The sequence below is a fragment of the Pseudophryne corroboree genome, chromosome 11 (genome assembly GCF_028390025.1).
Source record: "Pseudophryne corroboree isolate aPseCor3 chromosome 11, aPseCor3.hap2, whole genome shotgun sequence".
Classification (NCBI taxonomy): Eukaryota; Metazoa; Chordata; class Amphibia; order Anura; family Myobatrachidae; genus Pseudophryne; species Pseudophryne corroboree.
In genome coordinates, this window is record NC_086454.1 from 108,601,514 (window position 1) to 108,673,602 (window position 72,089).

Consider the following 72,089-nt stretch of genomic DNA (forward strand, 5'->3'; position numbering starts at 1 on the left):
CACCCAGAAACGCCTCCTTCCTGTCAATCTTCTTGCGGCCGTCAGTGCTAAGGAAAACTTCGCTACAACCTGTGCACAACCACAACGGACTTTGTACCCGTACGACGCGCATGCGCATTGCGGCCCATACGCATGCGCAAAAATGCCTATTTTTAGCCTGATCGCTGCGCTAGCGATCAACTCGGAATGACCCCCATAGTCAACTAGCCATAATCAAAGGTGCACGAACTCTAAACCTTAGCAGAGTAGCAGGACGCCGCCATCGGCAATACAGTGACCCATTCTGCATAAACTAATATTGGACTATATCCAACTATTATTACATTAACACCAGGGGGGTATCCTATTAGGCACGTTCACTTTTCGGCTGATAAAAGAGGTGATTTCTGAAAGATGGTCATTATCACGCTATCCAATTACAGCTATTTTTATCGATGTAGCGATCGTGCGATAACACATCCATCTATCGCGGGGCCGGCGCTTGCTTTTCGCAGATTACGCCTCGGGTGCCTGAGAAACCCGAAGCTTATGCTTATGCTGTAGCCCTGTGGATATAATCAGGGTAGTAATGATAATGTTTTATTTATTGCTGTATATAGTTAGAAGATGTGTTAAATATAATCAACATGCTGGGTGCTATGGGTGTGAAGAGGGCACGGGGAGCGCTGGGGCACGCGGTAACAGTTAGGAAGGTTCTGGAGACTGCACGCGGGATGGTGGAAGGAGGAGATATATAGCCCCTGGGACGAGCTACGGGGGGTCTGGTAACGGTATCAGAGGCGAGGTGAGGGAAAGTGTTGTGAGGGAGCCAGGTCAGGGGACTGGAGCTGAGCCCGCATTACAGAGATCCCTGAGGGAGAAGATAGAGACCGGAGGTCAGTGGCTTACCGTTGGAGGGGTGAGCGACACCCCGGTGTTCAAAGTATAGCGGCGCCGCCAAGCACAGTGACGACGGACACCCGGGGAGCAAAGTCATGACGCTGGGAGAAAAGGTGGCCGAGCTGGGAGTGAAGGGGCCGAGCTACACAGCCTTCCGTGGTGTCCAGGGCGGGGATCAGTCGGTTTGAGTCCGCCCATAGGATAGGCTACCCGGGTGAGTGACCGTTGACTGGTTTCCCTTATCAACGTGAGGCGGGACTAGAGGAGGAGCAGCCCGGCCGCACTAGCAGTGGGAAAGGCGGGAGGCGGACTTTCACATCTGACAGAGGAGATAACATTGTTAGGGGCTTCCTATACCACATAGTATAGTGCATAATACATTGCCTCGCATCTACCGCAGACTATAAACAGTCTCAGCATAACTGTATTGTAGAACTACCTTGGTCAGCTAATCCATAGAGAAACTGTTCAGTGTAAGAAACTAGAGTCATTTTGTGGACAGTAGCTTTTCTCCCTAACTTCACCAGTGTGAGCCTCTGAAACTGTCAGTAATGGTCTCAAACAGACTTGTTAATAAAATCCTGCCATAACTTTCTCCATCACCTATGTAGGATGTTAGGGGATGTGACCCCTGAGTATTCCCTATCCTCATCAGGTTGTTAGACTATAGTACTTACCTACTAAGCCACACCTCTCAAGGACTATATTGAGGGAGGAGTAGGGGGAGATCAGTTCCGGCTCCCATAAACCCTACCATAATTAAGGGGTATAGTAATACCAAATCCTAAACAGACTCGCTGGTTGGTCTTCCAGTCAACATAGAAGTGTGAATGGTATAGAGATTGGAGTATAAAGGATTACATTGTTGGTACAGTCACTAGAAGAACGTTACTAGCCAATGAGGGCTATAATGGTTAGTCACTTTCCAGCCATCACTAGGATGTATTTTAAACATGATAAATGCAATTGGCACGCATATAAGGTTGGCCCCTGCCCTAAGTGACTATTGAAGGACATATTGTGTTGTAAGCATAGTCCTTTCCTTCTCTACTAGCACCAGCTACCAAGGAGGGACGTGACTGGGGTCATATTCAGCAAAGGCATTTCTTTATTGAGAAAAAAAGGGTCATATATGTGACAAGAGGGTCTATACCCCTAATGGAGCAGCACTTGGAGGTATTGCCATTGTCGGACAGCGCCTGAAGAGGGTTGCTATCACCAGTGACCCCCCCATTATTGGTGGATATACAAAATACAGACCATAAACCCATAGTGGAATAGGATTTAGGGGAGGACCATTTCTACACTAAAAGCATCAATTTATTTGTACATATTGGAAGTAAGACCTCGTTATTGCTCAGACTGGTATACCTCCGACCCACATCATTCGGTCGCCAATGAGAGAACTTGGTCGAGGCAGATCAACATATTCGGAATGGTCTGGTGGTAATAAGATACCAACTCAAGGAGGATTTCACACTATTAGAGGTGGCCACATGTATTAACTTGAGCAATATTTATCATATATATATATATATATATATAGTGAACATAAAGTTTGTTAATGTGTTTCAAGTCAACTGCGCAGAGGGTAAGTGTTAATCATAAACCCCGGGTCCATAGTCAGTTAGACTGTGGTGATATGTTTTTTTTTGTATTGCATGCCATATCCTTGTGAAATAGGACCCTAAGAGTATTAGTAGTACTTTTAAGAAGGTAAAAGGTATATGTATTAAGCCTACTGGTAACCTGATTATGTACTAGTTGAATGTGTAAATAAACTTACTTACCTGATTTAGCTGGTCCCGAGTATCCTGGAGATCCTGATCTGGGAGAGACCTGGAAAATAAAGTAAACCGGACTGGTAAGGTGAGGAGACTAGCACATCTACATTATTTACCCATTGTACTGACACTGATTAGGTACATAGGTGGTCATTCCGAGTTGTTCGCTCGGTAATTTTCTTCTCATCGCAGCGATTTTCCGCTAATTGCGCATGCGCAATGTTCGCACTGCGACTGCGCCAAGTAAATTTGCTATGCAGTTAGGAATTTTACTCACGGCATTACGAGGTTTTTTCTTCGTTCTGGTGATCGTAATGTGATTGACAGGAAGTGGGGGTTTCTGGGCGGAAACTGGCCGTTTTATGGGTGTGTGTGAAAAAAACGCTGCCGTTTCTGGGAAAAACGCGGGAGTGTCTGAAGAAACGGGGGAGTGTCTGGGCGAACGCTGGGAGTGTTTGTGACGTCAAACCAGGAACGAAACTGACTGAACTGATCGCAGTTGCCAAGTAAGTGTGGAGCTACTCAGAAACTGCTAAGAAGTGTCTATTCGCAATTCTGCTAATCTTTCGTTCGCAATTTTACTATGCTAAGATTCACTCCCAGTAGGCGGCGGCTTAGCGTGTGCAAAGCTGCTAAAAGCAGCTTGCGAGCGAACAACTCGGAATGAGGGCCATAGAACTAACCCTAACATATCACACCCACTACCCAGATCTGGGAAGGTTCTCCCAAGCAAACCAGGGTGTATCTATCTGCTTGGGTGGAGGCACGCCATTCTATAGGAATCCCACATACCAGAGAGGTGGGGTTACAATAATCCCTGACAAGTGCCGCATTGTATACTATTACTAGAAGCCTGCATTTTAATCTTAAATTGTTTATTTACATTAACATGTATTATTCACTGGTTTATCATCCATTATTGCTTTTTTTTTTGCAAGTAAAACTGATATTGACAAGGGTCTCATATGAAGCACAGATATACAAATATATATATATATATATATATATACCCTCCAACTGTACCTTTTTAATAGGTACAGTACCTTTTTTTCATGGTCTGTACCGATTTTTGCCTCTCCAAACTTCCATTGAAAGTATAGGAAAAGGGGCGTGGCCACGCCCCCTTTACACGCGGCCACGCCCCTTTTTCGGATTTGTACCGATTTTTCTGTGTAAAATGTTGGAGGGTATGTATATATATATATATACGTTTGAATTATACTTTAGTGACAAGTACCACCGCACTGACTGACAGTGAGTGAATGATTCCCCTGCTGCCTGCAGGTGGCGCTCGCCGCTGGCGGAGGTGACGTTGTGATTAGGCCCGGACGCTGTCACGCAGCAGCAGCAGAGAGAGGATCTGCACCAGCAGTGAGTGACGGCGGGAATTCCTCGGTTACTTCGGGGCATGGCGACGGTGTCTGAGCAGCGTGCAGCGATTATAGCGGAGCTGGGGGTGATCCAGGACAGCACAGCCAGTCTGTAAGAGCCCAGCAACCGTGTCCCATAGTGACGGGTATCCGCCAGTAGCTCGCTAGGGGTCACCTACTGTATGCCCGGCATAGAGTAGGGTGTCACATTGCTGGGGGGGCTGGGCTCTTTGTTATATGCAGGGTGTCACATTGCTGGGGGAGCTGGGCGCTTTGTTTTATATATATATATATATATATATATACTGTATGCCCGGCACAGTGCAGGGTGTCACATTGCTGGGGGGCTGGGCTCTTTGTCATATATATATATATATATATATATATATATATATATACACTGTATGCCTGGCACAGTGCAGGGTGGGTGTCGTATACTGTATTGCCGGCATAGAGTAGGGTGTCACATTGCTGGGGGGGCTGAGCTTTGTCATATATGTATATATACTGTATGCCCGGCATAGTGCAGGGTGGGTGTCACATTGCTGGGAGGGCTGGGCTCTTTGTCATACATATATACTGTATGCCCGGCACAGTGCAGGGTGTCACATTGCTGGGGGGGCTGGGCTCTTTGTCATACATATATATACTGTATGCCCGGCACAGTGCAGGGTGTCACATTGCTGGGGGGGCTGGGCTCTTTGTCATACATATATATACTGTATGCCCGGCACAGTGCAGGGTGTCACATTGCTGGGGGGGCTGGGTTCTTTGTCATACATATATATACTGTATGCCCGGCACAGTGCAGGGTGTCACATTGCTGGGAGGGCTGGGCTCTTTGTCATACATATATATACTGTATGCCCGGCACAGTGCAGGGTGTCACATTGCAGGGGGGGGGGGGCTGGGCTCTTTGTCATACATATATACTGTATGCCCGGCACAGTGCAGGGTGTCACATTGCTGGGGGGGCTGGGCTCTTTGTCATATATATTTCTCTGACGTCCTAGTGGATGCTGGGGACTCCGTAAGGACCATGGGGAATAGACGGCTCCGCAGGAGACTGGGCACATCTAAAGAAAGATTTAGGACTATCTGGTGTGCACTGGCTCCTCCCCCTATGACCCTCCTCCAAGCCTCAGTTAGATTTCTGTGCCTGGCTGAGCTGGATGCACACTAGGGGCTCTCCTGAGCTCCTAGGAAGAAAGTGTTTGTTAGGTTTTTTATTTTCAGTGAGACCTGCTGGCAACAGGCTCACTGCATCGAGGGACTAAGGGGAGAAGAAGCGAACCTACCTAAGTGGTGGTAGCTTGGGCTTCTTAGGCTACTGGACACCATTAGCTCCAGAGGGATCGAACACAGGACCCGACCTCGTCGTCCGTTCCCGGAGCCGCGCCGCCGCCCCCCTTACAGAGCCAGAAGCAAGAAGGTGGTCCGGAAAATCGGCGGCTGAAGACTTCTGTCTTCTCCAAGGTAGCGCACAGCACTGCAGCTGTGCGCCATTGCTCCTCATGCACACCTCACACTCCGGTCACTGATGGGTGCAGGGCGCTGGGGGGGGGCGCCCTGAGCAGCAATACTGACACCTTGGCTGGCAAACTGGCACCATATATAGCCCCAGAGGCTATATAGGTGCTTTTTAACCCCTGCCAGAATCCATAAAAATGCGGGAGAAAGTCCGCCAAGAAGGGGCGGAGCTATCTCCTTCAGCACACTGGCGCCATTTTTCCCTCACAGCTCCGTTGGAGGGAAGCTCCCTGGCTCTCCCCTGCAGTCAATACACTACAGAAAGGGTTAAAAAGAGAGGGGGGGGGGGCACAATTTAGGCGCAGTATACAAAATATATAGGCAGCTATAAGGGAAAACACTCTTTATATGTGATATCCCTGTGATATATAGCGCCCTGGTGTGTGCTGGCATACTCTCCCTCTGTCTCCCCAAAGGGCTTTGTGGGGTCCTGTCCTCTGTCAGAGCATTCCCTGTGTGTATGCTGTGTGTCGGTACGGCTGTGTCGACATGTATGAGGAGGATAATGATGTGGAGGCGGAGCGAATGCCTGTAAATGTGATGTCACCCCCTGCGGGATCGACACCGGTGTGGTTGGACTTATGGAAGGATTACGTGAAAGTGTCAACTCCTTACACAAAAGGTCGACGACACAGAACAGCCGGCTACTCAGCTTGTGCCTGTTCCAGCGTCTCAAATGTCATGGGGGGCTCTAAAAACGCCCGCTACCTCAGATGGCAGAAAAAGATGTCGACACGGTTACCGACTCCAGTGTCGACGACGATGAGACTAGTGTACCCTCCAAATAGGTCCACCCGTTACATTATTGAGGCAATGAAAAATGTATTTCTCTAACGTCCTAGTGGATGCTGGGGACTCCGTCAGGACCATGGGGAATAGCGGCTCCGCAGGAGACAGGGCACAAAAGCAAGCTTTTAGGATCACATGGTGTGTACTGGCTCCTCCCCCTATGACCCTCCTCCAAGCCTCAGTTAGGTTTTTGTGCCCGTCCGAGCAGGGTGCAATCTAGGTGGCTCTCTTAAAGAGTTGCTTAGAAAAAGTTTTTAGGTTCTTTATTTTCAGTGAGTCCTGCTGGCAACAGGCTCACTGCATCGAGGGACTTAGGGGAGAGAAGTGAACTCACCTGCGTGCAGGATGGATTGGCTTCTTAGGCTACTGGACACCATTAGCTCCAGAGGGAGTCGGAACACAGGTCTCGCCCTGGGGTTCGTCCCGGAGCCGCGCCGCCGACCCCCCTTGCAGATGCTGAAGATTGAAGAGGTCCGGAACCAGGCGGCAGAAGACTTTCAGTCTTCATCAGGTAGCGCACAGCACTGCAGCTGTGCGCCATTGTTGTCAGCACACTTCACACAGCGGTCACGGAGGGTGCAGGGCGCGGGGGGGGGGGGGCGCCCTGGGCAGCAATGTATAATACCTGTATGGCGAAAAATACATCACATATAGCCCTTGAGGCTATATGGATGTATTTAACCCCTGCCAGATATCACAAACTCCGGAGAAGAAGCCCGACGAAAAGGGGGCGGGGCCTATTCTCCTCAGCACACAGCGCCATTTTCCCTCACAGAAATGCTGGTGGGAAGGCTCCCATGCTCTCCCCTGCACTGCACTACAGAAACAGGGTTAAAACAGAGAGGGGGGGCACTGATTTGGCGATATGAATATATATTAAATGCTATAAGGGAGGAACACTTATATAAAGGTTGTCCCTGTATAATTATAGCATTTTGGTGTGTGCTGGCAAACTCTCCCTCTGTCTCCCCAAAGGGCTAGTGGGTCCTGTCCTCTATCAGAGCATTCCCTATGTGTGTGCTGTATGTCGGTACGTGTGTGTCGACATGTATGAGGAAAATGTTGGTGAGGAGGCGGAGCAAATTGCCTGTAATGGTGATGTCACTCTCTAGGGAGTCGACACCGGAATGGATGGCTTATTTATGGAATTACGTGATAATGTCAACACGCTGCAAGCCGGTTGACGACATGAGACGGCCGGCGATCAAATTAGTACCTGTCCAGGCGTCTCAAACACCGTCAGGGGCTGTAAAACGCCCATTTACCTCAGTCGGTCGACACAGACCCAGACACGGACACTGATTTCAGTGTCGACGGTGAAGAAACAAACGTATTTTCCTTTAGGGCCACACGTTAAGGGCAATGAAGGAGGTGTTACATATTTCTGATACTACAAGTACCACAAAAAAAGGGTATTATGTGGGATGTGAAAAAACTACCTGTAGTTTTTCCTGAATCAGATAAATTAAATGAAGTGTGTGATGATGCGTGGGTTTCCCCCGATAGAAAATTATTGGCGGTATACCCTTTCCCGCCATAAGTTAGGGCGCGTTGGGAAACACCCCTTAGGGTGGATAAGGCGCTCACATGCTTATCAGAACAAGTGGCGGTACCTTCTACAGATAGGGCCGTACTTAAGGAGCCAGCTGATAGGAGGCTGGAAAATATCCTAAAAAGTATACACACACATGCTGGTGTTATACTGCGACCAGCGATCGCCTCAGCCTGGATGTGCAGAGCTGAGGTGGCTTGGTCGGATTCCCTGACTAAAAATATTGATACCCTTGACAGGGATAGTATTTTATTGACTATAGAGCATTTAAAGGATGCATTTCTATATATGCGAGATGCGCAGAGGGATATTTGCACTCTGGCATCAAGAGTAAATGCGATGTCCATATCTGCAAGAAGATGTTTATGGACACGACAGTGGTCAGGTGATGCAGATTCCAAACGGCACAAAGATGTATTGCCGTATAAAGGGGAGGAGTTATTTGGGGTCGGTCCATGGGACCTGGTGGCCACGGCAACTGCTGGAAAATGCACCGTTTTTTACCCTAAGTCACATCTCTGCAGAAAAAGACACCGTCTTTTCAGCCTCAGTCCTTTCGTCCCTATAAGAGTCATATCTGCCCAGGGATAGAGGAAAGGGAAGAAGACTGCAGCAGGCAGCCCATTCCCAGGAACAGAAGCCCTCCAACGCTTCTACCAAGTTCTCAGCATGACGCTGGGACCGTACAGGACCCCTGGATCCTACAAGTAGTATCCAAGGGGTACAGATTGGAATGTCGAGACGTTTCCCCCTCGCAGGTTCCTGTAGTCTGCTGTACCAATGTCTCCCTCCGACAGGGAGGCAGTATTGAAAACAATTCACAAGCTGTATTCCCAGCAGGTGATAATAAAATTACCCCTCCTACAACAAGGAAAGGGGTATTATTCCACACTATATGGTGGTACTGAAGCCAGAAGGCTAGGTGAGACCTATTCTAAATCTGAAATATTTGAACACTTACAAAGGTTCAAATCCAGATGGAGTCACTCAGAGCAGTGATAGCGAACCGGGAGTCCGGGGACATCAGGGATGCTTACCTCCATGTCCCAAAAATTTGCCTTTCTCACCGAGGGTACCTCAGGTTCGTGGTACAGAACTGTCACTATCAGTTTCAGACGATGCCGTTGGATTGTCCAAGGCACCCCGGGTCCTTACCAAGGTAATGACCGAAATGAGGATTCGTCTTCAAAGAAAATGGACGACCTCCTGATAAGAACAAGGTCCAGAGAACAGTTGGAGGTCGGAGTAGCACTATCTCAAGTAGTTCTACGACAACACGGGTGGATTCTAAATATTCCAAAACCGCAGTTGTTCCGACGACACGTCTGCTGGTCCTAGGGATGATTCTGGACACAGTCCAGAAAAAGGTGTTTCTCCCAGAGGAGAAAGCCAGGGAGTTATCCGAGCTAATCGGGATCCTCCTAAAACCAGGAAAAGTGTCAGTGCATCATTGCACAAGAGTCCTGGTAAAAATGGTGGCTTATTACGAAGCAATTCCATTCGGCAGATTTCACGCAAGAACTCTTCAGTGGGATCTGCTGGACAAATGGTCCGGATCGCATCTTCAGATGCATCAGCGGATAACCCTATATCCAAGGAACAAGGGTGTCTCTCTTGTGGTGATTACAGAGTGCTCATCTTCTAGAGGGCCGCAGATTCGGCATTCAGGATTGGATGCTGGTGACCACGGAGGCCAGCCTGAGAGGCTGGGGAGCAGTCACACAGGGAAAAAATTTCCAGGGAGTGTGATCAAGTCTGGAGAATTCTCTCCACATAAATATACTGGAGCTAAGAGCAAATTTATAATGCTCTAAACTTAGCAAGACCTTTGCTTCAAGGTCAGCCGGTATTGATCCAGCGGGATAACATCACGGCAGTCGCCCACGTAAACAGAAAGGGCGGCACAAGAAGCAGGAGGGCAGTGGCAAAACTGCAAGGATTTTTCGCTAGGCGGAAAATCATGTGATAGCACTGTCAGCAGTGTTCATTCCGGGAGTGGACGACTGGGAAGCAGACTTCCTCAGCAGGCACGACCTCCACCCGGGAGAGTGGGAACTTCATAGGGAAGTTTTCCGCATGATTGTGAACCGTTGGGAAAGACCAAAGGTGGACATGATGGCGTCCCGCCCGAACAAAAAACGGGACAGGTATTGCGCCAGGTCACGAGACCTTCAGGCGATAGCTGTGGATGTCCTGGTAACACCGTGGGTGTAACAGTCGGTGTATGGGTTCCCTCCTCTGCTTCTCATAACAAAGGTATTGAGAATTATAAGACGTAGAGGAGTAAGAACTATACTCGTGGCTCCGGATTGGCCAAGAGGGACTTGGTACCCGGAACTTCAAGAGATGCTCACAGAGGACTAATGGCCTCGGGAGCTAAGAAGGGACTTGCTTCAGCAAGTACCATGTCTATTCCAAGACTTACCGCGGCTGCGTTTGACGGCATGGCGGTTGAACGCCGGATCCTAAGGGAAAAGGCATTCCGGAAGAGGTCATACCTACCCTGGTCAAAGCCAGGAAGGAGGTGACCGCACAACGTTATCACCACATGTGGTGAAAATATGTTGCGTGGGTGAGGCCAGGAAGGCCCCACGAAGAAATTTCAACTAGGTCGATTTCTGCACTTCCTGAAAACAGGAGTGTCTATGAGCCTCAAATTGGGGTCCATTAAGGTTCAAGTTTCGGCCCTGTAGATTTTCTTCCAGAAAGAATTGGCTTCAGTTCCTGAAGTCCAGACATTTGTCAAGGGAGTATTGCATATACAGCCCCTTTTGTGCCTCCAGTGGCACCGTGGGATCTCAACGTAGTGTTGGGATTCCTCAAATCATATTGGTTTGAACCGCTCAAATCTGTGGATTTGAAATATCTCACATGGAAAGTGACCATGCTGTTGGCCCTGGCCTCGACCAGGCGATTGTCAGAATTGGCGGCTTTGTCTTACAAAAGCCCATATTTGATTTTCCATTCGGACAGGGCAGAACTGCGGACTCGTCCCCAGTTTCTTCCTAAGGTGGTGTCAGCGTTTCACCTGAAACAACCTATTGTGGTGCCTGCGGCTACTAGGGACTTGGAGGACTCCAAGTTGCTAGACGTTGTCAGGGCCCTGAAAAAAATAAAAAAATAAAAAAAATAAATAAATAAATATATATATATATATATAAAATTCCAGGACGGCTGGAGTCAGAAAGTCTGACTTGCTGTTTATATTGTATGCACCCAAAAAAGCTGGGTGCTCCTGCTTCTAAGCAGACTATTGCTCGTTGGATTTGTAGTACAATTCAACTTGCACATTCTGTGGCAGGCCTGCCACAGCCAAAATCTGTAAATGCCCATTCCACAAGGAAGGTGGGCTCATCTTGGGCGGCTGCCCGAGGGGTCTCGGCTTTACAACTTTGCCGAGCAGCTACGTGGTCAGGGGGAAACACGTTTGTAAAATTCTACAAATTTGATACCCTGGCTGAGGAGGACCTGGAGTTCTCTCATTCGGTGCTGCAGAGTCATCCGCACTCTCCCGCCCGTTTGGGAGCTTTGGTATAATCCCCATGGTCCTGACGGAGTCCCCAGCATCCACTAGGACGTTAGAGAAAATAAGAATTTACTTACCGATAATTCTATTTCTCATAGTCCGTAGTGGATGCTGGGCGCCCATCCCAAGTGCGGATTGTCTGCAATACTTGTACATAGTTATTGTTACAAAAATCGGGTTATTATTGTTGTGAGCCATCTTTTTTAGAGGCTACTTCATTGTTATCATACTGTTAACTGGGTTCAGATCACAAGTTGTACGGTGTGATTGGTGTGGCTGGTATGAGTCTTACCCGGGATTCAAGATCCTTCCTTATTGTGTACGCTCGTCCGGGCACAGTACCTAACTGAGGCTTGGAGGAGGGTCATAGGGGGAGGAGCCAGTACACACCATGTGATCCTAAAAGCTTGCTTTTGTGCCCTGTCTCCTGCGGAGCCGCTATTCCCCATGGTCCTGACGGAGTCCCCAGCATCCACTACGGACTATGAGAAATAGAATTATCGGTAAGTAAATTCTTATTTACACATTTATGATAATACCCCAGGTACCACATAAAAGGGTATTATGTTTGGTGACAGAAAACTACCAGTAGTTTCTCTAACGTCCTAGTGGATGCTGGGGACTCCGTCAGGACCATGGGGATTAGCGGCTCCGCAGGAGACGGCACAAAAATAAAGCTTTAGGATCAGGTGGTGTGCACTGGCTCCTCCCCCTATGACCCTTTTCCAAGCCTCAGTTAGGTTTTTGTGCCCGTCCGAGCAGGGTGCAATCTAGGTGGCTCTCCTAAAGAGCTGCTTAGAAAAAGTTTTTAGGTTTTTTATTTTCAGTGAGTCCTGCTGGCAACAGGCTCACTGCATCGAGGGACTTAGGGGAGAGAAGTCAACTCACCTGCGTGCAGGATGGATTGGCTTCTTAGGCTACTGGACACCATTAGCTCCAGAGGGATCCAACACAGGCCCAGCCATGGAGTCCGGAGCCGCGCCGCCGACCCCCCTTGCAGATGCCGAAGATGGAAGAGGTCCAGAAGCAGGCGGCAGAAGACTTTTCAGTATTCCTGAGGTAGCGCACAGCACTGCAGCTGTGCGCCATTGTTGTCAGCACACTTCACACAGCGGTCACGGAGGGTGCAGGGCGCTGGGGGGGCGCCCTGGGCAGCAATGTATAATACCTTTTTATGGCTAAAAAATACATCACATATAGCCCTTGAGGCTATATGGATGTATTTAACCCCTGCCAGATCTCACAAACTCCGGAGAAGAGCCCGCCGAAATAGGGGGCGGGGCTTATTCTCCTCAGCACACAGCGCCATTTTCCTGCTCAGCTCCGCTGTGAGGAAGGCTCCCAGGACTCTCCCCTGCACTGCACTACAGAAACAGGGTAAAACAGAGAGGGGGGGCACTTTTTTTGGCGATATTACTATATTTAAGCTGCTATAAGGATACAACACTTATATAGGGTTGTTCCCATATATATTATAGCGTTTGGGTGTGTGCTGGCAAACTCTCCCTCTGTCTCCCCAAAGGGCTAGTGGGGTCCTGTCTTCAATAGAGCATTCCCTGTGTGTCTGCTGTGTGTCGGTACGTGTGTGTCGACATGTATGAGGACGATGTTGGTGTGGAGGCAGAGCAATTGCCGGTAATGGTGATGTCACCCCCCAGGGAGTCGACACCGGAATGGATGGCTTTGTTTATGGAATTACGTGATAATGTCAGCACATTACAAAAATCAGTTGACGACATGAGACGGCCGGAAAACCAGTTAGTACCTGCCCAGGCGTCTCAGACACCGTCAGGGGCTGTAAAACGCCCTTTACCTCAGTCGGTCGACACAGACCCAGACACGGACACTGAATCTAGTGTCGACGGTGAAGAAACAAACGTATTTTCCAGTAGGGCCACACGTTATATGATCACGGCAATGAAGGAGGCTTTGCATATCTCTGATACTACAAGTACCACAAAAAGGGGTATTATGTGGGGGGTGAAAAAACTACCTGTAGTTTTTCCTGAATCAGAGGAATTGAATGATGTATGTGATGAAGCGTGGGTTAACCCAGATAGAAAAGTGCTAATTTCAAAAAAGTTATTGGCATTATACCCTTTCCCGCCAGAGGTTAGGGCGCGCTGGGAAACACCCCCTAAGGTGGATAAGGCGCTCACACGCTTATCAAAACAAGTGGCGTTACCGTCTCCTGATACGGCCGCCCTCAAGGATCCAGCTGATAGGAGGCTGGAAACTACCCTAAAAAGTATATACACACATACTGGTGTTATACTGCGACCAGCCATCGCCTCAGCCTGGATGTGCAGTGCTGGGGTGGTCTGGTCGGATTCCCTGACTGAAAATATTGATACCCTGGATAGGGACAGTATTTTACAGACTTTAGAGCAATTAAAGGATGCTTTTCTTTATATGCGAGATGCTCAGAGGGATATTTGCACTCTGGCATCGAGAGTAAGTGTGATGTCCATATCTGCCAGAAGAAGTTTATGGACACGACAGTGGTCAGGTGATGCGGATTCCAAACGGCATATGGAAGTATTGCCGTATAAAGGGGAGGAATTATTTGGCGTCGGTCTATCGGATTTGGTGGCCACGGCAACTGCCGGGAAATCCACCTTTTTACCTCAGACCCCCTCCCAACAGAAAAAGACACCGTCTTTTCAGCCGCAGTCCTTTCGGTCCTATAAGAAGCGGGCAAAAGGACAGTCATATCTGCCCCGAGGCAGAGGAAAGGGTAAGAGAGGGCAGCAAGCAGCTCCTTCCCAGGAACAGAAGCCCTCCGCGGGTTCTGCAAAGCCCTCAGCATGACGCTGGGGCTTTACAAGCGGACTCAGGAACGGTGGGGGGTCGACTCAAGAATTTCAGCGCGCAGTGGGCTTGCTCACAGGTGGACCCCTGGATCCTGCAGGTAGTATCTCAGGGTTACAGGTTGGAATTCGAGAAGTCTCCCCCTCGCCGGTTCCTAAAGTCTGCTTTGCCAACGTCTCCCTCAGACAGGGCGACGGTATTGGAAGCCTTTCACAAGCTGTTTTCTCAGCAGGTGATAGTCAAGGTACCCCTCCTACAACAGGAAAAGGGGTATTACTCCACGCTATTTGTGGTACCGAAGCCGGACGGCTCGGTAAGACCTATTCTAAATCTGAAATCTTTGAACCTGTACATACAAAAATTCAAGTTCAAGATGGAATCACTCAGAGCAGTGATAGCGAATCTGGAAGAAGGGGACTTTATGGTGTCCCTGGACATAAAAGATGCTTACCTGCATGTCCCAATTTGCCCTTCACATCAAGGGTACCTCAGGTTCGTGGTGCAAAACTGTAATTATCAGTTTCAGACGCTGCCGTTTGGATTGTCCACGGCACCTCGGGTCTTTACCAAGGTAATGGCCGAAATGATGATTCTTCTGCGAAGAAGAGGCGTATTAATTATCCCTTACTTGGACGATCTCCTGATAAGGGCAAGGTCCAGAGAACAGCTGGAGGACGGAGTAGCACTAACCCAAGTAGTGCTGCAACAACACGGGTGGATTCTGAATTTTCCAAAATCTCAGTTGACCCCGACAACACGTCTGCTGTTCCTGGGAATGATTCTGGACACGGTTCAGAAAAAGGTGTTTCTTCCGGAGGAGAAAGCCAAGGAGTTATCCGAACTTGTCAGGAACCTCCTAAAACCAGGAAAAGTGTCTGTGCATCAATGCACAATAGTCCTGGGAAAGATGGTGGCTTCTTACGAAGCAATCTCATTCGGCAGATTCCACGCACGAACTTTTCAGTGGGATCTGCTGGACAAATGGTCCGGATCGCATCTGCAGATGCATCAGCGGATAACCTTATCGCCACGGACAAGGGTGTCTCTTCTGTGGTGGTTGCAGAGTGCTCATCTGTTAGAAGGCCGCAGATTCGGCATACAGGACTGGGTCCTGGTGACCACGGATGCCAGTCTGAGAGGCTGGGGAGCGGTCACACAGGGAAGAAACTTCCAGGGAGTATGGTCAAGCCTGGAGATGTCTCTTCACATAAATATACTGGAGCTAAGAGCGATTTACAATGCTCTAAGCCTGGCAAAACCCCTGCTTCAGGGTTAGCCGGTGTTGATCCAGTCGGACAACATCACGGCAGTCGCCCACGTAAACAGACAGGGTGGCACAAGAAGCAGGAGAGCAATGGCAGAAGCTGCAAGGATTCTTCGCTGGGCGGAAGATCATGTGATAGCACTGTCAGCAGTGTTCATTCCGGGAGTGGACAACTGGGAAGCAGACTTCCTCAGCAGACACGATCTACACCCGGGAGAGTGGGGACTTCATCCAGAAGTCTTCCACATGATTGTGAACCGTTGGGAAAAACCAAGGGTGGATATGATGGCGTCTCGCCTCAACAAAAAACTGGACAGGTATTGCGCCAGGTCAAGAGACCCTCAGGCAATAGCTGTGGACGCTCTGGTAACACCGTGGGTGTTCCAGTCAGTGTATGTGTTTCCTCCTCTGCCTCTCATACCCAAAGTACTGAGAATTATACGGCAAAGGGGAGTAAGAACGATACTCGTGGCTCCGGATTGGCCAAGAAGAACTTGGTACCCGGAACTTCAGGAGATGCTCACGGAAAATCCGTGGCCTCTACCTCTAAGACGGGACCTGATTCAGCAGGGACCGTGTCTATTCCAAGACTTACCGCGGCTGCGTTTGACGGCGTGGCGGTTGAACGCCGAATTCTAAGGGAAAAAGGCATTCCAGAAGAGGTCATTCCTACACTGGTTAAAGCCAGGAAGGAGGTGACTGCACAACATTATCACCGCATTTGGAGAAAATATGTTGCGTGGTGTGAGGCCAGGAATGCCCCCACGGAGGAATTTCAATTGGGTCGATTCCTACATTTCCTGCAAACAGGATTGTCTATGGGCCTCAAGTTGGGGTCCATTAAGGTTCAAATTTTGGCCCTGTCGATTTTCTTCCAGAAAGAATTGGCTTCAGTTCCTGAAGTCCAGACTTTTGTAAAAGGAGTACTACATATACAGCCCCCGGTTGTGCCCCCAGTGGCTCCGTGGGACCTTAATGTAGTTTTGGATTTTCTCAAATCCCATTGGTTTGAGCCACTCAAATCGGCGGATTTGAAATATCTTACATGGAAAGTAACCATGCTACTGGCCCTGGCTTCAGCCAGGAGAGTGTCAGAATTGGCGGCTTTATCGTATAAAAGCCCATATCTGATTTTCCATTCGGACAGGGCAGAACTGCGGACGCGTCCTCATTTTCTGCCTAAGGTGGTGTCAGCGTTTCACCTGAACCAGCCTATTGTGGTGCCTGCGGCTACTAGCGATTTGGAGGATTCCAAGTTGCTGGACGTTGTCAGGGCATTGAAAATATATATTTCAAGGACGGCTGGAGTCAGAAAATCTGACTCGCTGTTTATACTGTATGCACCCAACAAGCTGGGTGCTCCTGCTTCTAAGCAGACGATTGCTCGTTGGATTTGTAGCACAATTCAACTTGCACATTCTGTGGCAGGCCTGCCACAGCCTAAATCTGTCAAGGCCCATTCCACAAGGAAGGTGGGCTCATCCTGGGCGGCTGCCCGAGGGGTCTCGGCATTACAACTCTGCCGAGCAGCTACGTGGTCGGGGGAGAACACGTTTGTAAAATTCTACAAATTTGATACCCTGGCTGAGGAGGACCTGGAGTTCTCTCTCTCGGTGCTGCAGAGTCATCCGCACTCTCCCGCCCGTTTGGGAGCTTTGGTATAATCCCCATGGTCCTGACGGAGTCCCCAGCATCCACTAGGACGTTAGAGAAAATAAGATTTTACTTACCGATAAATCTATTTCTCGTAGTCCGTAGTGGATGCTGGGCGCCCATCCCAAGTGCGGATTGTCTGCAATACTTGTACATAGTTATTGTTACAAAAAAATCGGGTTCTTGTTGTGAGCCGTCTGTTCAGAGGCTCCTACGTTGTCATACTGTTAACTGGGTTCAGATCACAAGTTGTACGGTGTGATTGGTGTGGCTGGTATGAGTCTTACCCGGGATTCAAAATCCTTCCTTATTGTGTACGCTCGTCCGGGCACAGTATCCTAACTGAGGCTTGGAGGAGGGTCATAGGGGGAGGAGCCAGTGCACACCACCTGATCCTAAAGCTTTATTTTTGTGCCCTGTCTCCTGCGGAGCCGCTAATCCCCATGGTCCTGACGGAGTCCCCAGCATCCACTACGGACTACGAGAAATAGATTTATCGGTAAGTAAAATCTTATTTTTTCCTGCATCTGAGAAATTAAATGAGGTGTGTGAGGAAGCGTGGTCTTCCCCCGGTAAGAAATTGATAATTTCTAAACGGTTATTGGCAGCGTACCCTTTCCCGCCAGAGGATAGGTCACATTGGGAAACACCCCATAGGGTAGATACAGCGCTTACACGCTTATCAGAAAAGGTGGCACTACCGTCTCCGGATACGGCCGCCCTGAAGGAACCTGCTGATAAAAAGCAGGGGGTTACCCTGAAAGATATAGTCACACACTCGGGCATTATATTGCGACCAGCCATTGCTTCGGCATGGATGTGCAGTGCTCCCGCTGCGTGGTCAGATTCCCTGTCGGAAAATAACTATGGATAGGGACAATATTTTGCTGACAATAGAGCATATAAAAGACGTGGTCTTATACATGCGTGATGCACAGAGGGATATTTGCCGGCTGGCATCAAAAATAAGCGCTAGGTCCGTTGCCGCCAGACGGGGGTTATGGACTCGGCAATGGTCAGGCGATGCCGACTCGAATCGGCACATGGAAGTTTTGCCCTATAAGGGGGTAAAACTGTTTGGGGATGGTCTTTCAGATCTCGTTTCCACAGCTACTGCTGGGAAATCGACCTTTTTGCCACAGGCTACCCCACAACAAAGGAAAGCACCGTATCATCAAGTACAGTCCTTTCGGCCCCAGAAAAGCAAGAGGGCTAGAGGCTCATCCTTTCTGCCGAGAGGCAAAGGTAGAGGAAAAAGCTGCAGCACACAGCTAGTTCCCAAGAGCAGAAGTCCTCCCTGCGTCCGGTAAGTCCACAGCATGACGCTGGGGCTGCTCAGGCGGACCCGGGTACGGTGGGGGCCCGTCTCAGAAATTTCAGCGCCCAGTGGGCTCTCTCACATGGATCCCTGGGTCCTTCAAGTAGTATCTCAGGGGTACAGGCTGGAGTTCGAGACGTTCTTCCCCCCGCCGTTTCCTAAAATCTGCCTTACCGGCACCTCCCTCTGCCAGGGAGGCGGTGTTGGTGGCTATTCAACACTATAATCACAACACGTGATTGTCAAGGTGCCCCTCCTTCAGCAAGGAAGGGGTTACTATTCCACAATGGTTGTGGTACCGAAACAGAACGGTTCAGTGAGACCCATCTTAAAATTAAAATACTTGAACTTTTATATCAGAAGATTCAAGTTCGAGATGGAATCGCTCAGGGCGGTTATTACGAGCCTGGACGAGGGGGATTACAGGGTCTCCCTGGACATCAAGGATGCGTACCTGCATGTCCCCATTTACCCTCCTCACCAGGAGTACCTCAGATGTGTGGTACAGGACTGTCACTATCGGTTCCAGACGCTGCCGTTGGAGTTGTCCACGGCACCGAAGGTCTTTACCAAGGTAACGACCGAAATTATGATACTCCTTCGCAAGAAGGAAGTTTTTATTATCCCGTACTTGGACGATCTCCTGATAAAGGCGAGGTCCAAAGAACAGTTGGTAGTAGGGGTAGCACTCTCTCGGGAAGTGCTACAACAGCACGACTGGATTCTCAATATTCCAAAGTCACAGCTGGTCCCGACGACACGTCTTCTGTTATTGGGAATGATTCTGGACACAGACCAGAAAAGAGTGTTTCTTCCAGTGGAAGCACACGAGTCCTGGAAAAAATGGTAGCTTCGTACGAAGCATAATTCCATTCGGAAGGTTCCACGCAAGGACGTTCCAGTGGGACCTGTGGGACAAATGGCCTGGGTCCCATCTACAGATACAACAGCGGATAACCCTGTCGGCAAGAAACAGGGTGTCGCTGCTGTGGTGGCTGCAGAGGGCTCATCTACTAGAGGGCCGCAGATTCGGAATACAGGACTGGGTCCTGGTGACCACGGAGGCCAGCCTTCGGGGCTGGGGTGCAGTCACACAGGGAAGAAATTTCCAAGGAGATTTCGCTTCACATAATTATTCTGGAGCTAAGGGCCATTTACAATGCCCTAAGCCAAGCAAGGCCCCTGCTTCAAAACCAGCCGGTACTGATCCATTCAGACAAAATCACGGCGGTCGCCCATGTAAACAGACAGGGCGGCACAAGAAGCAGGATGGCGATGGCAGAAGCCACAAGGATTCTCCGATGGGCGACCTACACCCGGGAGAATGGGGACTTCTTCCAGAAGTTTTCCAAATGCGGGTAAACCGTTGGGAATGACCACGGGTGGACATGATGGCGTCCCGCCTCAACATAAAGTTGAAAAGATATAGCGCCAGGTCAAGGGACCCTCAGGCGATTGCTGTGGACGCTCTAGTGACACCGTGGGTGTACCAGTCGGTTTATGTGTTTCCTCCTCTACCTCTCATACCCAGGGTGCTGAGAATAATAAGAATGCGAGGAGTGAAAACCATACTCATGGTTCCGGATTGGCCAAGAAGAGCTTGGTACCCGGAACTTCAAAAGATGCTGGCAGAGGACCCTTGGCCTCTGCCGCTCAGACAAGACCTGCTGCAGCAGGGACCCTGTCTGTTCCAAGACTTACCGCGGCTGCGTTTGACGGCATGGCGGTTGAACACCGGATCCTAAAGGAAAAGGGTATTCCGGAGGAAGTCATCCCTACCCTGATCAAAGCCAGGAAGGATGTCACCGCAAGACATTATTACCACATTTGGCGGAAATATGTTGCTTGGTGTGAGGCCATGAAGACCCCGAAAGAGGAATTTCAAATGGGTCGATTCCTACACTTCCTGCAAGCAGGGGTGACGTTGGGCCTCAAATTGGGGTCCATCAAGGTCCAGATTTCGGCTCTGTCGATTTTCTTCCAGAAAGAACTGGCTTCACTGCCTGAAGTTCAGACTTTTGTCAAAGGAGTTCTGCATATTCAGCCTCCTTTTGTGCCCCCAGTGGCACCTTAGGATCTCAATGTGGTTTTGGCATTCCTGAAATCACATTGGTTCGAACCACTTAAGACTGTGGAATTAAAATATCTCACGTGGAAAGTGGTCATACTGTTGGCCCTGGCTTCGGCCAGGCGGGTTTCAGATTTGGCGGCTTTGTCTTGAAAAAGCCCTTATCTGATTTTCCAGATGGATAGGGCAGAATTGAGGACTCGTCCTCAGTTTCTCCCGAAGGTGGTCTCAGCTTTTCACTTGAACCAACCTATTGTGGTGCCTGCGGCTACTAGGGACTTGGAGGATTCCAAGTTGCTGGACGTAGTCAGGGCCCTGAAAATTTATGTTTCCAGGACGGCTGGAGTCAGAAAAACTGACTCGCTGTTTATCCTGTATGCACCCAACAAGCTGGGTGCTCCTGCTTCTAAGCAGTCTATTGCGCGCTGGATTTGTAGCACTATTCAGCTGGCGCATTCTGCGGTAGGATTACCGCAGCCTAATTCAATAAAAGCCCATTCCACAAGGAAGGTGGGCTCATCTTGGGCGGCTGCCCGAGGGGTCTCGGCTTTACAACTTTGCCGAGCAGCTACTTGGTCAGGGGCAAACACGTTTGCTAAATTCTACAAATTTGATTCCCTGGCTGAGGAGGACCTGGAGTTCTCTCATTCGGTGCTGCAGAGTCATCCGCACTCTCCCGCCCGTTTGGGAGCTTTGGTATAATCCCCATGGTTCTTACGGAGTCCCCAGCATCCACTAGGACGTCAGAGAAAATAAGATTTTACTCACCGGTAAATCTATTTCTCGTAGTCCGTAGTGGATGCTGGGCGCCCATCCCAAGTGCGGATTGTCTGCATTACTTGTACATAGTTATTGTTACAAAAATCGGGTTTTGTTGTGAGCCATCTCTTCAGAGGCTCCAATTGTTATCATACTGTTAACCGGGGTTCCTATCACGTATTATATGGTGTGGCTGGTATGAGTCTTACCCGGGATTCAAAATCCTTCCTTATTGTGTCAGCTCTTCCGGGCACAGTTCCTAACTGAGGCTTGGAGGAGGGTCATAGGGGGAGGAGTCAGTGCACACCAGATAGTCCTAAATCTTTCTTTAGATGTGCCCAGTCTTCTGCGGAGCCGTCTATTCCCCATGGTCCTTACGGAGTCCCCAGCATCCACTACGGACTACGAGAAATAGATTTACCGGTGAGTAAAATCTTATTATATATACTGTATGCCCGGCACAGTGCAGGGTGTCACATTGCTGGGAGGGCTGGGCTCTTTGTCATACATATATATATACTGTATGCCCGGCACAGTGCAGGGTGTCACATTGCTGGGGGGGCTGGGCTCTTTGTCATACATATATATATACTGTATGCCCGGCACAGTGCAGGGTGTCACATTGCTGGGGGGGCTGGGCTCTTTGTCATACATATATATATATATATATATACTGTATGCCCGGCACAGTGCAGGGTGTCACATTGCTGGGAGGGCTGGGCTCTTTGTCATACATATATACTGTATGCCCGGCACAGTGCAGGGTGTCACATTGCTGGGGGGGCTGGGCTCTTTGTTATATATATATATATATATATATAGTATGCCCGGCACAGTGCAGGGTGTCACATTGCGGGGGGGGGGGGGGGAGCTGGGCTCTTTGTCATACTTATATATACTGTATGCCCGGCACAGTGCAGGGTTTCTCATTGCTGGGGGGGCTGGGCTCTTTGTCATATATATATATATATATATATATATATATATATATATATATATACTGTATGCCCGGCACAGTGCATGGTGTCACATTGCGGGGGGGGGTGCGGGGGGGCTGGGCTCTTTGTCATACTTATATATACTGTATGCCCGGCACAGTGCAGGGTGTCACATTGCTGGGAGGGCTAGGCTCTTTGTCATACATATATACTGTATGCCCGGCACAGTGCAGGGTGTCACATTGCTGGGGGGGGCTGGGCTCTTTGTCACATACATATATATACTGTATGCCCGACACAGTGCAGGGTGTCACATTGCTGGGGGGGGGGCTCTCTGTTTTTATATAAATATATATATCTATATCCAGCATATGAGGAAACCCGTGGCCTATATCATATGTATACTGTATGCCCAGCAGCCAGCAAAGCACCGTGTGCAGGGTATATAGTATTGCTGGGGGGAACCTGGGACCTATAACACACACATTACTATTTTTATATGTGAGTAAATGATGCAGGGTTTATGTGTTTTTATGTTCATGTTTTCATCCATGTCCTTGTTGATAGGATTATTTAAGAATAGAATTCCTTATGGGTCGTATCCCTCGGCGGTTTGACATTCATCTTGTGTTGCTTTGCCAGATTGGTGAATCCAGCCTAAATGAATGTTAAATTAAAGAGGACGCAGTAAGTAAAGGGGGGTACTCACGGGAGAGATGTGTGCTCAGCACACCTCTCACCCCGCTCAGCACAGCGCGATGTGCTGAGCGAGGGGGAAAGCCGACGGGGGGCCGCTCACTTCACACAACGGTGAAGTGACCGACCCGCTAGATTGAGCCTGCATGCAGGCTCAATCTAGCATCGGCGATAGCGATGCGCGGGGCCGCGCATCGCTATCGCTGGAGGGCATACACACGGCAGATCCGTGCTTAAAATCTAAGCAATCTAGCAAAATTGCTTAGATTTTAAGCACGGATCTCTCCGTGTGTACCCCCCTTAAGTGTTTCAGTGCTAAGTGTGTACCTATGTGTCGTGTCTGTAAATAATGCTGTCGGAAAGTAATAATTGTAAACTGTGATGTTCTAGAAATAACTTATTAGATCCTAGCTTCAGGTACAAAAGTATATCTTATGATGTAATGTTAATGTCCATAGTGTGTACATTATATAGCACCCGAGATTGAAAACAAATGTAATAATGCATTGTGTCATTTGTGTTATAAATGTTTTGCTCTTTTAGAGTGAAGTCTCTAAGGCTGTTGGTGGAATTTACAGATCCAGAGAGAGGACAGTTGGCAGAAGCTCAAGACAAGGTAGAGTGACACTGTGGCCTAGTCTGTAACACCTGGGTTGTTCCACACCAAATCAACACAGGTTTGTTGTGACAAAATAACAGCTTAAAAGTAGAGATGTGCACTTGAAATTTTTCGGGGTTTTGGGTTCGGTTCCGCGGCCGTGTTTTGGGTTCGACCGCGTTTTGGCAAAACCTCACCGATTTTTTTTTTTTTTTGTCGGATTCGGGTGTGTTTTGGATTCGGGTGTTTTTTTCAAAAAACACTAAAAAACAGCTTAAATCATAGAATTTGGGGGTCATTTTGATCCCAAAGTATTATTAACCTCAAAAACCATAATTTCCACTCATTTTCAGTCTATTCTGAATACCTCACACCTCACAATATTATTTTTAGTCCTAAAATTTGCACCGAGGTCGCTGGATGACTAAGCTAAGCGACCCTAGTGGCCGACACAAACACCTGGCCCATCTAGGAGTGGCACTGCAGTGTCACGCAGGATGGCCCTTCCAAAAAACACTCCCCAAACAGCACATGACGCAAAGAAAAAAAGAGGCGCAATGAGGTAGCTGTGTGAGTAAGATAAGCGACCCTAGTGGCCGACACAAACACCTGGCCCATCTAGGAGTGGCACTGCAGTGTCACGCAGGATGGCCCTTCCAAAAAACACTCCCCAAACAGCACATGACGCAAATAAAAATGAAAGAAATAAGAGGTGCAAGATGGAATTGTCCTTGGGCCCTCCCACCCACCCTTATGTTGTATAAACAGGACATGCACACTTTAACCAACCCATCATTTCAGTGACAGGGTCTGCCACACGACTGTGACTGAAATGACGGGTTGGTTTGGACCCCCACCGAAAAAGAAGCAATTAATCTCTCCTTGCACAAACTGGCTCTACAGAGGCAAGATGTCCACCTCATCATCATCGTCCGATATATCACCGTGTACATCCCGCTCCTCACAGATTATCAATTCGTCCCCACTGGAATCCACCATCTCAGCTCCCTGTGTACTACTTTGTGGAGGCAATTGCTGCTGGTCAATGTCTCCACGGAGGAATTGATAATAATTCATTTTAATGAACATCATCTTCTCCACATTTTCTGGAAGTAACCTCGTACGCCGATTGCTGACAAGGTGAGCGGCGGCACTAAACACTCTTTCGGAGTACACACTTGTCGGAGGGCAACTTAGGTAGAATAAAGCCAGTTTGTGCAAGGGCCTCCAAATTGCCTCTTTTTCCTGCCAGTATAAGTACGGACTGTCTGACGTGCCTACTTGGATGCGGTCACTCATATAATCCTCCACCATTCTTTCAATGGGGAGAGAATCATATGCAGTGACAGTAGACGACATGTCCGTAATCGTTGTCAGGTCCTTCAGTCCGGACCAGATGTCAGCATCAGCAGTCGCTCCAGACTGCCCTGCATCACCGCCAGCGGGTGGGCTCGGAATTTTGAGCCTTTTCCTCGCACCCCCAGTTGCGGGAGAATGTGAAGGAGGAGATGTTGACAGGTCGCGTTCCGCTTGACTTGACAATTTTGTCACCAGCAGGTCTTTGAACCCCAGCAGACTTGTGTCTGCCGGAAAGAGAGATCCAAGGTAGGTTTTAAATCTAGGATCGAGCACGGTGGCCAAAATGTAGTGCTCTGATTTCAACAGATTGACCACCCGTGAATCCTTGTTAAGCGAATTAAGGGCTCCATCCACAAGTCCCACATGCCTAGCGGAATCGCTCCCTTTTAGCTCCTCCTTCAATGCCTCCAGCTTCTTCTGCAAAAGCCTGATGAGGGGAATGACCTGACTCAGGCTGGCAGTGTCTGAACTGACTTCACGTGTGGCAAGTTCAAAAGGTTGCAGAACCTTGCACAACGTTGAAATCATTCTCCACTGCGCTTGAGACAGGTACATTCCACCTCCTATATCGTGCTCAATTGTATAGGCTTGAATGGCCTTTTGCTGCTCCTCCAACCTCTGAAGCATATATAGGGTTGAATTCCACCTCGTTACCACTTCTTGCTTCAGATGATGGCAGGGCAGGTTCAGGCGTTTTTGGTGGTGCTCCAGTCTTCTGTACGTGGTGCCTGTCCTCCGAAAGTGTCCCGCAATTCTTCTGGCCACCGACAGCATCTCTTGCACGCCCCTGTCGTTTTTTTAAAAATTCTGCACCACCAAATTCAAGGTATGTGCAAAACATGGGACGTGCTGGAATTTGCCCATATTTAATGCACACACAATATTGCTGGCGTTGTCCGATGCCACAAATCCACAGGAGAGTCCAATTGGGGTAAGCCATTCCGCGATGATCTTCCTCAGTTGCCGTAAGAGGTTTTCAGCTGTGTGCGTATTCTGGAAACCGGTGATACAAAGCGTAGCCTGCCTAGGAAAGAGTTGGCGTTTGCGAGATGCTGCTACTGGTGCCGCCGCTGCTGTTCTTGCGGCGGGAGTCCATACATCTACCCAGTGGGCTGTCACAGTCATATAGTCCTGACCCTGCCCTGCTCCACTTGTCCACATGTCCGTGGTTAAGTGGACATTGGGTACAACTACATTTTTTAGGACACTGGAGTCTTTTTCTGACGTCCGTGTACATTCTCGGTATCGCCTGCCTAGAGAAGTGGAACCTAGATGGTATTTGGTAACCGGGGGCACACTACCTCAAGAAATTGTCTAGTTCCCTGTGAACTAACGGCGGATACCGGACGCACGTCTAACACCAACATAGTTGTCAAGGCCTCAGTTATCCGCTTTGCAACAGGATGACTGCTGTGATATTTCATCTTCCTCGCAAAGGACTGTTGGACAGTCAATTGCTTGGTGGAAGTAGTAAAAGTGGGCTTACGACTTCCCCTCTGGGATGACCATCGACTCCCAGCAGCAACAACAGCAGCGCCAGCAGCAGTAGGCGTTACACGCAAGGATGCATCGGAGGAATCCCAGGCAGGAGAGGACTCGTCAGAATTGCCAGTGACATGGCCTGCAGGACTATTGGCATTCCTGGGGAAGGAGGAAATTGACACTGAGGGAGTTGGTGGGGTGGTTTGCGTGAGCTTGGTTACAAGAGGAAGGGATTTACTGGTCAGTGGACTGCTTCCGCTGTCGCCCAAAGTTTTTGAACTTGTCACTGACTTATTATGAATGCGCTGCAGGTGACGTATAAGGGAGGATGTTCCGAGGTGGTTAACGTCCTTACCCCTACTTATTACAGCTTGACAAAGGCAACACACGGCTTGACAAATGTTGTCCGCATTTCTGTTGAAATACTTCCACACCGAAGAGCTGATTTTTTTGGTATTTTCACCAAGCATGTCAACGGCCCTATTCCTCCCACGGACAACAGGTGTCTCCCCGGGTGCCTGACTTAAACAAACCACCTCACCATCAGAATCCTCCTGGTCAATTTCCTCCCCAGCGCCAGCAACACCCATATCCTCCTCATCCTGGTGTACTTCAACACTGACATCTTCAATCTGACTATCAGGAACTGGACTGCGGGTGCTCCTTCCAGCACTTGCAGGGGGCGTGCAAATGGTGGAAGGCGCATGCTCTTCACGTCCAGTGTTGGGAAGGTCAGGCATCGCAAACGACACAATTGGACTCTCCTTCTGGATTTGGGATTTCGAAGAACGCACAGTTCTTTGCGGTGCTTTTGCCAGCTTGAGTCTTTTCATTTTTCTAGCGAGAGGCTAAGTGCTTCCATCCTCATGTGAAGCTGAACCACTAGCCATGAACATAGGCCAGGGCCTCAGCCGTTCCTTGCCACTCCGTGTGGTAAATGGCATATTGGCAAGTTTACGCTTCTCCGACGACAATTTTATTTTAGATTTTGGAGTCCTTTTTTTACTGATATTTGGTGTTTTGGATTTTACATGCTCTGTACTATGACATTGGGCATCGGCCTTGGCAGACGACGTTGCTGGCATTTCATCGTCTCGGCCATGACTAGTGGCAGCAGCTTCAGCACGAGGTGGAAGTGGATCTTGATCTTTCCCTAATTTTGGAACCTCAACATTTTTGTTCTCCATATTTTAATAGGCACAACTAAAAGGCACCTCAGGTAAACAATGGAGATGGATGGATACTAGTATACTTATGGATGGACCAGCGACTGCCGACACAGAGGTAGCTACAGCCGTGGACTACCGTACTGTGTCTGCTGCTAATATAGACTGGATGATAATGAGATGAAATTAATATATATATATATATATATATATATATATATATATATATATATATATATATATATATATATATATATATATATATATATATATATATATATATATATATATATATCACTAGTACTGCAGCCGGACAGGTATATATATTTATTACGTAATGACTGATGACGGACCTGCTGGACACTGTCAGCTCAGCAACACCGCAGACTGCTACAGTAAGCTACTATAGTGGTATGTATAAAGAGGAAGAAAGAAAAAAAAAAAAAGGGTAGGTGGTATACAATATTATATATATATATATTATATATATATATATTATATATATATATATATATATATATATATATATATATATATTTATTAAACTGGTGGTGATTATTAAACTGGTGGTCAGGTCACTGGTTACACTATCAGCAACTTGCAAGTAGTACTCCTAAGCAGACAATCACAATATATATTATACTGGTGGTCAGTGTGGTCACAATGGCAGTGTGGCACTCTGGCAGCAAAAGTGTGCACTGTACGTTATATGTACTCCTGAGTCCTGCTCTCAGACTCTAACTGCTCCCCACTGTCAGTGTCTCCACCACAAGTCAGATATACATTATACAGTCACACTATCTATCTATCACTTCAGCAAGTAGTAGTACTCCTCCTAATGCTCCCCAAAATTACTACTGTCTCTCTCTACTCTAGTCTCACTCTCTTCTCTATAAACGGAGAGGACGCCAGCCACGTCCTCTCCCTATGAATCTCAATGCACGTGTGAAAATGGCGGCGACGCGCGGCTCCTTATATAGAATCCGAGCCTCGCGAGAATCCGACAGCGGGATGATGACGTTCGGGCGCGCTCGGGTTAACCGAGCAAGGCGGGAAGATCCGAGTCGCTCGGCCCCGTGTAAAAAAAAATGAAGTTCGGGCGGGTTCGGATTCCGAGGAACCGAACCCGCTCATCTCTACTTAAAAGGCATATACCTTCAAAACCAGTGTACTTATCAGCCTAAGATTTTCAGGTTTTATTAACACCCATGGCAGCATTTCTTATACCAATTTTCATTACAATCTGAAATGGTCAATTTGAAACCTGTGTTGATTTAGTGTAGTGACCCACCTGTAGGTTGGTTCTTGCTATTACTTCCAATACAAATAGGTTGGCATTGCAAATACGTATCATAGAGGGCTTTTCGGATTTTTACTAGTCTCTGTGTTCCAGAGCGTTGCCCTCAGTTGTCTTCACTCAGTTTTGACACGATCAGGTAGATGGTACCATATGTAGTCTCAGCTGACACCTGATTTACCCTATTCATTATTAAATGTTTCTCTTATAGTTAGAATGCATGGCTAATATTGTATCCAGACATTGGTTTAACAGGATGTATAGGCATCTACGCCGACTTACACAACACTGGCAATCCTCAAGATCAGTCTCATGCGCCTTTATACTGTTGGGGCTGATCATCTGGCCTAGTAACATAGTTAAAAGTTGTGATGCCCTGTTTAATACAGTGTGTATGGGTCTGATATAATCCATGCTGTTCCTAGTCAGTCATCTTTATAGAAGTGCCAGCTAAATAGCAGATGCCATTTCTTTGAGGTTTTTTTGATTTTCAGTAATATGTGCTTAAGCAGAAAGGTATTGGCATACATAGATGTGCAATAGAGAGAGCTAAATATTCCTTCTGTGGAGGGTATACAGATAATTTGACTCTTTCCAGCGGGTGAAAAAAAGGCTTCACAATGAAGCTGGTTAGGTGCCTTCACTGGGGCTTCTGAGCACCCCAAACTGATGAAGAGGACCGGTGGACAGTAGAATAGGCACTCCGCCCCAGAAACTTGGCTTGTCCTGAAGAATAAGAATGTGCTCACCCGATACGATACTGAGCAGTCACCTCCTGTTCAAGAGAAATAAATACAGTATAGCATATATTGGTGGGAATTCAAATGCTGGCATTGTAAGTTTTCCCTCGCACCTAACGTAAATGGTGGATAAGTGCGCAGTGGGCGGCACTTCCTACTGAATTGAATTCCACCCCTTGTAATCTGCTTCCTCTGAATAATGTCTCTTGATATTCTCCTCTCTGGATAGAAATGAAATGCCCTTTATGAATATTAATTTTACACTACAAAAAATGTAACATGACTACTTATTGTATCCTTCCTAAAAGCTAGTTAAGTTAAAGAGACTCTAAACCAATTATGTCTTCCTTTCTGGTTTTCTAAAGTAACAGTTATGAAATTAATGCATCAAAGTATTTGTTATAGGACTTTGTGAAGATCACAGATCTCACCATTCAGAGGAGACTCCAATAATTGTCTCCTTATCCCTTTATGTTGAAGGCCGTGTTCTAGTGTCAGAGCTCTTCTAGTACAGTAGCAACCATAAAGGGAGCATGAATGTTGTTGAGCAAAGGCCAAAAGGGGTGAAATACAACCTTAGTGTACTTCTAATCTGCATAGAAGACTAACAAAACGGCCTACGATAAATCTCCTGAGCTAGACAGACCCTAGGAAACAATATGTGAGGTTACAGGCCATTTCATTATCTTTTTTTCCCCTGCAGGCATCGGAGTCTTTATCTGTGTGGAGAACACTGTTTGCTTCTGCTGCTCCTACATTACCTCCCAGCACTTGAAGAATGTCTGAGTCAGAAGAAAAGGACGACCCTCCCAAGCACTTCAGTGCTTTCGCTTATGACACCCACCTTGATCCTGGCACTCTGTCACTTAGCGAATCTGATCCTGAATTGTCAGATGATGCGGAGGTGGCATCTGTGACCCCAGAAGAAGAAGAAGAAGAGGAGGTAGATGATGTGGTAAACCCTAGGCAGGGTGGTGTACAAAAATCATTTGGCCTGCCTTTCACCCTGAAGGGTACAGATGCAAGCTTCTCTCAACGTAGCCACGGCATCTTTGAAGGTCTACAGGATTTACAGAAAAGTTCTCCTCTTCCTCATCGTAACTTAAAACAGAAACGTAAGGTGATGACCAGCTCACTGCAAGAAGTGACAACTCTGACAAGGGAAAACTCTGATTCTGTCTCAGCTGAGCATGAAGGTACTGAGAGTGATCTGTTGCTCAAAAGTGCAGGCAGAGCACGTTCTACCAGTGCAAAACCCTTAGTACCTGTAGGTCGTGTGCCTGATTATTTGGAGCATCCTGAGCGTTGGACTAAATACAGCCTGAAGGATGTGCCGGACACCAGTGATCGTACCAATCGCAATACAGCTCTTAACTTCCTGACAGAGCTACACCAACGAAAGGAAGCTAAGCGGGTTCAGAAGAAATCGAGCACACTCTTCTACAACCAAGACTCTTCTAGTTCTGGAGAGGGAAGAATCCTATTTAAGAGGCCCAGCAAAGAGGACCAGGGGAACAAAGATAAAAGTGGGTTGCATTTAGGACCTCTGCACATGTCAGAGTCCTGGGGTGATGAAGGAAAGGAAGAGGGTGACGTAGTGGTGGAGCAGGCAAAGACTGAAGACGTGGGCTTCCATGGATTTAAGAAACGGCCCCGAAAAAATATTCGTCCAAAAAAAGGTGAAGTAGAGGAAGCGGATTCCCCTTAAGGACATCTAAGAAAACAATGTACAAAATACTGAAATAAAAGAATATCTTAACGTGGGCATATAATAATAAGTACATTTCTCTATCGTCCTAAGTGGATGCTGGGGTTCCTGAAAGGACCATGGGGAATAGCGGCTCCGCAGGAGACAGGGCACAAAAAAGTAAAGCTTTACTAGGTCAGGTGGTGTGCACTGGCTCCTCCCCCTATGACCCTCCTCCAGACTCCAGTTAGATTTTGTGCCCGAACGAGAAGGGTGCAATCTAGGTGGCTCTCCTAAAGAGCTGCTTAGAGAAAGTTTAGTTTAGGTTTTTTTCTTTACAGTGAGTCCTGCTGGCAACAGGATCACTGCAACGTGGGACTTAGGGGGAAAGTAGTAAACTCACCTGCATGCAGAGTGGATTTGCTGCTTGGCTACTGGACACCATTAGCTCCAGAGGGATCGAACACAGGCCCAGCCGTGGAGTCCGGTCCCGGAGCCGCGCCGCCGACCCCCTTGCAGATGCTGAAGCGTGAAGAGGTCCGGAAACCGGCGGCTGAAGACTCCTCAGTCTTCATAAGGTAGCGCACAGCACTGCAGCTGTGCGCCATTTTCCTCTCAGCACACTTCACTGGGCAGTCACTGAGGGTGCAGAGCGCTGGGGGGGGGCGCTCTGAGAGGCAAATATAAACCTTATACAAGGCTAAAAATACCTCACATATAGCCCATAGGGGCTATATGGAGATATTTAACCCCTGCCTGACTGGAAAAATAGCGGGAGAAGAACCCGCCGAAAAAGGGGCGGGGCCTATCTCCTCAGCACACGGCGCCATTTTCTGTCACAGCTCCGCTGGTCAGAACGGCTCCCAGGTCTCTCCCCTGCACTGCACTACAGAAACAGGGTAAAACAGAGAGGGGGGGCACATTAATGGCTATATATATATATATATTAAAGCAGCTATAAGGGAGCACTTAATATAAGGATATCCCTTGTGTATATATAGCGCTTTGTGGTGTGTGCTGGCAGACTCTCCCTCTGTCTCCCCAAAAGGGCTAGTGGGTCCTGTCTTCATTAGAGCATTCCCTGTGAGTTTGCGGTGTGTGTCGGTACGTGGTGTCGACATGTATGAGGACGATATTGGTGTGGAGGCGGAGCAATTGCCAAATATGCAGATGTCACCCCCCAGGGGGTCGACACCAGAATGGATGCCTTTATTTGTGGAATTACGTGATGGTTTATCTTCCCTTAAACAGTCAGTTGAGGACATGAGGCGGCCGGACAATCAATTAATGCCTGTCCAGGCGCCTCAAACACCGTCAGGGGCTGTAAAACGCCCTTTGCCTCAGTCGGTCGACACAGACCCAGACACGGGCACTGATTCCAGTGACGACGGTAGAAATTCAAACGTATTTTCCAGTAGGGCCACACGTTATATGATTTTGGCAATGAAGGAGACGTTACATTTAGCTGATACTACAGATACCGTAAAACAGGGTATTATGTATGGTGTGAAAAAACTACAAACAGTTTTTCCTGAATCAGAAGAATTAAATGACGTGTGTGATGAAGCGTGGGTTGCTCCTGATAAAAAGTTGATAATTTCAAAAAAGTTATTGGCATTATACCCTTTCCCGCCAGAGGTTAGGGCGCGCTGGGAAACACCCCCTAAGGTGGACAAGGCGCTCACACGCTTATCCAAACAAGTGGCGTTACCCTCTCCTGAGACGGCCGCACTTAAGGATCCATCAGATAGAAAGATGGAAGTTATTCAAAAGAATATATACACACATGCAGGTGTTATACTACGACCAGCTATAGCAACTGCCTGGATGTGCAGTGCTGGAGTAGTTTGGTCAGAATCCCTGATTGAAAATATTGATACCCTAGATAGGGACAATGTTTTACTGTCGTTAGAACAAATAAAGGATGCATTTATCTATATGCGTGATGCACAGAGGGATATTTGCACACTGGCATCTCGGGTGAGTGCTATGTCCATTTCAGCCAGAAGAGCCTTATGGACACGACAGTGGACAGGCGATGCGGATTCAAAACGTCACATGGAGGTTTTGCCGTATAAAGGGGAGGAGTTATTTGGAGTTGGTCTATCAGACTTGGTGGCCACGGCTACTGCCGGGAAATCCACTTTTTTACCTCAAGTCACTCCCCAACAGAGAAAGGCACCGACCTTTCAACCGCAGCCTTTTCGCTCCTACAAAAATAAGAGAGCAAAGGGCTTGTCGTACCTGCCACGAGGCAGAGGAAGAGGGAAGAGACACCAACAGGCAGCTCCTTCCCAGGAACAGAAGCCCTCCCCGGCTCCTGCAAAAACCTCAGCATGACGCTGGGGCCTCTCAAGCGGACTCGGGGACAGTGGGGGGCCGTCTCAAAAATTACAGCGCGCAGTGGGCTCACTCGCAGGTAGACCCCTGGATCCTGCAGATAATATCTCAGGGGTACAGGTTGGAATTAGAGACGGATCCTCCTCATCGTTTCCTGAAGTCTGCCTTACCAACCGTCTCTTCCGAAAGGGAGAGGGTGTTGGAAGCCATTCACAAGCTGTACGCTCAGCAGGTGATAGTCAAAGTACCCCTATTACAACAAGGAAAGGGGTATTATTCCACTCTATTTGTGGTACCGAAGCCGGATGGCTCGGTAAGGCCTATTCTAAATCTGAAGTCCTTGAACCTCTACATAAAAAAGTTCAAGTTCAAGATGGAGTCACTCAGAGCAGTGATAGCGAACCTGGAAGAAGGGGACTTTATGGTATCCTTGGACATCAAGGATGCGTATCTACACGTTCCGATTTACCCCGCACACCAGGGGTACCTCAGGTTCATTGTTCAAAACTGTCACTATCAGTTTCAGACGCTGCCGTTCGGATTGTCCACGGCGCCTCGGGTCTTTACCAAGGTAATGGCCGAGATGATGATTCTTCTTCGAAGAAAAGGCGTATTAGTTATCCCATACTTGGACGATCTCCTAATAAGGGCAAGGTCCAGAGAACAGCTGGAGACAGCTTTAGCACTATCTCAAGAGGTGCTAAGACAACACGGGTGGATTCTGAATATTCCAAAATCCCATTTAATCCCGACAACTCGTCTGCTGTTCCTAGGAATGATTCTGGACACGGTTCAGAAAAAGGTTTTCCTTCCAGAGGAAAAAGCCAAGGAGTTATCCGATCTGGTCAGGAACCTCCTAAAACCAGGAAAAGTGTCAGTACATCAATGCACAAGAGTCCTGGGAAAAATGGTGGCTTCTTACGAAGCAATTCCATTCGGCAGATTCCATGCAAGAATATTCCAAAGGGATCTGTTGGACAAATGGTCAGGGTCGCATCTGCAGATGCACCTGCGAATAACCCTGTCACCAAAGACAAGGGTGTCACTTCTGTGGTGGTTGCAGAAGGCTCACCTATTAGAAGGCCGCAGATTCGGCATTCAGGATTGGATCCTGGTGACCACGGACGCCAGCCTGAGAGGCTGGGGAGCAGTCACACAAGGAAGAAACTTCCAGGGAGTATGGACGAGTCTGGAAAAGTCTCTTCACATAAACATTCTGGAACTAAGAGCAATCTACAATGCTCTAAGCCAGGCGGAACTTCTCCTGCAAGGAAAGCCGGTGTTGATTCAGTCGGACAACATCACGGCGGTCGCCCATGTAAACAGGCAGGGCGGCACAAGAAGCAGGAGTGCAATGGCAGAAGCTGCCAAGATTCTTCGCTGGGCGGAGAATCACGTGATAGCACTGTCAGCAGTGTTCATCCCGGGCGTGGACAACTGGGAAGCAGACTTCCTCAGCAGACACGATCTTCATCCGGGAGAGTGGGGTCTACATCCAGAAGTCTTCAACATGTTAATAGACCGTTGGGAAAGACCAATTGTAGACATGATGGCGTCTCGCCTCAACAAGAAACTGGACAAATATTGCGCCAGGTCAAGAGATCCACAGGCAATAGCTGTGGACGCACTGGTAACTCCTTGGGTGTACCAGTCAGTGTATGTGTTTCCTCCTCTGCCGCTCATACCAAAGGTATTGAAGATCATACGGCAAAGAAGAGTAAGAACAATACTAGTGGTTCCGGATTGGCCGAGAAGGACTTGGTATCCGGAACTTCAAGAGATGCTCACGGACGAACCGTGGCCTCTACCTCTGAGAAGGGACCTGCTACAGCAGGGTCCCTGTCTTTTTCAAGACTTACCGCGGCTGCGTTTGACGGCATGGCGGTTGAACGCCAGATCCTAAAAGGGAAAGGCATTCCAGAAGAAGTCATTCCTACCTTGATTAAGGCACGGAAGGAAGTCACCGTGAAACATTATCACCGCATTTGGCGAAAATATGTAGCGTGGTGCGAGGATAGGAGGGTTCCGACGGAGGAATTCCAACTGGGTCGTTTCCTACATTTCCTGCAATCAGGATTATCTATGGGTCTCAAATTGGGATCCATTAAGGTTCAAATTTCGGCCCTGTCAATATTCTTCCAAAAAGAATTGGCCTCTGTCCCTGAGGTCCAGACTTTTGTCAAGGGAGTACTGCATATACAGCCTCCTGTGGTGCCTCCGGTGGCACCGTGGGATCTAAATGTAGTTTTAGATTTCCTCAAATCCCATTGGTTTGAACCATTGAAAAAGGTGGATTTGAAATATCTCACATTGAAAGTGACTATGTTACTAGCCCTGGCCTCTGCCAGGAGAGTATCTGAATTGGCGGCTTTATCTTATAAAAGTCCTTATCTAATCTTCCATTCGGATAGGGCAGAACTGCGGACTCGTCCGCATTTTCTCCCTAAAGTGGTATCAGCATTTCATCTGAACCAACCTATTGTGGTGCCTGCGGCCACTAGCGACTTGGAGGACTCCAAGTTGTTGGACGTTGTCAGAGCCTTAAAAATATACATTGCAAGGACGGCTGGAGTCAGAAAATCTGACTCGCTGTTTATATTGTATGCACCCAACAAGTTGGGCGCACCTGCTTCTAAGCAGTCGATTGCTCGTTGGATTTGTAACACAATTCAACTTGCACATTCTGTGGCAGGCCTGCCACAGCCTAAAACTGTAAAAGCCCACTCCACAAGGAAGGTGGGCTCATCTTGGGCGGCTGCCCGAGGGGTCTCGGCATTACAACTCTGCCGAGCAGCTACGTGGTCGGGGGAGAACACGTTTGTAAAATTTTACAAATTTGATACCCTGGCAAAGGAGGACCTGGAGTTCTCTCATTCGGTGCTGCAGAGTCATCCGCACTCTCCCGCCCGTTTGGGAGCTTTGGTATAATCCCCATGGTCCTTTCAGGAACCCCAGCATCCACTTAGGACGATAGAGAAAATAAGAATTTACTTACCGATAATTCTATTTCTCGGAGTCCGTAGTGGATGCTGGGCGCCCATCCCAAGTGCGGATTATCTGCAATACTTGTACATAGTTATTGTTAACTAATTCGGGTTATTGTTAAGGAGCCATCTTTAAGAGGCCCTTTCTGTTGTCATACTGTTAACTGGGTTTAGATCACAAGTTGTACGGTGTGATTGGTGTGGCTGGTATGAGTCTTACCCGGGATTCAAAATGCCTCCCTTATTGTGTATGCTCGTCCGGGCACAGTACCTAACTGGAGTCTGGAGGAGGGTCATAGGGGGAGGAGCCAGTGCACACCACCTGACCTAGTAAAGCTTTACTTTTTTGTGCCCTGTCTCCTGCGGAGCCGCTATTCCCCATGGTCCTTTCAGGAACCCCAGCATCCACTACGGACTCCGAGAAATAGAATTATCGGTAAGTAAATTCTTATTTTTGGTGTGAATTTAGTATTTAAACAACTGAAAACTAGCATTGCTGTAACCATTATTGTAAGACCAGTTTTATATATATATATATATATATATATATATATATATATATATATATATATATATATATATATATATATATATATATATATATATATATATATATATATATATATATATATATATAAATGACAGGGGTCCCTGCACTCTCACAAACCACAGCCAGCTACTAGGGTGCCAATCAAAGTCAGAACCCCCTAAGGGGTGTGACCCAAAGTACAATACAGTATTTTCCACAGCCGTGGAAAGAATAGCACTCTCTAGATTTAATCAACCAAGTGAACGATATTTAATGTAAAGATCAATCTCACAGTTCCATAAGGCGATTTCCTCCTCCAACGTTTCGGTCCACACCAGGACCTTTGTCAAGGAGTTAACAGCTCAATCAGATGGTCAGCATAACATCACAGATCAGCAGTGCAAAATAACTCCAGTTATTTTGCACTGCTGACTGAAACGTTGGAGAAGGAAATCGCCTTATGGAACTGTGAGATTGACCTTTACATTAAATATCGTTCACTTGGCATCCCCTTAATCAATACACCATTCGATGATTAAGAAGGACTTGGAAACCCATCTTTCATGAGGTCCTTACTACACATTCAGTACCACTGATACAACCTGTGTAATCTCATGCTGCTGCAACAACGTGGCATTAAAGTAAAGGCGAGCTGTCTGAATATAACATGCTCATAGAAACATAGAATTTGACGGCAGATAAGAACCACTTGGCCCATCTAGTCTGCCTCTTTTTTCTTTTATCCTTTAGGCAATCTCAACCCTTTTTGAACCTTAATTCTGCATGCTCCAAACATGGTTTCCATTTCTCCAGAAATAAAATGCTTAAAAGGGTTCTGCTGCATTTATTTTTTGCAAGGGCTGCAAATGGTGCTTGTTTACCTGGAATACTCAATCTTATTTAATGTATTTTTTTTTACGAAACGCTATGTTTTCGGAAATTCTGTAATAACTGTCAAAAGCTACGCAGGCTGCAATGATCAACAAATGAACAAAGAAACCTACTGTAGATTGGAAATCCACCTGTCCCGGGTCATCGCCATTCACAAAGAACGCTTGTCTCCAAGCGCACCTGAGCCTGCCAAACAGCAGCCTGTTAGGCATGATCCGGGTCATAGGGTCTGCCTTTCACACTGGAGCCGACCCGGGTCAGACCCAGGTAGAACCCTGGTTGTGACACAGGATGCACAACCCTGGTCAAACCTTTTACATCAAGCCTGGAAACGGGTTGCGCCGGGGTTGCCCCAGCAATAACCCTGGTTCTCCGTTCAGTGTGAAAGGGGTATAAGTGGAATTATATATGCTTTTACAGGTGACTGGCCTTGGCAAAGAGTTTAAAAATCTAATTAGTGAGTCAGGGAGGGGATTTGAGGCTGAGTTGACGATCCCTGCAAGGCTGAATTGTGAAGAGCAGGGACACATAAATAAATGGCTAGGATTGGTTACATAGGGATAACAGTTGCCTGCAATGCTTACTTTGAGAAGTGATTATAGTTAAAGGTCTGAGAGAGCCTTGGGTTGTTTCTCTTTGAGAAGATGGGCTATTATATGTGAGCCAATTACACCAGACTTGGGTATATTTGTGAGGTTTATTAACAGTGTGCAGAGATTTTCGCCATAGCTGACAAATTTCATTGAGGAGTTGTTGGGAAGAGAGTTCTGGGGGAATACTTCACTGTGATTTTATCTGTATGCAGAAAGTGCAGGCAGTTATTTTGTGGGATAAACCAATATTTATGGGAATACAACCTGTCCGTTCTCTAGGAATGTACCTTATTGTTGTCCTTGGTTACAAGTATATGGGTGTGTGCAGTACATAGACAAATTATAAGTAATGGTATGTAGGGAAATATTTTTGTTGTGACCATTAGTTGTCTGCAATACAGCAAAGAAAAAGTGGTCAGTGACTAAAATCGAGTGCAATCAATTGTGCAGTTCTATAGAAGAAGGGCGATTCGTCTTAATTTGTACTGATTATGCCTAGTCTTCTATTGGATAACCTGTTCTTTGGTGTTGGTGGACTTAAAATCCATCTAAAAGCAGAAAGGGAAAAAGTGTTCACTGTGCTAACATAGAAACACTAGTAATTGCTAGAGATGTGCGGGTTCGGTTTTACTTGGGTTTTTTGGATTTTTTTTATTGGCTATCCAAAACGTGTGACATCTGTTAACCAATAAGATGCCGTTTTGAGACCAGAGTAAAACCAGCACATCTCCGGTAAGTACTGTAACTTGGCAGCTGTCACAGTGATGGGATAAATGGTTATTAGCAACACAGAAGTCACCACCACTGGCCACATGAACCTGACAACTAGCAGGATATTATTTACCAGCTTTTACACACTTGAGATTTAAAGAGGCAACACCAATCAGCTTAAAAATATTGTTGTTTTAAATACTATGACAACATTGTAGAAAAACTGATGCTTTTACAAGTCATACCCTACTGCTTAACAATGTACTGTCCCCCAATATAGTCAGCTGTTTCATTGTCACGAGTATGAATCACTAGATAAAAAGTTTTTTAATTCATCTTCCAGTTTCTTATTAAGTGCTACATCCGTCATTATGATTTCTTCCTTAGTTTTATGTGACAATTCCCATATGTACTGTTTTTTAATACTTTTAATGCAGTGTTTTATTTAAATTACCGTAATGTTTCTTTGTTTGTGCAGGAGCAAATAGAATTAAAATGTTTACATTGTTTTGTGCACTACGATTATGCTGTAATGCTTTCCTGTTCTCCCTTAATAAATAGTAGTATTGGCTTTAGTCTTATTCAAGTTCCTTTATACAGTGCTTCCTTTCTATACTATCAATCTTTGGTTATGTTTTGGTTATGCCCCCTTACTTACCATTGGATAAATGCTTTTTGAAGCAAATATACCATAAAATGTATTTATTCCATTATGTCATCTTATAACACCACTCTTTTTATAACAACAGTTTTGGTCTGTTTAAAGGCTAATTATATTTTTAGTGGAGACTTCGGTATTGCAGTATGTCACTCAAGCTGAGGAGAATAGGAGGGAACCCTGTGTATGGGTAACCCTGCCATTAGTAATACCCTCCCACGTCTTCAATAATAGACCATGATACAGAACATTGGTTTCAGTCCTCTAGCTTGGGCTCCCTGCACCTGGGGATGCCCACCTCAAAGCCAAGGAGCAATGGGTCCTTCCTGGCACACTTGACAAGTGTATACCAAAAAAAAAAGTAAAATAAAGATATATTGTTTAAAAAGCTAGGTGAGTGCCTCATATTGGTTTTATTTAAAATATACAATTTCTCTTACGTCCTAGAGGATGCTGGGGACTCCGTAAGGACCATGGCTATAGACGGTCTCCGCAGGAGACATGGGCACTCTAAAGACTTTATATGGGTGTGCACTGGCTCCTCCCTCTATGCCCCTCCTCCAGACCTCAGTTAGATCCTGTGCCCAGAGGAGACTGGATGCACTGCAGGGGAGCTCTATTGAGTTTCTCTGAAAATACTTTTTGTTAGGTTTTCTATTTTCAGGGAGCACTGCTGGCAACAGTGGGGCTGAGGGGAGAGAAGCAGACCTACTTAACTGATAGGCTCTGCTTCTTAGGCTACTGGACACCATTAGCTCCAGAGGGTCGGAACACAGGTGTCGTCCTCGCTGTTCGTCCCGGAGCCGCGCCGCCGTCCTCCTCACAGAGCCGGAAGATAGAAGCCGGGTGAGTATAAGAAGAAAGAAGACTTCACAGGCGGCAGAAGACTTCAGATCTTCACTGAGGTACCGCGCAGCAGTAACTCTGCGTGCCATTGCTCCCACACATACACACACAGAAGGCACTGTACGGGTGCAGGGCGCAGGGGGGGCGCCCTGGGCAGCAATATTAACCTCAAGGGACACTGGCCAGGATAAAGAATTTGAGCGGGACCGAAGCCCGCCATTGAGGGGGCGGAGCTTGATCCTCCACCATTAACCAGCGCCATTTTTCTCCACAGCAAGCTGCAGAGAAGCTGCTCCCCGGACTCCCCTGCTGAGCAAGTACAGAGGGCAAAAAAAGAGGGGGGGGGGGGGGGCACATTTAATTGGCGCAGTGAGTGTATTATTATTCTATAAAAGAGCGCTGTACAGTCTGGGATTTTATTCCAGTGGCGCTGGGTGTTTGCTGGCATACTCTCTCTCTGTCTCACCAAAGGGCCTTATTGGGCGGCTGTCCCCATAATTGTATATCCCAGTGTGTGTGGGAGTGTCAGTACGTGTGTGTCGACATGTCTGAAGCGGAAGGCTCGTCTAAGGAGGAGGTAGAGCAGATGATTGTGGTGTCTCCGTCGGCGACGGCGACTCCTGATTGGTTGGATATGTGGAATGTTTTAAATGCAAATGTGTCTTTATTACATAAAAGATTGGACAAAGCAGAGTCCAGAGAAAAAGCAGGGAGTCAATCCATGGCTTTGACTGTGTCACAAGGCCCTTCGGGCTCTCATAGACGTCCCTTGTCCCAGGTAGCAGACACTAATACCGACACGGATTCTGACTCCAGTGTCGACTACGATGATGCGAGGTTACACCCAAGGGTGGCCAAAAGTATTCATTATATGATTATTGCAATAAAAGATGTTTTGCATATCACAGAGGACCGCTCGGTGCCTGACACAAGGGTATGCATGTTTAAGGAGAAGAAACCTGAGGTAACCTTTCCCCCATCTCATGAGCTGAACGCTTTATTTGAAAAAGCTTGGGAAACTCCGGACAAGAAACTGCAGATTCCCAAGATAATTCTTATGGCGTATCCTTTCCCCTCACAGGACAGGTTACGGTGGGAATCCTCGCCCAGGGTGGACAAGGCTTTGACGCGCTTGTCCAAAAAGGTGGCGCTACCGTCTCCAGACACGGCAGCCCTCAAGGATCCTGCTGATCGCAGACAAGAGACTACTTTAAAATCAATTTATACACATACGGGTGCCTTGCTCAGACCGGCAGTAGCGTCGGCATGGGTATGTAGCGCAATAGCAGCATGGTCAGATAACTTGTCATCTGACATTGACACCCTAGATAAGGATAGCATTTTATTGACCTTGGGTCATATTAAAGATTCAGCGTTATATATGAGAGACGCTGCGAGAGACATTGGGCTATTGGGTTCAAGAGCCAATGCCATGGCAATTTCTGCTAGGCGAGCCCTGTGGACCCGCCAATGGACGGGTGATGCTGATTCAAAGAGACATATGGAAACTTTGCCTTACAAGGGTGAGGTTTTATTTGGAGAGGGCCTCGCGGACCTGGTTTCCACAGCTACCGCGGGTAAATCTTCTTTTTTGCCTTATGTTCCCCCACAGCAAAAGAAAACACCTCAATATCAGATGCAGTCCTTTCGGTCGCATAAGTCCAGAAGAGGTTGGGGCTCGTCCTTCCTCGCCAGAGGTAAGGGTAGGGGGAAAAGAATGCCTGCTACGGCTAGTTCCCAGGAACAGAAGTCCTCCCCGGCTTCTACAAAATCCACCGCATGACGCTGGGGCTCCTGCAGGAGTCCGCGCCGGTGGGGGCACGCCTTCGACTCTTCAGCCAGGTCTGGGTTTTGTCAGATTTGGATCCTTGGGCGATAGAAATTGCATCCCAAGGCTACAAACTGGAATTCGAAGAAGTGCCTCCTCGCTGATTTTTCAAGTCTGCTTTGCCAGCTCCTCCCCCAGAGATGGAAATAGTTTTAGCTGCAATACAAAAGCTGTGTCGACAGCAGGTGATTATCAAGGTTCCCCTAATACAACAGGGGAAAGGGTACTATTCAACCCTATTTGTGGTCCCGAAACCGGATGGCTCGGTCAGACCCATTCTAAATTTAAAATCCCTAAACCTGTATCTAAAGAGGTTCAAATTCAAGATGGAATCTCTCCGGGCAGTGATCTCCAGCCTGGAAGGGGGGGATTTTATGGTATCACTAGACATAAAGGATGCATACCTTCATGTCCCCATTTATCCTCCTCATCAGGCGTACCTGAGATTCGCTGTACAGGACTGTCATTACCAGTTTCAGACGTTGCCGTTTGGGCTGTCCACGGCCCCGAGGATTTTCACCAAGGTAATGGCGGAAATTATAGTGCTCCTACGCAGGCAAGGAGTCACAATTATCCCATACTTGGACGATCTCCTGATAAAAGCGAGATTGAGAGATCAGTTGCTGAAAAGCGTGTCACTCTCCCTGAGAGTGCTGCAGCAACACGGCTGGATCCTAAATCTGCCAAAGTTGCAGTTGATTCCAACGACTCGGCTATCATTTTTAGGCATGATTCTGGACGTGGAAAAGAAGAGGGTTTTTCTCCCAACGGAAAAAGCCCAGGAACTCCAGAGCATGGTCAGAGACCTGTTAAAGCCAAAAAGAGTGTCAGTTCATCAATGCACTCGAGTACTGGGAAAGATGGTGGCGGCCTACGAGGCCATCCCCTTCGGCAGGTTCCATGCGAGGACATTTCAGTGGGACCTTCTGGACAAGTGGTCAGGGGTCCCATCTACAAATACATCAGAAAATAAGCCTGTCCCCCAGGGCCAGGGTGTCTCTCCTGTGGTGGCTGCAGAGTGCTCACCTTCTAGAGGGTCGCAGGTCCGACATTCAAGACTTGGGTTCTGGTGACCACGGACGCGAGCCTCCGAGGATGGGGAGCAGTCACACAAGGAAGAAATTTTCAGGGACTGTGGTCAACGTGCTGGAATTAAGGGCCATATACAACGGCCTTCGACAAGCGGAGACTCTTCTTCGCGACCTACCTGTTCTGATTCAATCAGACAACGTCACAGCAGTGGCTCATTTAAACCGCCAATGCGGGACAAGGAGCAGAGTGGCAATGGTGGAAGCCACCAGGATTCTTCGCTGGGCGGAAAATCACGTAAGCGCGCTGTCAGCAGTCTTCATTCCGGGAGTGGACAACTGGGAAGCAGACTTCGATCTCCATCCAGAAGAGTGGGGTCTGCATCAAGAAGTTTTTGCAGAGATAACAAGTCGTTGGGGGCTTCCTCAAATAGACATGATGGCGTCACGCCTCAACAAGAAACTTTGGAGGTATTGTTCCAGGTCAAGGGACCCTCAGGCTGTAGCGGTAGGCGCCCTGGTGACACCGTGGGTGTTTCTGTCGGTCTATGTCTTTCCTCCTCTTCCACTCATCTCAAAAATATTGAGAATCATAAGACGAAAAAGAGTCCAGACAATACTCATTGTTCCGGATTGGCCTCGAAGGGCCTGGTATTCAGATCTTCAGGAGATGCTCACGGAAGATCCATGGCCTCCACCTCCCAGGGAGGACCTGTTGCAACAGGGTCCCTGCGTGTTCCAAGACTTACCGTGGTTACGTTTGACGGCATGGCGGTTGAACGCCAAATCCTAGCTAGGAAAGGTATTCCGGGGGAAGTCATCCCTACTCTGATAAAAGCTAGGAAGGAGGTGACGGCGAAACATTATCACCGTATCTGGAGGAAGTATATATCTTGGTGTGAAGCCAAGAATGCTCCTTCGGAAGATTTCCACCTGGGCCGTTTTCTCCACTTTCTGCAAACAGGAGTGGATATGGGCCTAAAGTTAGGCTCCAAAAAGGTGCAGATTTCGGCCCTGTCAATTTTCTTTCAGAAGAAATTGGCTTCTCTCCCAGTAGTCCAGACTTTTGTAAACTGAGTGCTGCACATCCAGCCTCCTTTTGTGCCCCCAGTGGCGCCATGGGACCTTAACGTGGTGTTACAGTTCCTTAAGTCACACTGGTTTGAACCGCTTCAAACAGTTGAGTTAAAAATTCTCACTTGGAAAGTGGTCATGTTGTTAGCCTTGGCATCTTGGTGTCCGAATTGGCGGCTTTGTCTCACAAAAGCCCCTATCTGATTTTCCATGTGGATAGAGCAGAGTTGAGGACTCGTCCTCAATTTCTGCCTAAGGTGGTTTCATATGAACCAACCTATTGTGGTGCCTGTGGCTACGGGTGACTTGGAGGATTCCAAGTCTCTTGATGTAGTCAGGGCCTTAAAAGTTTATGTAGCCAGGACGGCTCGGGTTAGGAAAACAGAGGCACTGTTTGTCCTGTATGCAGCCAACAAGGGGATGGTTCTGGACACAGAACAGAAAAAAGTGTTTCTCCCGGAGGAGAAGGCCAAGGAGCTGTCATCTCTAGTCAGAGGCCTCCTAAAACCAAAACAGGTGTCGGTGCATCACTGCACGCGGATCCTGGGAAAGATGGTAGCTTCCTACGAAGCAATTCCATTCGGCAGGTTTCATGCAAGAACCTTTCAGTGGGACCTGTTGGACAAGTGGTCCGGGTCGCATCAAGGACAAGGGTGTCTCTGCTGTGGTGGCTGCAGAGTGCTCATCTTCAAGAGGGCCGCAGATTCGGCATACAGGACTGGGTCCTGGTGACCACGGATGCCAGGGAAGAAACTTCCAAGGACTATGGTCAAGTCAGGAGACTTCCCTGCACATAAATATTCTAGAACTGAGGGCCATTTACAATGCCCTAAGTCAGGCAAAAACCCTGCTTCAAAACCAGCCGGTACTGATCCAGTCAGACAACATCACGGCGGTCGCCCATGTAAACCGACAGGGCGGCACGAGAAGCAGGACGGCAATGGCAGAAGCCACAAGGATTCTCCGATGGGCGGAAAATCACGTGTTAGCACTGTCAGCGGTGTTCATTCCGGGAGTGGACAACTGGGAAGCAGACTTCCTCAGCAGGCACGACCTCCACCCGGAGGTTTTTTATTTTCAGAGAGCTTCTGCTGGCAACAGACTCTCTGCTACGTGGGACTGAGGGGAGAGAAGCAAACCTACTAACTGCGGCTAGGTTGTGCTTCTTAGGCTACTGGACACCATTAGCTCCAGAGGGATCAAACACAGGAACCTAACCTTGGTCGTCCGTTCCCGGAGCCGCGCCGCCGTCCACCTCGCAGAGCCAGAAGACAGAAGCCGGCGGGTTGAAGCAAGAAGACGTCAAAATCGGCGGCAGAAGACTCCTGTCTTCATATGAGGTAGCGCACTGCAGCTGTGCGCCATTGCGCCCACACTAACCCACACACTCCGGTCACTGTAGGGCGCAGGGGGGGCGCCCTGGGCAGCAATTGATTACCTCCTGGCAAAAAAGCAGCATATATACAGCTGGGCACTGTAATATGCATGAGCCCCCGCCATTATTTTTACACAAAATCGCGGGACAGAAGCCCGCCGCTGAGGGGGCGGGGCTTCTTCCTCAGCACTCACCAGCGCCATTTTCTCTCCACAGCTCCGCTGAGAGGAAGCTCCCCAGGCTCTCCCCTGCAGAAGAAGAGGGTGAAAAGACAGGGGGGCACATAAATTGGCGTAAAAGCAATATATACAGCAGCTACTGGGTTAACACTAAGTTACTGTGTGATTCCTGGGTCATATAGCGCTGGGGTGTGTGCTGGCATACTCTCTCTGTCTCTCCAAAGGGCCTTGTGGGGGAACTGTCTTCAAATAGAGCATCCCCTGTGTGTGTTGGGAGTCGGTACGTGTGTGTCGACATGTCTGAGGTAAAAGGCTCCCCTAAGGAGGAGATGGAGCAAATATGTGTGTGTGAGGGTGTCTCCGTCGACAACGCGTCGCGACACCTGTTTGGATATGTGTAATTAAGTGCTAAGGTGAATTTATTGCACAAAAGATTAGAGAACAGACAGGAAATCTACCCATGTCTGTCACTCTGTCGCAGAGACCTTCAGTGTCTCTCAATGCTCACTATCCAAAATAATAAACACTGAGGTCGACACGGGGATTGACTCCAGTGTCGACTACGATAATGCAAAGTTACAGCCAAAATGGCAGAAAAGTATTCAATATATGATTATTGTAATAAAAGATGATTTGCATATCACTGATGACTCATCTGTCCCTGACACAAGGGTACACATGTTTAAGGGGAAGAAAGCTGAGGTAAATTTCCCTCCTCTCATGAGGAAAAAGAGCGGGAATCTCCAGACAAGAGGCTGCAGTTTCCCACAAATAATTCTCAGGCAGTATCCTTTCCCCACTAGGGCCAGGATACGATGGGAATCTTCCCCTAGGGTGTCACGTTTGCCCAAAAGGTAACCTGTCGTAACAGCTATTCTCAGGGATCCTGCAGATAGCGTGCACATTCTGGTACACTACTCAGACTGGCGATTGTGTCGGCATGGGTTTATAGCGCTGTGGCAGCATGGACAGGTACCTTATCAGCAGAGATTGAGACCCTAGTATGTATATAGATATACATATGTATATATAGAGATATATATATATATATATATATATATATATATATATATATATATATATATATTAAAGATGCTGTCTTAAGAGATATGTATATATGAAACATGCCCAAAGAGACAGGAGTATACTGGGTCCTAGAGTCAAAGCTATGTCGATTTCTGCTTGACGTGTCCTGTAGAATATGCAATGAACAGATGATGCCGACTTAAGAGGCATATGGAAGGCTGAGGATTGTGTGGAGTAGGGTTCTCGGACCTGGTCTCCACAGCTATAGCTGGTAATTCTGTTGTTTTGCCTTATATTCCTGCACAGCCTAGGAAAGCACGACATTATCAAATGCAGCCTTTAGAACAAAGAAACAAAGTCCGAGGTGCGTCCTTTCTTGCCAGAGGCGGGGGCAGAGGAAAGAAGCTGCACAACACAGCTAGGTCCCAGGAACAGAAGTCCTCCCCGGCCTCTACAATAATCCACCGCATGTCGCTGGGGCTCCACAAGGCGGAGCTAGGCCCGGTGGGGGGCACGCCTGTGAAGGTTCAGCCACAAGTGGGTTCACTCCCTGTTAGATCCCTGGGCAATAGATATTGTGTCTCAGGGATGCAAGCTGGACTTTGAGAAGATGCCACCTCACCGACGGCCCTGCCGGTTTCCCCCCCACGAGAGGGAAACTGTTAACTGCAATTCACAAATTGTATCTTCAGCAGGTGGTGGTCAAGATTCCCCTCCTTCAACGAGGAAAGGGTTACTATTCGACCATGTTTGTAGTACCGAAACCGGACGGTTCCGTCAGACCCATATTGAATTTAAAATCCCTGAACATATACCTGAAAAGATTCAAGTTCAAGATGGAATCGCTCAGAGCGGTCATCGCAAGCCTGGAAGGGGGGGATTTTATGGTGTCTCTGGACATAAAGGATGCATGCCTTCATGTCCCCATTTATCCACCTCATCAGGCGTACCTCAGATTTGTGGTACAGGATTGTCATTACCCATTCCAGACGTTGCCGTTTGATCTGTTCACGGCACCGAGAATATTTACCAAGGTAATGGCAGAAATGATGGGCTTCTGCGAAAGCAAGGAGTCACAATTATCCCATACTGGGACGATCTCATAAAGGCGAGGTCCAGAGAGCAGTTGCTGATCAGCGTAGCACACTCTCGGGAAGTGTTGCAACAGCACGGCTGGATTCTGAATATTCCAAGGTCGCAGCTGATTCCTACGACGCGTCTGCCCTTCCTGGGCATGATTCTGGACACAGACCAGAAGAAGGTTTTTCTCCCGGCGGAGAAGGCTCGGGAGCTCGTGACTCTGGTCAGAGGCCTCTTAAAACCAAAACAGGTGTCGGTGCATCAATGCACGCGAGTCCTGGGAAAGATGGTGGCGTCTTACGAAGCCATTCCCTTCGGCAGGTTCCATGCGAGGAACTTTCAGTGGGACCTGTTGTACAAGTGGTCCGGATCACATCTTCAGATGCATCGGATGATCACCCTATCCCCCAGGGCCAGGTTGTCTCTTCTGTGGTGGCTGCAGAGTGCTCACCTTCTCAAGGGCCGCAGGTTCGGCATACAGGACTGGGTCCTGGTGACCACGGATGCGAGCCTCCGAGGATGGGGGGCAGTCACTCAGGGAAGAAACTTCCAAGGGTTGTGGTCAAGTCAGGAGGCTTGTCTGCACATAAATATCCTGGAACTAAGGGCCATATACAACGCCCTGAGTCAAGCGGAGCCTCTGCTTCGAAACCAACCGGTGCTGATTCAGTCAGACAACATCACCGCAGTGGCTCATGTAAACCGCCAGGGCGGCACAAGAAGCAGAGTGGCGATGGCGGAAGCCACCAGAATTCTTCGTTGGGCGGAGAATCACGTGCAAGCACTGTCAGCAGTGTTCATTCCGGGAGTGGACAACTGGGAAGCAGACTTCGTCAGCAGGCACGACCTCCACCCGGGAGAGTGGGGACTTCATCACAAAGTCTTCACTCGGATTACAAATCGATGGGAACTGCCACAGGTGGACATGATGGCATCCCGTCTCAACAAAAAGCTACAAAGGTATTGCGCCAGGTCAAGAGACCCTCAGGCGATAGCTGTGGACGCACTAGTAATACCGTGGGTGTTCCAGTCGGTCTATGTGTTTCCTACTCTTTCTCTCATACCCAAGGTGCTGAGAATCGTAAGAAAAAGAGGAGTGAGAACAATACTCATTGTTCCGGATTGGCCAAGAAGGACTTGGTACCCGGAACTGCAAGAAATGCTCACAGAGGACCCATGGCCTCTGCCTATCAGACAGGACCTGTTGCAACAGGGGCCCTGTCTGTTCCAAGACTTACCGCGGCTGCGTTTGACGGCATGGCGGTTGAACGCAGGATCCTAGCGGAAAAAGGCATTCCGGATGAAGTTATTCCTACGCTGATAAAGGCTAGGAAGGACGTGACCGCAAAACACTATCACCGTATATGGCGAAAATATATGGCCTGGTGTGAGGCCAGGAAGGCCCCTACAGAGGAATTCCAGCTGGGCCGGTTCCTGCACTTCCTACAGTCTGGAGTGACTATGGGCTTGAAGTTGGGGTCCATAAAGGTCCAGATTTCGGCCCTATCCATTTTCTTTCAAAAGGAACTGGCTTCTCTTCCTGAAGTTCAGACGTTTGTTAAGGGAGTGCTGCATATTCAGCCCCCTTTTGTGCCACCAGTGGCACCTCGGGATCTCAACGTGGTGTTGGGTTTCCTGAAATCCCACTGGTTTGAGCCACTTAAGACCGTGGAGCTAAAGTATCTCACGTGGAAGGTGGTCATGCTATTCGCCTTAGCTTCGGCTAGGCGTGTGTCAGAATTGGCGGCTTTGTCATGTAAAAGCCCCTATCTGGTTTTCCATATGGACAGGGCAGAATTACGGACTCGTCCGCAATTTCTGCCGAAGGTGGTGTCATCTTTTCATTTGAACCAACCTATTGTGGTGCCTGCGGCTACTCGTGACTTGGAGGATTCCAAGTTGCTTGATGTAGTCAGGGCTTTGAAGATCTATGTAGCCAGGACGGCTGGAGTCAGGAAGACTGACTCGCTGTTTATCCTGTATGCATCCAACAAGCTGGGTGCTCCTGCTTCAAAGCAAACCATTGCTCGCTGGATCTGTAACACGATTCAGCAGGCTCATTCTGCGGCTGGATTGCCGCATCCAAAATCAGTGAAAGCCCATTCCACAAGGAAAGTGGGCTCTTCTTAGGCGGCTGCCCGAGGGGTCTCGGCATTACAGCTTTGCCGAGCAGCTACTTGGTCGGGTTCAAACACATTTGCTAAGTTCTACAAGTTTGATACCCTGGCTGAGGAGGACCTTGTGTTTGCTCATTCGGTGCTGCAGAGTCATCTGCACTCTCCCGCCCGTTTGGGAGCTTTGGTATAATCCCCATGGTCCTTACGGAGTCCCCAGCATCCACTAGGACGTTAGAGAAAATAAGATTTTACTCACCGGTAAATCTATTTCTCGTAGTCCATAGTGGATGCTGGGCGCCCGTCCCAAGTGCGGACTTTCTGCAATACGTGTATATAGTTATTGCTTAATAAAGGGTTATGTTATGGTGGCATCCATTGTTTGATGCTCTGTTGTTGTTCATACTGTTGACTGGGTAAGTTTATCACAAGTTATACGGTGTGATTGGTGTGGCTGGTATGAGTCTTACCCTGGATTCCAAAATCCTTTCCTTGTAATGTCAGCTCTTCCGGGCACAGTTTCCTTAACTGAGGTCTGGAGGAGGGGCATAGAGGGAGGAGCCAGTGCACACCAGTAGTACTAAATCTTTCTTAGAGTGCCCAGTCTCCTGCGGAGCCCGTCTATTCCCCACGGTCCTTACGGAGTCCCCAGCATCCACCACGGACTACGAGAAATAGATTTACCGGTGAGTAAAATCTTATTATAATTGTCCTACTAAAATCATTGAGTTCCTCAGATATATATATATATATATATATATATATATTGCTGGAACAGTAAGAATTAATTTACATAGCAGGGACATTCTCAGAACATTAATATCAAGCAAATTAATACTATTCCTATAAACTGATTTTTGTGCTGATGATGAGGATTTCTATATAGCAACCTGTTCATGCACAATCCAAGAACGGATATAATAAGTGTACATTTACCTGCAACTAAAAAATATTTGTCAATTAGAATGTGTACAGTAGAACTAATGGTATATGTTCAAGATACCTTCTGTTGGGATCCTAGCAATTAAAATACCGACGCCGGAATCCTGACAGCCGTTGGAACACCGGCGCTGGATTCCAGAACATGTCAGGATCTAGACGCTGAAATCCCGAAGGTAAGTATAGCCAGGAGGGTTAGGGGTTCTCTGCTTGGGGCAAAAAGAGGGGTGGTCGGTTAGGTTAGTGGGGGGAGGGTAGCGTTTGGCTGCAGATTAGGTACCACCAGAGTCGGGGAAGGGGGGGGTTAGGTTTAGGCACTAGGTGGGGATGGTGGTGGTTAAGTTACGGGAATGGGGGTTAGATTTAGGCAATAATGGGGGAGGTTAGGGTTAGCCACTAAGGGGAGGGGGTTAGGTAGTGGTGGGGATTTGAATACTTACCTCACCCCTGTCGGGATCTTGTCCATCGGTGTTTGTACTGTGACTGCCGGGATCGCATACTGATCCCGAACTAATCTCCCTTGAAGAAAGATGGAGCATAAATCTGAGAGAAATTGCAGCTATTATAATCAGGGAAGTGATGCTTTGTAACAATCGTTATTGAAAAACATCATTACATATAAGACTTTACTCATAAGGCTGAAAAATACAGAAAATAAGAATTTACTTACCGATAATTCTATTTCTCATAGTCCGTAGTGGATACTGGGGACTCCGAAAGGACCATGGGGAATAGCGGCTCCGCAGGAGACTGGGCACAAAAGTAAAAAGCTTTAGGACTACCTGGTGTGCACTGGCTCCTCCCCCTATGACCCTCCTCCAAGCCTCAGTTAGGATACTGTGCCCGGACGAGCGTACACAATAAGGAAGGATTTTGAATCCCGGGTAAGACTCATACCAGCCACACCAATCACACCGTACAACTTGTGATCTGAACCCAGTTAACAGCATGATAACAGAAGGAGCCTCTGAAAAGATGGCTCACAACAACAATAACCCGATTTTTGTAACAATAACTATGTACAAGTAATGCAGACAATCCGCACTTGGGATGGGCGCCCAGCATCCACTACGGACTATGAGAAATAGAATTATCGGTAAGTAAATTCTTATTTTCTCTAACATCCTAGTGGATGCTGGGGACTCCGAAAGGACCATGGGGATTATACCAAAGCTCCCAAACGGGCGGGAGAGTGCGGATGACTCTGCAGCACCGAATGAGAGAACTCCAGGTCCTCCTCAGCCAGGGTATCAAATTTGTAGAATTTAGCAAACGTGTTTGCCCCTGACCAAGTAGCTGCTCGGCAAAGTTGTAAAGCCGAGACCCCTCGGGCAGCCGCCCAAGATGAGCCCACTTTCCGTGTGGAATGGGCTTTTACAGATTTTGGCTGTGGCAGGCCTGCCACAGAATGTGCAAGCTGAATTGTACTACAAATCCAACGAGCAATCGTCTGCTTAGAAGCAGGAGCACCCAGCTTGTTGGGTGCATACAGGATAAACAGCGAGTCAGATTTTCTGACTCCAGCCGTCCTGGAAACATATATTTCTCTGACGTCCTAAGTGGATGCTGGGGACTCCGTCAGGACCATGGGGATTAGCGGCTCCGCAGGAGACAGGGCACAAAACTAAAGCTTTAGGATCAGGTGGTGTGTACTGGCTCCTCCCCCCATGACCCTCCTCCAAGCCTCAGTTAGGTTTTTGTGCCCGTCCGAGCAGGGTGCAATCTAGGTGGCTCTCTTAAGGAGCTGCTTAGAAAAAGTTTTTAGGTTTCTTATTTTCAGTGAGTCCTGCTGGCAACAGGCTCACTGCATCGAGGGACTTAGGGGAGAGAAGTTCAACTCACCTGCGTGCAGGATGGATTGGCTTCTTAGGCTACTGGACACCATTAGCTCCAGAGGGAGTCGGAACACAGGTCTCACCCTGGGGTTCGTCCCGGAGCCGCGCCGCCGACCCCCCTTGCAGATGCTGAAGATTGAAGGTCCAGAAACCGGCGGCAGAAGGCTTTTCAGTCTTCATGAAGGTAGCGCACAGCACTGCAGCTGTGCGCCATTGTTGTCACACACTTCACACCAACGGTCACGGAGGGTGCAGGGCGTTGCTGGGGGCGCCCTGGGCAGCAATGTATAATACCTTATTCTGGCTAAAAATACATCACATATAGCCCCTGGAGGCTATATGGATGTATTTAACCCCTGCCAGGTCTCAGAAAAACGGGAGAAGAAGCCCGCCGAAAAGGGGGCGGGGCCTATTCTCCTCAGCACACAGCGCCATTTTCCCTCACAGAAAGGCTGGTGGGAAGGCTCCCAGGCTCTCCCCTGCACTGCACTACAGAAACAGGGTTAAAACAGAGAGGGGGGGCACTTATTTGGCGATATGTATATATATATTAAAATGCTATAAGGGAAAAACACTTATATAAGGGTTGTCCCTGTATAATATAGCGTTTTTGGTGTGTGCTGGCAAACTCTCCCTCTGTCTCCCCAAAGGGCTAGTGGGGTCCTGTCCTCTATCAGAGCATTCCCTGTGTGTGTGCTGTGTGTCGGTACTTGTGTGTCGACATGTATGAGGACGATGTTGGTGAGGAGGCGGAGCAATTGCCGGTAATGGTGATGTCACACCGGAATGGATGGCTTATTTAAGGAATTACGTGATAATGTCAACACGCTGCAAGGTCGGTTGACGACATGAGACGGCCGGCAAACCAATTAGTACCTGTCCAGGCGTCTAAAACACCGTCAGGGGCGTTAAAACGTCCTTTTACCTCAGCGGACACTGACTCCAGTGTCGACGGTGAAGAAACAAACGTATTTTCCTTTAGGGCCACACGTTACTTGTTAAGGGCAATGAAGGAGATGTTACATATTTCTGATACTACAAGTACCACAAAAAAGGGTATTATGTGGAGTGTGAAAAAACTACATGTGGTTTTTCCTGAATCAGATAAATTAAATGAAGTGTGTGATGATGCGTGGGTTTCCCCCGATAGAAAATTATTGGCGGTATACCTTTTCCCGCCAGAAGTTATGGCGCGTTGGGAAACACACCTTAGGGTGGATAAGGCGCTCACACGCTTATAAAAACAAGTGGCGTTACCGTCTCCAGATACGGACGCCCTCAAGGAGCCAACTGATAGGAGGTTGGAAAATATCCTAAAAAGTATATACACACATACTGGTGTTATACTGCGACCAGCGATCGCCTCAGCCTGGATGGGCAGCGCTGGGGTGGCTTGGTCGGATTCCCTGACTGGAAATATTGATACCCTTGACAGGGACAGTATTTTATTGACTATAGAGCATTTAAAAGATGCATTTCTATATATGCGAAACTCTGGCATCAAGAGTAAGTGCGATGTCCATATCTGCCAGACGATGTTTCTGGACACGACAGTGGTCAGGTGATGCAGATTCCAAACGGCACATGGAAGTATTGCCGTATAAAGGGGAGGAGTTATTTGGGGTCGGTCCATCGGACCTGGTGGCCACGGCAACAGCTAGAAAATCCACCTTTTTTACCCCAAGTCACATCTCAGCAGAAAAAGACATAGTCTTTTCAGCCTCAGTCCTTTCGTCCCCATAATATCTGCTCAGGGATAGAGGTAAGGGAAGAAGACTGCAGCAGGCAGCCCATTCCCAGGAACAGAAGCCTTCCACCGCTTCTGCCAAGTCCTCAGCATGACGCTGGGGCCGTACAAACAGGTGCGGTGGGGGGTCGTCTCAAGAGTTTCAGCACGCAGTGGGCTCACTCGCAAGTGGACCCCTGGATCCTACAAGTAGTATCCCAGGGGTACAGATTGGAGATTCGAGACGTCTCCCCCTCGCAGGTTCCTGAAGTTTGCTTTACCAACGTCTACCTCCGACAGGGAGGCAGTATTGGAAACAATTCACAAGCTGTATTCCCAGCAGGTGATAATCAAAGTACTCCTCCTACAACAAGTAAAGGGGTATTATTCCACACTATATTGTGGTACTGAAGCCAGACGGCTCGGTGAGACCTATTCTAAATGGAGTCACTCAGAGCAGTGATAGCGAACCAGGAAGAAGGGGACTATATGGTGTCCCTGGACATCAAGGATGCTTACCTCCATGTCCAAATTTGCCCTTCTCACAAAGGGTACCTCAGGTTCGTGGTACAAAACTGTCACTATCAGTTTCAGACGCTGCCGTTTGGATTGTCCACGGCACCCCGGGTCTTTACCAAGGTAATGGCCGAAATGATGATTCTTCTTCAAAGAAAAGGCGTCTTAATTATCCCTTACTTGGACGATCTCCTGATAAGGGCAAGGTCCAGAGAACAGTTGGAGGTCGGAGTAGCACTATCTCAAGTAGTTCTACGACAGCACGGGTGGATTCTAAATATTCCAAAATCGCAGCTGTCTCCGACGACACGTCTGCTGTCCCTAGGGATGATTCTGGACACAGTCCAGAAAAAGGTGTTTCTCCCGGAGGAGAAAGCCAGGGAGTTATCCGAGCTAGTCAGGAACCTCCAAAAACCAGGAAAAGTGTCAGTGCATCATTGCACAAGGGTCCTGGGAAAAATGGTGGCTTCTTACGAAGCGATTCCATTCGGCAGATTTCACGCAAGAATTTTTCAGTGGGATCTGCTGGACAAATGGTCCGGATCGCATCTTCAGATGCATCAGCGGATAACCCTGTCTCCAAGGACAAGGGTGTCTCTTCTGTGGTGGCTGCAGAGTGCTCATCTACTAAAGTGCCACAGTTATGCATTCAGGACTGGGTCCTGGTGACCACGGATTCCAGCTTGAAAGGCTGGGGAGCAGTCACACAGGGAAAACATTTCCAGGGAGTGTGATCAAGTCTGGGGACTTCTCTCCGCATAAATATACTGGAGCTAAGAGCAATTTACAATGCTCTAAGCTTAGCAAGACCTCTGCTTCAAGGTCAGCCGGTATTGATCCAGTGGGACAACATCACGGCAGTCGCCCACGTAAACAGACAGGGCGGCACAAGAAGCAGGAGGACAATGGCAGAAACTGCAAGGATTCTTCGCTGGGCGGAAAATCATGTGATAGCACTGTCAGCAGTTTTCATTCCGGGAGTGGACAACTGGGAAGCAGACTTCCTCAGCACGACCTCCACCCGGGAGAGTGGGGACTTCATCGAGAAGTTGTTTCCACATGATTGTGCACCGTTGGGAAAGACCAAAGGTGGACATGATGGCGTCCCGCCTGAACAAAAAACTGGACAGGTATTGCGCCAGGTCAAGAGACCCTCAGGAAATAGCTGTGGACGTTCTGGTAACACCATGGGTGTACCAGTCGGTGTATGTGTTCCCTCCTCTGCTTCTCATACCAAAGGTACTGAGAATTATAAGACGTAGAGGAGTAAGAACTATACTCGTGGCTCCGGATGGGCCAAGAAGGACTTGGTACCCGGAACTTCATGAGATGCTCACAGAGGACTCAGGGCCTCTGCCGATAAGAAGGGACTTGCTTCAGCAAGTACCATGTCTGTTCCAAGACTTACCGCGGGTGCGTTTGACGGCATGGCGGTTGAACGCCGGATCCTAAGGGAAAAAAGGCATTCCGGAAGAGGTCATTCCTACCCTGGTCAAAGCCAGGAAGGAGGTGACCGCACAACATTATCACCACATGTGGCGAAAATATGTTGCGTGGTGTGAGGCCAGGAAGGCCCCACGAAGAAATTTCAACTCGGTCGATTCCTGCATTTCCTGCAAACAGGAGTGTATATGGGCCTCAAATTGGGGTCCATTAAGGTTCAAATTTCGGCCCTGTCGATTTTCTTCCAAAAAAAAAAATTGGCTTCAGTTCCTGAAGTCCAGAAATTTGACAAGGGAGTACTGCATATACAACCCCCTTTTGTGCCTCCAGTGGCACTGTGGGATCTCAACGTAGTCCTGGGATTCCTCAAATCACGTTGGTTTAAACCGCTCAAATCTGTGGATTTGAAATATCTCACATGGAAAGTGACCATGATGTTGGCCCTGGCCTCGGCCAGGCGAGTGTCAGAATTGGCGGCTTTGTCTCACAAAAGCCCATATCTGATTGTCCATTCGGACAGGGCAGAGCTGCGGACTCGTCCCCAGTTTCTCCCTAAGGTGGTGTCAGCGTTTCATCTGAACCAGCTTATTGTGGTACCTGCGGCTACTAGAGACTTGGAGGACTCCAAGTTGCTAGATTTTGTCAGGGCCCTGAAAATATAGATTTCCAGGACGGCTGGAGTCAGGAAAACTGACTTGCTGTTATCCTGTATGCACCCAAAAAACTGGGTGCTCTTGCTTCTAAGCAGACGATTGCTAGTTGAATGTGTAGTACAATTCAGCTTGCACATTCTGTGGCAGGACTGCCACAGCCAAAATATATAAATGCCCATTCCACAAGGAAGGTGGGCTCATCTTGGGCGACTGCCCGAGGGGTCTCGGCTTTACAACTTTGCCGAGCTGCTACTTGGTCAGGGGCACACCCTGGCTGAGGAGGACCTGGAGTTCTCTCACTCGGTGCTGCAGAGTCATCCGCACTCTCCCGCCCGTTTGGGAGCTTTGGTATAATCCCCATGGTCCTGACGGAGTCCCCAGCATCCACTTAGGACGTCAGAGAAAATAAGATTTTACTTACCGATAAATCTATTTCTCGTAGTGGATGCTGGGCGCCCATCCCAAGTGCGGATTGTCTGCAATACTTGTACATAGTTATTGTTACAAAAAAATCGGGTTGTTATTGTTGTGAGCCGTCTGTTCAGAGGCTCCTACGTTTGTCATACTGTTAACTGGGTTCAGATCACAAGTTATACGGTGTGATTGGTGTGGCTGGTATGAGTCTTACCCGGGATTCAATATCCTTCCTTATTGTGTACGCTCGTCCGGGCACAGTATCCTAACTGAGGCTTGGAGGAGGGTCATGGGGGGAGGAGCCAGTACACACCACCTGATCCTAAAGCTTTAGTTTTGTGCCCTGTCTCCTGCGGAGCCGCTAATCCCCATGGTCCTGACGGAGTCCCCAGCATCCACTACGGACTACGAGAAATAGATTTATCGGTAAGTAAAATCTTATTTTCTCTGACGTCCTAGTGGATGCTGGGACTCCGTCAGGACCATGGGGATTAGCGGCTCCGCAGGAGACAGGGCACAAAAATAAAAGCTTTAGGACTAGGTGGTGTGCACTGGCTCCTCCCCCTATGACCCTCCTCCAAGCCTCAGTTAGGTTTTTGTGCCCGTCCGAGCAGGGTGCAATCTAGGTGGCTCTCCTAAAGCGCTGCTTAGAAAAAGTTATTAGGTTTTTTATTTTCAGTGAGTCCTGCTGGCAACAGGCTCACTGCAACGAGGGACTTAGGGGAGAAGAAGTGAACTCACCTGCGTGCAGGATGGATTGGCTTCTTAGGCTACTGGACACCATTAGCTCCAGAGGGATCGAACACAGGCCCAGCCATGGAGTCCGGTCCCGGAGCCGCGCCGCCGACCCCCTTGCAGATGCCGAAAAGTGAAGAGGTCCAGAAACCGGCGGCAGAAGACTTTTCAGTCTTCATGAGGTAGCGCACAGCACTGCAGCTGTGCGCCATTGTTGTCAGCACACTTCACACCAGCGGTCACTGAGGGTGCAGGGCGCTGGGGGGGGGCGCCCTGGGCAGCAATGATAATACCTTGTTCTGGCTAAAAATACATCACATATAGCCCCTGGGGCTATATGGATGTATTTAACCCCTGCCAGGTCTCACAAACACCGGGAGAAGAGCCCGCCGAAATAGGGGGCGGGGCCTATCTCCTCAGCACACAGCGCCATTTTCCTGCACAGCTCCGCTGCGAGGAAGGCTCCCAGGACTCTCCCCTGCACTGCACTACAGAAACAGGGTAAAAAAACAGAGAGGGGGGGCACTTTTTTGGCGATATTGATATATTAAGCTGCTATAAAGGAAACAACACTTCTGTAGGGTTGTTCCTATATATTTATAGCGCTTGGGCGTGTGCTGGCAAACTCTCCCTCTGTCTCCCCAAAGGGCTAGTGGGGTCCTGTCTTCGATAAGAGCATTCCCTGTGTGTCTGCTGTGTGTCGGTACGTGTGTGTCGACATGTATGAGGACGATGTTGGTGTGGAGGCGGAGCAATTGCCGGTAATGGTGATGTCACCCCCTAGGGAGTCGACACCGGAATGGATGGCTTTGTTTATGGAATTACGTGATAATGTCAGCACGTTACAAAAATCAGTTGACGACATGAGACGGCCGGCAAACCAGTTAGTACCTGTCCAGGCGTCTCAGACACCGTCAGGGGCTGTAAAACGCCCTTTACCTCAGTCGGTCGACACAGACCCAGACACGGACACCGAATCTAGTGTCGACGGTGAAGAAACAAACGTATTTTCCAGTAGGGCCACACGTTATATGATCACGGCAATGAAGGAGGCTTTGCATATCTCTGATACTGCAAGTACCACAAAAAGGGGTATTATGTGGGGTCTGAAAAAACTACCTGTAGTTTTTCCTGAATCAGAGGAATTGAATGAAGTGTGTGATGAAGCGTGGGTTAACCCCGATAGAAAACTGCTAATTTCAAAGAAGTTATTGGCATTATATCCTTTCCCGCCAGAGGTTAGGGCGCGCTGGGAAACACCCCCTAGGGTGGATAAGGCACTCACACGCTTATCAAAACAAGTGGCGTTACCGTCTCCTGAAACGGCCGCCCTCAAGGATCCAGCTGATAGGAGGCTGGAAACCACCCTGAAAAGTATATACACTCATACTGGTGTTATACTGCGACCAGCCATCGCCTCAGCATGGATGTGCAGTGCTGGGGTGGTTTGGTCGGATTCCCTGACTGAAAATATTGATACCCTGGATAGGGACAGTATTTTATTGACTATAGAGCAATTAAAGGATGCTTTTCTTTATATGCGAGATGCTCAGAGGGATATTTGCACTCTGGCATCGAGAGTAAGTGCGATGTCCATATCTGCCAGAAGAAGTTTATGGACGCGACAGTGGTCAGGTGATGCGGATTCCAAACGGCATATGGAAGTATTGCCGTATAAAGGGGAGGAATTATTTGGGGTCGGTCTATCGGATTTGGTGGCCACGGCAACAGCCGGGAAATCCACCTTTTTACCTCAGGTCCCCTCCCAACAGAAAAAGACACCGTCTTTTCAGCCGCAGTCCTTTCGTTCCTATAAGAACAAGCGGGCAAAAGGACAGTCATATCTGCCCCGAGGCAAAGGAAAGGGTAAGAGAGTGCACCAAGCAGCTCCCTCCCAGGAGCAGAAGCCCTCCCCGGCTTCTGCAAAGCCCTCAGCATGACGTTGGGGCTTTACAAGCGGACTCAGGGGCGGTGGGGGGTCGACTCAAGAATTTCAGCACACAGTGGGCTCACTCACAGGTGGACCCCTGGATCCTGCAGGTAGTATCTCAGGGTTACAGGTTGGAATTCGAGAAGTCTCCCCCTCGCCGGTTCCTAAAGTCTGCTCTGCCAACGTCTCCCTCAGACAGGGCGACAGTATTGGAAGCCTTTCACAAGCTGTATTCTCAGCAGGTGATAGTCAAGGTACCCCTCCTACAACAGGGAAAGGGGTATTATTCCACACTATTTGTGGTACCGAAGCCGGACGGCTCGGTAAGACCTATTCTAAATCTGAAATCTTTGAACCTGTACATACAAAAATTCAAGTTCAAGATGGAGTCACTCAGAGCAGTGATAGCGAATCTGGAAGAAGGGGACTTTATGGTGTCTCTGGACATCAAGGATGCTTACCTGCATGTCCCAATTTGCCCTTCACATCAAGGGTACCTCAGGTTTGTGGTGCAAAACTGTCATTATCAGTTTCAGACGCTGCCGTTTGGATTGTCCACGGCACCTCGGGTCTTTACCAAGGTAATGGCCGAAATGATGTTTCTTCTGCGAAGAAAAGGCGTATTAATTATCCCTTACTTGGACAATCTCCTGATAAGGGCAAGGTCCAGAGAACAGCTGGAGGACGTAGTAGCACTAACCCAAGTAGTGCTGCAACAGCACGGGTGGATTCTGAATTTTCCAAAATCTCAATTGACCCCGACGACACGTCTGCTGTTCCTGGGAATGATTCTGGACACGGTTCAGAAAAAGGTGTTTCTTCCGGAGGAGAAAGCCAGGGAGTTATCCGAACTTGTCAGGAACCTCCTAAAACCAGGAAAAGTGTCTGTGCATCAATGCACAAGAGTCCTGGGAAAAATGGTGGCTTCTTACGAAGCGATTCCATTCGGCAGATTCCACGCATGAACTTTTCAGTGGGATCTGCTGGACAAATGGTCCGGATCGCATCTGCAGATGCATCAGCGGATAACTTTGTCTCCACGGACAAGGGTGTCTCTTCTGTGGTGGTTGCAGAGTGCTCATCTGTTAGAGGGCCGCAGATTCGGCATACAGGACTGGGTCCTGGTGACCACGGATGCCAGCCTGAGAGGCTGGGGAGCGGTCACACAGGGAAGAAACTTCCAGGGAGTGTGGTCAAGCCTGGAGATGTCTCTTCACATAAATATACTGGAGCTAAGAGCGATTTACAATGCTCTAAGCCTGGCAAAACCCCTGCTTCAGGGTCAGCCGGTGTTGATCCAGTCGGACAACATCACGGCAGTCGCCCACGTAAACAGACAGGGCGGCACAAAAAGCAGGAGGGCAATGGCAGAAGCTGCAAGGATTCTTTGCTGGGCGGAAGATCATGTGATAGCACTGTCAGCAGTGTTCATTCCGGGAGTGGACAACTGGGAAGCGGACTTCCTCAGCAGACACGATCTACACCCGGGAGAGTGGGGACTTCATCCAGAAGTCTTCCTCATGATTGTGAACCGTTGGGAAAAACCAAAGGTGGATATGATGGCGTCCCGCCTCAACAAAAAACTGGACAGGTATTGCGCCAGGTCAAGAGACCCTCAGGCAATAGCTGTGGACGCTCTGGTAACACCGTGGGTGTTCCAGTCAGTGTATGTGTTTCCTCCTCTGCCTCTCATACCAAAAGTACTGAGAATTATACGGCAAAGGGGAGTAAGAACGATACTCGTGGCTCCGGATTGGCCAAGAAGAACTTGGTACCCGGAACTTCAGGAGATGCTCACGGAAGATCCGTGGCCTCTACCTCTAAGACGGGACCTGCTTCAGCAGGGACCGTGTCTATTCCAAGACTTACCGCGGCTGCGTTTGACGGCATGGCGGTTGAACGCCGAATTCTAAGGGAAAAAGGCATTCCGGAAGAGGTCATCCCTACCCTGGTAAAAGCCAGGAAGGAGGTGACTGCACAACATTATCACCGCATTTGGAGAAAATATGTTGCGTGGTGTGAGGCCAGGAAGGCCCCGACGGAGGAATTTCAACTGGGTCGATTCCTACATTTCCTGCAAACAGGATTGTCTATGGGCCTCAAATTAGGGTCCATTAAGGTTCAAATTTCGGCCCTGTCGATTTTCTTCCAGAAAGAATTGGCTTCAGTTCCTGAAGTCCAGACTTTTGTAAAAGGAGTACTACATATACAGCCCCCGGTTGTGCCCCCAGTGGCTCCGTGGGATCTTAATGTAGTTTTGGATTTTCTCAAATCCCATTGGTTTGAGCCACTCAAATCGGTGGATTTGAAATATCTTACATGGAAAGTAACCATGCTACTGACCCTGGCTTCAGCCAGGAGAGTGTCAGAATTGGCGGCTTTATCGTATAAAAGCCCATATCTGATTTTCCATTCGGACAGGGCAGAACTGCGGACGCGTCCTCAGTTTCTGCCTAAGGTGGTTTCAGCGTTTCACCTGAACCAGCCTATTGTGGTGCCTGCGGCTACTAGCGATTTGGAGGATTCCAAGTTGCTGGACGTTGTCAGGGCATTGAAAATATATATTTCAAGGACGGCTGGTGTCAGAAAATCTGACTCGCTGTTTATACTGTATGCACCCAACAAGCTGGGTGCTCCTGCTTCTAAGCAGACGATTGCTCGTTGGATTTGTAGCACAATTCAACTTGCACATTCTGTGGCAGGCCTGCCACAGCCTAAATCTATCAAGGCCCATTCCACAAGGAAGGTGGGCTCATCTTGGGCGGCTGCCCGAGGGGTCTCGGCATTACAACTATGCCGAGCAGCTACGTGGTCGGGGGAGAACACGTTTGTAAAATTCTACAAATGTGATACCCTGGCTAAAGAGGACCTGGAGTTCTCTCATTCGGTGCTGCAGAGTCATCCGCACTCTCCCGCCCGTTTGGGAGCTTTGGTATAATCCCCATGGTCCTGACGGAGTCCCAGCATCCACTAGGACGTCAGAGAAAATAAGATTTTACTTACCGATAAATCTATTTCTCGTAGTCCGTAGTGGATGCTGGGCGCCCATCCCAAGTGCGGATTGTCTGCAATACTTGTACATAGTTATTGTTACAAAAAAATCGGGTTGTTATTGTTGTGAGCCGTCTGTTCAGAGGCTCCTACGTTTGTCATACTGTTAACTGGGTTCAGATCACAGGTTGTACGGTGTGATTGGTGTGGCTGGTATGAGTCTTACCCGGGATTCAAAATCCTTCCTTATTGTGTACGCTCGTCCGGGCACAGTATCCTAACTGAGGCTTGGAGGAGGGTCATAGGGGGAGGAGCCAGTGCACACCACCTAGTCCTAAAGCTTTTATTTTTGTGCCCTGTCTCCTGCGGAGCCGCTAATCCCCATGGTCCTGACGGAGTCCCAGCATCCACTACGGACTACGAGAAATAGATTTATCGGTAAGTAAAATCTTATTTTTCAGGGCCCTGACTACGTCCAGCAACTTGGAATCCTCCAAGTCCCTAGTAGCCGCAGGCACCACAATAGGCTGGTTTAAGTGAAATGCTGAAACCACCTTAGGGAGAAATTGAGGACGAGTCTTCAATTCTGCCCTGTCCGTATGAAAAATTAGGTAAGGGCTTTTATAGGATAAAGCCGCCAATTCTGAGACACGCCTGGCTGAAGCCAGGGCTAACAGCATTACCACTTTCCATGTGAGATATTTTAAGTCCACAGTGGTGAGTGGTTCAAACCAATGTGATTTTAGGAAACCCAAAACTACATTGAGATCCCAAGGTGCCACTGGAGGCACAAAAGGAGGCTGTATATGCAGTACTCCCTTGACAAACGTCTGAACTTCAGGAACAGAAGCTAGTTCTTTTTGGAAGAATATTGACAGGGCCGAAATTTGAACCTTAATGGACCCTAATTTGAGGCCCATAGACAGTCCTGTTTGCAGGAAATGCAGGAATCGACCCAGTTGAAATTCCTCTGTAGGGGCCTTCCTGGCCTCGCACCACGCAACATATTTACGCCAAATACGGTGATAATGTTGACCGGTTACATCCTTCCTGGCTTTGATCAGGGAAGGGATGACTTCATCCGGAATGCCTTTTTCCTTCAGGATCCGGCGTTCAACCGCCATGCCGTCAAACGCAGCCGCGGTAAGTCTTGGAACAGACATGGTCCCTGCTGGAGCAGGTCCTTTCTTAGAGGTAGAGGCCACGGGTCTTCCGTGAGCATCTCTTGAATTTCCGGGTACCAAGTCCTTCTTGGCCAATCCGGAGCCACGAGTATAGTCTTTACTCCTCTCCTTCTTATGATTCTCAGTACTTTTGGTATGAGAGGAAGAGGAGGGAACACATACACTGACTGGTACACCCACGGTGTTACCAGAGCGTCCACAGCTATTGCCTGAGGGTCCCTTGACCTGGCACAATATCTGTCCAGTTTTTTGTTGAGGCGGGACGCCATCATGTCCACCTTTTGGTTTTTCCCAACGGTTCACAATCATGTGGAAGACTTCTGGGTGAAGTCCCCACTCCCCCGGGTGAAGATCGTGTCTGCTGAGGAAGTCTGCTTCCCAGTTGTCCACTCCCGGAATGAACACTGCTGACAGTGCTATCACATGATTTTCCGCCCAGCGAAGAATCCTTGCCACTTCCGTCATTGCCCTCCTGCTTCTTGTGCCGCCCTGTCTGTTTACGTGGGCGACTGCCGTGATGTTGTCCGACTGGATCAACACCGGCTGACCCTGAAGCAGAGGTCTTGCCTGACTTAGGGCATTGTAAATGGCCCTTAGTTCCAGGATATTTATGTGAAGTGACGTTTCCATGCTTGACCACAAGCCCTGGAAATTTCTTCCCTGTGTGACTGCTCCCCAGCCTCTCAGGCTGGCATCCGTGGTCACCAGGACCCAATCCTGAATGCCGAATCTGCGGCCCTCTAGGAGATGAGCACTCTGTAACCACCACAGGAGAGACACCCTTGTCCTTGGAGACAGGGTTATCCGCTGATGCATTTGAAGATGCGATCCGGACCATTTGTCCAGCAGATCCCACTGAAAAGTTCTTGCGTGGAATCTGCCGAATGGAATCGCTTCGTAAGAAGCCACCATCTTTCCCAGGACCCTTGTGCATTGATGTACTGACACTTGGCCTGGTCTTAGGAGGTTCCTGACTAGGTCAGATAACTCCCTGGCTTTCTCTTCCGGGAGAAACACCTTTTTCTGTACTGTCCAGAATCATTCCTAGGAACAGCAGACGTGTCGTCGGAATCAGCTGCGATTTTGGAATATTTAGAATCCATCCGTGCTGTCGTAGTACTACTTGAGATAGTGCTACTCCGACCTCTAACTGTTCTCTGGACCTTGCCCTTATCAGGAGATCGTCCAAGTAAGGGATAATTAAGACGCCTTTTCTTCGAAGAAGAATCATCATTTCGGCCATTACCTTGGTAAAGACCCGGGGTGCCGTGGACAATCCAAACGGCAGCGTCTGAAACTGATAGTGACAGTTCTGTACCACAAACCTGAGGTACCCTTGGTGAGAAGGGCAAATTGGGACATGGAGGTAAGCATCCTTGATGTCCAGAGACACCATATAGTCCCCTTCTTCCAGGTTCGCTATCACTGCTCTGAGTGACTACATCTTGAACTTGAACCTTTTTATGTAAGTGTTCAAGGATTTCAGATTTAAAATGGGTCTCACCGAGCCGTCCGGCTTCGGTACCACAAACAGCGTGGAATAATACCCCTTTCCCTGTTGTAGGAGGGGTACCTTGATTATCACTTGCTGGGAATACAGCTTGTGAATGGCTTCCAATACCGCCTCCCTGTCGGGGGGAGACGTTGGTAAAGCAGACTTCAGGAACCGGCGAGGGGGAGACGTCTCGAATTCCAATTTGTACCCCTGAGATACTACCTGCAGGATCCAGGGGTCCACTTGCGAGTGAGCCCACTGCGCGCTGAAATTCTTGAGACGGGCCCCCACCGTGCCTGAGTCCGCTTGTCCACTGCGCGCTGAAATTCTTGAGACGGGCCCCCACCGTGCCTGAGTCCGCTTGTAAGGCCCAAGCGTCATGCTGAGGACTTGGCAGAAGCGGGGGAGGGCTTCTGTTCGTGGGAAGAGGCTGTCTGCTGCAGTCTTTTTCCCCTTCCTCTGCCCCGGGGCAGATATGAGTGGCCTTTTGCCCGCTTGCCCTTATGGGGACGAAAGGACTGAGCCTGAAAAGACGGTATCTTTTTCTGCTGCGAGGTGACTTGGGGTAAAAAGGTGGATTTCCCAGCCGTTGCCGTGGCCACCAGGTCCGATAGACCGACCCTAAATAACTCCTCCCCTTTATACGGCAATACTTCCATATGCCGTTTGGAATCCGCATCCCCTGACCACTGTCGCGTCCATAATCCTGTTCTGGCAGAAATGGACATCGCACTTACTCTTGATGCCAGAGTGCAAATATCCCTCTGTGCATCTCGCATATATAGAAATGCATCCTTTTAAATGCTCTATAGTCAATAATATATTGTCCCTGTCCAGGGTGTCAATATTTTCAGTCAGGGAATCCGACCAAGCCACCCCAGCACTGCACATCCAGGCTGAGGCGATTGCTGGTCGCAGTATAATACCAGTATGTGTGTATATACTTTTTAGGATATTTTCCAGCTTCCTATCAGCTGGTTCCTTGAGGGCGGCCGTATCAGGAGACGGTAACGCCACTTGTTTTGATAAGCGTGTGAGCGCCTTATCTACCCTAGGGGGTGTTTCCCAACGTGCCCTAACCTCTGGCGGGAAAGGGTATAATGCCAATAATTTTTTAGAAATTAGCAGTTTTTTATCGGGGGAAACCCACGCTTCATCACACACCTCATTTAATTCATCTGATTCGGGAAAAACTACGGGTAGTTTTTTCACACCCCACATAATACCCTTTTTTGTGGTACTTGTAGTATCAGAAATGTTCAAAACCTCCTTCATTGCCGTGATCATGTAACGTGTGGCCCTACTGGAAAATACGTTTGTTTCCTCACCGTCGACACTGGAGTCAGTGTCCGTGTCTGTGTCTGTATCGACCTGAGGTAACGGGCGCTTTAGAGCCCCTGACGGTGTTTGAGACGCCTGTACAGGTATTAACTGATTTGCCGGCTGTCTCATGTCGTCAACAGTCTTTTGTAAAGTGCTGACACTATCACGTAATTCTTTCCATAAGACCATCCAGTCAGGTGTCGACTCCCTAGGGGGTGACATCACTAACACAGGCAATTGCTCCGCCTCCACACCATTTTCCTCCTCATACATGTCGACACAACGTACCGACACACAGCACACACACAGGGAATGCTCTGATAGAGGACAGGACCCCACTAGCCCTTTGGGGAGACAGAGGGAGAGTTTGCCAGCACACACCAGAGCGCCATATATATACAGGGATAACCTTATATAAGTGTTTTTCCCTAATATAGCTGCTGTATATATTTATATGCCAATTTAGTGCCCCCCCTCTCTTGTTTTACCCTGTTTCTGTAGTGCAGGACTGCAGGGGAGAGTCAGGGAGCCTTCCTCCAACGGAGCTGTGAGGAAAAAATGGCGCCAGTGTGCTGAGGAGATAGGCTCCGCCCCCTTCTCGGCAGCCTTTCTCCCGCTTTTATATGGAAAAATTGGCAGGGGTTAAATGCATCCATATAGCCCAGGAGCTATATGTGATGTATTTTTTGCCAAAAAAAGGTGTTTTATTGCGTCTCAGGGCGCCCCCCCAGCGCCCTGCACCCTCAGTGACCGGAGTGTGAAGTGTGCTGAGAGCAATGGCGCACAGCTGCGGTGCTGTGCGCTACCTTATTGAAGACAGGACGTCTTCTGCCGCCGATTTTCCGGACCTCTTCAGTCTTCTGGCTCTGTAAGGGGGCCGGCGGCGCGGCTCTGGGACCCATCCATGGCTGGGCCTGTGATCGTCCCTCTGGAGCTAATGTCCAGTAGCCTAAGAAGCCCAATCCACTCTGCACGCAGGTGAGTTCGCTTCTTCTCCCCTTAGTCCCTCTGTGCAGTGAGCCTGTTGCCAGCAGGTCTCACTGAAAATAAAAAACCTACTTTAAACTTTTACACTAAGCAGCTCAGGAGAGCCCCTTAGCCTGCACCCGTCTCGTTCGGGCACAAAAATCTAACTGAGGCTTGGAGGAGGGTCATAGGGGGAGGAGCCAGTGCACACCAGGTAGTCCTAAAGCTTTTTACTTTTGTGCACAGTCTCCTGCGGAGCCGCTATTCCCCATGGTCCTTTCGGAGTCCCCAGCATCCACTAGGACGTTAGAGAAATTAAACTCTGCATAACAAATATACACTGATTCAATATGAGCTTTTTCTCTTATGTCTTAGAGGATGCTTGGGACTCCAAAAAGACCATGGGGTATAGACGGGATCCGCAGGAGACATAGGCACACTAAGAGACTTTGGGTGTAAACTGGCTCCTCCCTCTATGCCCCTCCTCCAGACCTCAGATAGATTCTGTGCCCAGGAGTGACTGGACACACACTAGGGGAGCTTTACTGAGTTTCTCTGGAAAGACTTTGTTAGGCTTTTTTATTTTCAGAGAGACCTGCTGGCTACAGGCTCCCTGCTTCGTGGGAGTGAGGGGAGAGAAGTCAGACCTACTTCTTCTTAGTTAATGGCTCTGCTTCTTAGGCTACTGGACACCATTAGCTCCAGAGGGTTCGATCACTTGGTGCACCTAGCTGCTTGTTCCCGGAGCCGCGCCGTCACCCCCCTCACAGAAGCCAGAAGAAAGAAACCGGGTGAGTATTAGAAGAACAGAAGACTTCAGTAACGGAGGTACAGCGCAGCGGTCGCGCTGCGCTCCATGCTCCCACGCACACACCAACGGCACTCGCAGGGCGCTGGGGGGGGGGAGGGAGCGCCCTGGGCAGCAGTTACTGAGGGTCTTTTTTTTTTTTCACTGGCAAGATGCATATTCGGGGCCCGGGCACCGTATACGATACCCCCGCTAGTATAAATAAATTCAAATTTAAGCGGGACTACAGCGCGCCAGGAAGGGGCGGGGCTTAGCCGCACAGCTCACCAGCGCCATTTTATTTCTCCACAGCCGCTGCAGAGACGCTGGCCCGGACCTCCAAGCTCCTTACAAGTAACAAGGGAGCAAAACGGGGGATGGGGGGGGCAAAGGCAATTTGGTGCTTTATATGTTTATATTTTACAGCGCATCCAACATATGTTATTTGGTTAGTAGTATATGGGCGCTGGGGTGTGAGCTGGCATACTTCCTCTGTGTTCTCTCTACAGGCTTCCCTGTGGGTCTGTCCCCTTTGGCCAGTGTGAGTGTGGTGTGTCGTGACTGCGTGTCAACATGTCTGAGGCCGAGTGTTCCTCCCCGGAGGAAGTTACAGGGGGCGCGGAAAAAGATTTGGGAATGATTGTCGGCACAGCCGACTGCTGATTGGGTGAATATGTTGAGTACATTGAATGCAAATGTGGCTTTATTGTCTAAGAGGCTAGATAAATCTGATTCTCAGACACAAACATGGAGAAAATCCATGGAGGACGCTTTGTCTCAGGTACAGACCCCCTCAGGGTCACAAAAACGTTCATTTACCCAGATGGCAGATACAGATACCGACACAGACTCTGATTCCAGTGTCGACTTCAATGAGGCTACTTTACATCCAAAAGTAGTTAAGAGTATTCAGTACATGATTGTGGCTATTAAAGATGTTTTGCATATTTCTGAAGAGCCCCCTGTTCCAGATAAGAGGGTTTGTTTGTATAAGGGAAAAAAGCCTGAGGTGATGTTTCCCCCCTCTCATGAACTGAACGCTCTTTGTGAAAAGGCTTGGGAGTCACCTGACAAAAGGTGGCAGATTCCCAAGATAATTTTTATGGCATATCCTTTCCCCTCTGACGACAGGGAGAAATGGGAGTCGTCTCCTGACACGGCTGCCCTCAAGGATCCGGCGGATCGCAAGCAGGAGACGACATTGAAGGCCATTTTCGTTACTACTGGTGCTCTACTCAGGCCTGCTGTGGCGTCTGCGTGGGTGAGTAGTGCGATTGCTAAGTGGGCTGATAATTTAGCTTCTGATATGGATACCCTTGATAAGGAGAACATTCTTTTAACTTTTGGTTATATCAAGGACGCTGCAGATTACCTAAAGGATGTGGCGAGGGATATTGGCCTCTTGGGATCAAGAGCCAATGCCATGGCGGTCTCGGCCAGGAGGGCGCTGTGGATTCATCAATGCAATGCTGATGCCGAGTCCAAGAAAGCTATTGAAGCTCTCCCTTTTAAAGGTAGTGTCTTGTTTGGTGAGGGCCTTGCTGACCTGGTGTCTACCGCTACTGCGGGTAAGTCATCTTTTCTTCCTTATGTTCCCACACAACAGAAAAAGGCGCCTCATTATCAGATGCAGTCCTTTCGGCATAATAAATACAAAAAAGGAAAGGGCTCGTCCTTCCTCGCTTCAAAGGGTAGAGGAAGGGGAAAGAGGTCGCCTGCCGTGTCTGGCAGGGATCTTGAAGTGGTGTTACAGTTTCTTATGTCTCACTGGTTTGAACCTTTGCGAAAGGTTGAGTTAAAGTTTCTCACTTGGAAAGTGGTCATGCTTTTGGCTTTGGCGTCTGCCAGACGAGTGTCAGAATTGGCGGCTTTGTCTCACAAGAGCCCATATTTGATTTTTCATGTGGATAGAGCGGAATTGAGGACTCGTCAACAATTTCTGCCGAAGGTGGTTTCTTTGTTTCACATAAATCAACCTATTGTGGTACCTGTGGCTACGGATGCTGTGGCAGTCCCAAAATCTCTTGATGTCGTAAGAGCTTTGAAAATTTATGTCGCCAGAACGGCTCTTGTTAGGAAAACGGAAGCTCTGTTTGTCCTGTATGCTTCCAACAAGATTGGAAATCCTGCTTCCAAGCAGACTATTGCACGCTGGATTTGTAATACGATTTAGCATGCTCATTCTTCAGCTGGGTTGCCGTTGCCTAAGTCAGTAAAGGCCCATTCTACCAGGAAGGTGGGCTCTTCTTGGGCAGCTGCCCGAGGGGTCTCGGCACTTCAACTCTGCCGAGCAGCTACGTGGTCGGGTTCAAACACTTTTGCTAAGTTCTATAAGTTTGATACCCTGGCTGATGAAGACCTCATGTTTGCTCAATCGGTGCTGCAGAGTCGTCCGCACTCTCCCGCGCGGTCTGGAGCTTTGGTATAGACCCCATGGTCCTTTTGGAGTCCCCAGCATCCTCTAGGACATAAGAGAAAATAGGATTTTAATACCTACCGGTAAATCCTTTTCTCCTAGTCCGTAGAGGATGCTGGGCGCCCATCCCAGTGCGGACTGTTACTTGCAGTTGTATTGATACTTGTTGTTTTCGGTTACACGAAGGTTGTGTATCAGTTATATTCAGCTTGTT

The 72,089-nt window shown here is 48.5% G+C and overlaps 1 protein-coding gene across 2 annotated transcripts; it reads left to right on the forward strand.

Annotated features, from left to right (window-relative positions):
* The first annotated feature begins 3,895 nt into the window (after positions 1 to 3,895).
* TSSC4 (tumor suppressing subtransferable candidate 4) lies at positions 3,896 to 31,425 on the forward strand. 2 transcript variants are annotated; one of them, XM_063944730.1, is made up of 3 exons: positions 3,896 to 4,145; positions 23,481 to 23,553; positions 30,283 to 31,425. In XM_063944730.1, exon 3 carries the CDS (start codon positions 30,358 to 30,360, stop codon positions 31,285 to 31,287), a length of 930 nt encoding a protein of 309 aa, XP_063800800.1. In that variant the 5' UTR covers positions 3,896 to 4,145; positions 23,481 to 23,553; positions 30,283 to 30,357; the 3' UTR covers positions 31,288 to 31,425. The 2 variants fall into 2 exon arrangements, with proteins under 2 accessions (XP_063800800.1, XP_063800801.1); XM_063944731.1 differs by having other exon boundaries at positions 3,896 to 4,034.
* Positions 31,426 to 72,089: the final 40,664 nt, after the last annotated feature.

Coding starts and splice junctions, on each gene's coding strand:
- TSSC4 (XM_063944730.1), top strand. CDS start 30,358: ATGTCTGAGTCAGAAGAAAAGGACGACCCTCCCAAGCACTTCAGTGCT.